This window comes from Denticeps clupeoides, chromosome 11 (genome assembly GCF_900700375.1).
Source record: "Denticeps clupeoides chromosome 11, fDenClu1.1, whole genome shotgun sequence".
Taxonomy (NCBI): Eukaryota; Metazoa; Chordata; class Actinopteri; order Clupeiformes; family Denticipitidae; genus Denticeps; species Denticeps clupeoides.
In genome coordinates, this window is record NC_041717.1 from 22,165,812 (window position 1) to 22,226,759 (window position 60,948).

At 47.3% G+C, this 60,948-nt stretch overlaps 4 protein-coding genes and 2 pseudogenes across 6 annotated transcripts; 4 read left to right on the forward strand and 2 right to left on the reverse strand.

Annotated features, from left to right (window-relative positions):
- Positions 1-23,744: 23,744 nt before the first annotated feature.
- Positions 23,745-33,314, reverse strand: dok2 (docking protein 2). 2 transcript variants are annotated; one of them, XM_028997204.1, is made up of 6 exons: positions 32,946-33,314; positions 31,043-31,171; positions 29,913-30,080; positions 28,512-28,638; positions 25,180-25,355; positions 23,745-25,074 (listed from the first exon to the last, which is right to left on the reverse strand). In XM_028997204.1, exons 1-6 carry the CDS (start codon positions 33,123-33,125, stop codon positions 24,139-24,141), a joined length of 1,716 nt encoding a protein of 571 aa, XP_028853037.1. In that variant the 5' UTR covers positions 33,126-33,314; the 3' UTR covers positions 23,745-24,138. The 2 variants fall into 2 exon arrangements, with proteins under 2 accessions (XP_028853037.1, XP_028853038.1); XM_028997205.1 differs by having other exon boundaries at positions 28,524-28,638; positions 32,946-33,229.
- A 4,812-nt stretch (positions 33,315-38,126) lies between these two features.
- On the reverse strand, positions 38,127-40,795 carry kazald3 (Kazal-type serine peptidase inhibitor domain 3). The gene is made up of 4 exons (XM_028997255.1): positions 40,300-40,795; positions 39,382-39,542; positions 39,151-39,298; positions 38,127-39,085 (listed from the first exon to the last, which is right to left on the reverse strand). Exons 1-4 carry the CDS (start codon positions 40,748-40,750, stop codon positions 39,000-39,002), a joined length of 846 nt encoding a protein of 281 aa, XP_028853088.1. The 5' UTR covers positions 40,751-40,795; the 3' UTR covers positions 38,127-38,999.
- Positions 40,796-42,836: 2,041 nt separating this feature from the next.
- Positions 42,837-44,428, forward strand: crybb2 (crystallin, beta B2). 2 transcript variants are annotated; one of them, XM_028997272.1, is made up of 6 exons: positions 42,837-42,903; positions 43,003-43,091; positions 43,259-43,377; positions 43,755-43,887; positions 43,971-44,113; positions 44,190-44,428. In XM_028997272.1, the coding sequence occupies exons 2-6, from the start codon at positions 43,029-43,031 to the stop codon at positions 44,356-44,358; spliced, it is 627 nt and encodes a 208-aa protein (XP_028853105.1). In that variant the 5' UTR covers positions 42,837-42,903; positions 43,003-43,028; the 3' UTR covers positions 44,359-44,428. The 2 variants fall into 2 exon arrangements, with proteins under 2 accessions (XP_028853105.1, XP_028853104.1); XM_028997271.1 differs by having other exon boundaries at positions 42,888-42,903; positions 43,184-43,377.
- A 1,168-nt stretch (positions 44,429-45,596) lies between these two features.
- Positions 45,597-48,809, forward strand: LOC114800122 (zinc-alpha-2-glycoprotein-like). Its single transcript, XM_028997249.1, has 5 exons — positions 45,597-45,871; positions 47,157-47,411; positions 47,482-47,760; positions 47,848-48,146; positions 48,291-48,809. The coding sequence occupies exons 1-5, from the start codon at positions 45,787-45,789 to the stop codon at positions 48,291-48,293; spliced, it is 921 nt and encodes a 306-aa protein (XP_028853082.1). The 5' UTR covers positions 45,597-45,786; the 3' UTR covers positions 48,294-48,809.
- A 1,081-nt stretch (positions 48,810-49,890) lies between these two features.
- Positions 49,891-50,009, forward strand: LOC114800211 (uncharacterized; annotated as a pseudogene).
- Positions 50,010-50,153: 144 nt separating this feature from the next.
- On the forward strand, positions 50,154-50,271 carry LOC114800191 (uncharacterized; annotated as a pseudogene).
- The last annotated feature ends 10,677 nt before the right edge of the window (positions 50,272-60,948 follow it).

Consider the following 60,948-nt stretch of genomic DNA (forward strand, 5'->3'; position numbering starts at 1 on the left):
CTACTGAAACAGAACCCGGCCTCGGCGGCCACGGTACAAGGTGTGTGTGATCACAATCTCGCGCCGTGAAAATGTACTTCAGCGAATCAGAAGATTTCAATTATGATTACGGGGCAGAGCGTGGACCAGGAAGTATTCGGCGGGAGGCGGCGAAAAAACCGACCCGGCAAGCGCAATATTTCACTCCTGGACAGGTGGGGATAGTGATGCTGAACACGGCCATTCATCAGCGGCTTTATTTATTTGGCCTTTTTTTTTATTTTTTTATCTCCTGGAAATACAGTGCTGCACCGTTTCATATTCATATTCTCTTGTGCGCTGATGAAACGTCGCACTCCGCTCGGAATGAAGATGCAGGCCTCTCCTCTGGATTAGCAGCATGCTGATGCGCTTTATTGACGTGTGTTCGGCACAGATATACAGTCCTTTTCAAGAAATGCTCCTTGCTCTGATAGAACAGAGCCTGGCTTGTTGGTGTGACGTTAATGGCCTTGTATTAATGTGCAAATCATAAGTGACGTGATTGTGAGACACTGCAGCGCAGATCCAACAGAAGGAGTCAGGCGGAACGTGGATGAACAAGTAAATGCGAGAAGATATCAGAGACAGGCTCGTATTGTACATCCAGACGAGGGTCGGCGGTGGTGGTGCAGGGTACTGCAGGGCGGGGCCAATCAGAAACGGTGGTGACTGAACATCAGAAGACAGGCTGAGGACGTGACAGTGATCCAACATCCAACACGATGAAGGACATACTACCAGCGAAAGACATGGCTTCTCTTTATTGCACTTTGCTTTAATGTAATTTGCTTTCAGTTACATTTCCACTGGCATATAGAACCCCAATATATATAGAAATCCAGTGAAGTGAAGCATTTTATTACAAATGCTGCAAACCCATTCAAGCACGAGCCAATTCCATCATCTCAGACCTTCTAGCAGCTCTAACGGAGAAGTTGCTGGGATGGAAACTGTGCCGCGCTTTCAATTTAACCGTTATTTTTTTTTTTTGATAGATTGAAATGATTTCACTGTCTTTTTGCACCCAGTACATCTCCCAGTCGGGGGCAAGTTTTACCTAAGTGGCTTAACGTTGAAAAAAATGACAAATGGCTGCTTTCCTCAGTGTGAAATGTACGTGACGCTATTTCTTGTGAGTACCGCCAGTCACCGGTGGGCTGTGTGGACCCCATGCCGGCTCTCTTTTGAGCCATGTCACCACGTCTGAATACTCTATCCCAGTAATGCAGATAACAAGTAGGGGGCGGAGCCAAACACAGAAGCACAGCGTGATGACAGCTGGCGGAGTTTGAAATAAACACTTTATATTTCATTACCCTCCATTTGGTCTGTGTATGTCCACTGCCAATGACGAAGGGCTTCTTTCAGGTCCGCCTCAGCCCAAACGTGGCGACCAGACGGGTCTGAGACCACAGTTCCAACCCGAGCAGAACCCAAAAAGCTGAGGTCAACGTTCCGCCCCCGGTGCTAATTGGGCGGGAGAAGCGTCGGGAGGAATAAAAACGGCAGTGGAGCAGATGGCTGCGCAAACCTGAGCCGCGTAACTAATCGGGTTACGGAGCGTCGGAGGCGCCCCGTAAACGGAATATCTAATCATCTCACGTCTCTGGGGCAATCAAGGCCCCCCCACTTGGATTAAAAATCAATGTTAAACTGGATTAAAGGCCTTGTTTCCTGGGTGGGGGTGAGTGACCTGCGGCGCCGCTGGAATTAATTCTGCGCAATGCGGTGAGGTGTACAGTAGGAAAGTGATTCGGGCCGCACTTACAGGATGCTGCCATTCCAGGCCCCGAGATTTCATGAGTGAGCGGAGAAGATGGGAGCTACGTCGCTATCAAAATTCTCTTAGTCAGATCGCAGATTCATAACACCGTCCTGAGCTGCTGTAATACGATATTAAATGTTGTGAGCGGCAGATGCGGAGCGAGGATAGGACCGAAACAGGATATTTGTCTGGACCTGGGCTTCCTTTTCTCTCTCTCTCCACTTCGTTTATGATAAAAAGGTCTGACGATGGGACCAGGCCATCGTCAGCTATTCATGTACACTAATTCCAACTCAGCCGGACAACCCAAATGGACCATAATGCTTTGCGTGAGCTATGTGCACTGGACTGGGGGGGGGGGGGGGTTAAAAAGTTGAGATGTTTGTTACTTGGGGGGTTAAACACAGTTAGTATAGGCGGGTGGTTAAGCACCATCTTCGTTGCACGATGGCAGATAATATGATCTGCCGGGCACTCATTAGTCAGTAAGCCACAGTGGCCGTGTTGCACTGCTGACTCCGCCTACCGGCTTGTGACATGTTAGTGGCCTAGACACTCACCTCTGGACTCTCTAGGGGGACTGTCCCTGCAACTACTGATCATAAACTGGATAAGGACGTCTGACAAATGCTTCTGGGTGGCAGAAATCATTACAAAGTAAAAAAGGTGTAGGTGGGTAGTTCCTCCTCACCATCACACAGATAACCAGCAAGTGTCCTTTTATTCATTAGTCACATTTAGCAAAGAGAAATTACAGCCCACAGTGTGTTTATCTACAAGCTTTACTTCTATAAATTGGGTTTATTTATATATGTGCATGTGAGTGTGTGTGTGTGTCTTTAAAATAAATCTCTTTTAATAAGTACATCTTTTTGAATGATATTGTGTTTCCGGCACTTGCATCATGTTCTGAACTCAGAAAAGCAATTTAGTGAAGTTAATGAGAAAACCGATTCAGATATGGGTGGCTCTTTCTGCTTTTATGAAATATTACAGGATGTAGAGCTGCAATATGAGGAATATTTATTCCACTATGGCAGCGGGGTGCTCATAAACGGCCGTGGCAGGTTTTTTTTTTTTCTCTGAACCTGAGGAGCTGACACATCACAGAGTGACACCGGGCCGATCAGGGGGGTCATTCGGGTCCTGACGAAAGTGACAGATCTCCACCCGCCCTGAAATAATATCTTCCACAATCTCTCCAAATGATCTTATTCCACTTTTCTTCAGAGGGGGCTTTTATTTTCAGTCAAGTGGCAGTAAATTGTGGTTTCTGTCACCAGAACGACTGATGAACAATGACGAGCAATCGCTTATTATTTCAAAGTGCTGAATGCATTTTTTAAACCTATATAATGGAAAAGGCTGGCAAGCTGACCTTTGCCGGTTAGTCATTTTCAGATGTTTTTTCTTTCATTATGAAGCGCGCTTTTTGGGCCAAAAGTCACAGAAAAGGTTCGGAAGATTATTTAAACCACGATATTAAACTTTCGATTTGCCGAAGACGCCGCTTGTCTGTGGCTTTTGACATTTTGGCGTTGCGCAGTGACGTTCTGAGGCCAGATTTTTTAACCGTTTTTACCGTGCCTGCCACTCAACAAATTCTTCTTCTTTTTAATTATTCTTTTATTAACATTTCACTGTTTACAGTCACGCTGACCTTTGACCCCAAACTGAGTTGTTTGCATGAAAGACCAAGAAGATAAACAAATCTGGGCCCTGAAATGGGTTGGCACGTGTCCCCGCCTCCTTCCTCTGATTGGCTGTAGCTCATTGGTGACATTTCGCTCGCTAAAGCTTCAGAAATGCCTGAGCAGACGGCATCTTTAGAAGAAGTGGTGGAAAGAAAGAGCGACGTTCCTCCTGCAACACATGAGTGAAATGAGCGTTGGTTCCTCTCAAGGTTCCTTCCTGATTCTCTGTTCCTTGTGACTGTCACCGTCGGCTGCTCTACGGTCAGGCGCTTTGTGCCAATGTACAAATAAATATTGATCGATCGATTGGTTGAATGGATCTTTCAGACAGTGATGAATGTCCAGGCTGAGCAGTGGGGGCGGAGCATGATTTGCAGATAACACCCCCCCCCACCTCTCTCTCTCTCTCCCTCCTTGTAGAACAAACTCCCACGTTCTAGATCTAATTCAATCTCCCCTTCTCATTTCCCCCCCTCCTTTTGCCTCTGCTCAGCAAGTATAGCAATCCCAGAGTGCATTTCTCAGCGGGCCGCGCGTGTGAGTGATTACGAACTCATATGCTGACTGATAAATAACGCAGGGCGCCGACTTTCCTAGAGGATGCGGCGAGGCCACGTTTTCAGGTGTCTGGTGGTCAAGCGGGCCGTTAAAACACGCTTACCGCTACGTCCGCTGTACGTAAAGACCGACTCCCAGGCAGGCGAAGGACAAAATGCTTTTTATAAAAGAAAAAAAAGGATGTATTGGTATTTAAATATCATTTCCAGTTGAAATATGCATATGCACGAGGTTGTAAATGTTGATATAGTTGAGGAATTTTGCAGAACAAACAGGAGTACCATGCATTCATAAATCCCTCCCATGCCTGGACATGCTCCCGGATCTTGGTTTCTGCCCCCAGTTGCTGCTTTTCTCTCTTTATTGTTTCATTGGCCTGTGCAGCACTTTGGGTGACGCATGTTGCTATAAAAATAATCAGGCACTGACACCGTCGCAGCAGAGGAGCAATTCCTTCTCTTTCATGAGCTCTTATCTTTGCGAGAGTTTTTATTCGGCGCAAGAACACACACACACACACACACACGGCGCCTATTTAAAGTGGCCAGGACACTTCACCTCCACCTGGAGGTGCCTCCTCCTGCTCCGGTTTGAAAGCAGGCTGAGGTGTCGGGCGAGTGGGGCTTTGATGTCTGAGGAGAGCAGACAGTGCAGCGGAGGTACACGGCGAAAATGACATCCAACCGGCTCTGCATGAATCTGTTCGCTACGCCGCAGCGCGGCGGTCGGGAAAAAAAAAGCACATTTTTTAGTGGTTGCTGAGGCTGCCAATTCTGGGATCTTCCCTGGATGTGCTGCCCGTAGGGTGTCCAGATGCCGAAGGACAAAACCTGATATGATGTCGACCCATCACCGAAAAAAGGACGCGCAACAGCCCCGTCCTGCATAAATACCCCAAAACACAACAATCTGCAGCAATTCTACAGAGACAAGACATCCTCCAGACCTGAACCAGGAAGTGTAGAGCATACGGCAGAGGTCAGAGGTCGTGTCTCAGGCTCCATCATGAATTCTAAAGCCGAGTTTCTTTTCTTCTCCCTTTTTCGGGGGTGATTATAAAGTAGCAGCTGCCAGGGTCAGACCTGGGGAAGTGATCGCACCCACACACACACACACACACACACACACACACACACACTAACCACAATATAAATACTGAGTTCAGACTCAGCATCAAAGTGAATGGACAGATGGACAGGAACAGCACAGGAGACAAATAAAGCTGAAAAATGTACACACACCGTGTAAAATATTACACACATTGCTGCCAGAGTGCTGCGACCTTTTCGACCTTCGTCCCCTCTGTCCCTGCCACTGTCGGTTCCGTGTATATTCAGAAGTAAACCGCGGGTCGGGTCAATCTGTGAGGTCAGACTGTGTGTCTCGGCTGGTTTGAGGTGCCGATTAGTAGAACCACTTACTTACATTCAAGTGTCCAGCATCTAGTAATTAGCCAAGCTCATAGTATAATAAATTGTCAGAGAGAAAAGAGAACTTTCTTAACTCCATTTATGCTGTTGCTTTTTCAGTCCAAAAATGTGAGCTGTCCTGTGAGGGGCCAATGCTGAGCAATGCTTTATTTCACTTTATGATCTATAATAAATGCACCACCAAAAATAAAATAATAATAAAAAATAAAGTTCCTATGCTTAACATATGGAACACAATTAATGCACACCATCACTAATCATGAGGGCTGTCAATCCATTAATAAATGTGTCTAATTAATCACACATTTTGCAAAGAATCAATTGTGATCAATTATTTTAAAATCCTTGCAATTAATCGCATCTACAGACTCTACAACTAATACAAAATGCAGCAGCACGACTGATCTTCAACCTTCCCAAGTTCTCCACACTGCCCCTCTGCTACGTTCCCTCCACTGGCTCCCAGTAGCTGCACGCATCAGGTTCAAAATACTGATGCTGGCCTACAAAGCCCAACATGGAGTAGCACCATCCTACCTCACAGCCCTTATTACACCTCGCACTGCACCTGGTATACTCCGAGCCTCCAGTACTGCTCGCCTGGTCCCTCCATCTCTGAAGGTAAAAGGAAGACGCTCATCTAGACTCTTCTCCGTCTTGGCCCCTCAAGGTCAGAACAGCTCAGTCACTGAGCACCTTCACACGACAGCTCATTCATAGTTGGGGGTCCTAGTGAACCAGAACTGACCTCTTCATCCATGGTGACATGGAAGCACGTTGTAAGTCACTCTAGATAAGGGCTGCTGCCAAACATCGTAAAATGTAAATGTATAATAAATTGTGGGAAAGTGACTTGCTGTGAATGGGGTTGTTATCCATTTACACCAAATCATTGGGGTTTATTGTGCGGCTCCTGACACATGTCCACCCTCAAGTGTACATTTCTTTTCATTTCTTTTAATGTGTTAAACATTTCGAATGAACTGCATTGATTTTGACCGCACTATGTACCGTACATCAGAGTCAGGGGCCCACGTAATGCGGGTTTAATTTGTGTTTTTACTGCGTCCGTGACCAGGCGGCGCAGCCAGTAAAAGGCAGCAGCTCATCCGCCGCGGGACTCGGGAGGCCTCGCCGTGTGCGGTGTCACCCCGAGCGAGGTGCTGGGTGAGAACGGAGAATCAGTCAGATTATCCACAGCGCAGAATGAATCCTGTCTTCCCCGGGCAAACAGTCTTTTCATTCCTGCGGAGAGTCTCTGTTTATCTCCCGCGTCATCGTAACGCGCTGCTTTTTACATAATTCATTTCAACACTCGGCGCGGCAGAAACGCGATCTGGCTGGTCTGCAGGAGAAGGCCGTGGAAGGCATTACAATTTCCCTCTGAAGGCCGTGCAGAAGATCTCCACGCTGGAGTTGTTCTGGGCTTCGTGTGAGGGTGAGAGCACAATTTCATACGTTGCGTCTGTCGGTGAGGTGAGCGCAACTGTAAGATTTTATAAAATGTGTGCGTGTACGTACATAATCTGTAGAATCTGACAGCACTGCTGATCACAGCTCCGGGATAGAAAAGAGAATCTCTTCCTTCCCAGCAGGCCTGGCTCTGCATGAAAGGCCATCTTCCTGAGGAGGATTTAGACGCCGGAGGCTGTTTATTATCTGGACCACAAGAGAAGAGAAGAGAAGAGAAGAGAAGAGAAGAGAAGAGAAGAGAAGATGAGCAGAATCACATAAATCAAATTTCATCTTCTGAAAAGTCAAACATGTTTGTCCTGACCAAGATGACAAAAGTCGATTAACGTGCCAACATGGGTACAGAGACGAGCAGGCGACGCCCACCTGCCAAAAGGAGCTTTGCGCACACGGATGAACAGTGTCCCCACTCATTTGTCAGGACAAGAACACGATGACATCCAAAGGAGCTGAATTAGTGGAGGACAGCATCCATCACTGAGCAGCAGCACTGGGCGTGAAATGAATGAAGCCGACAGCTGTCCACCATCCCTCCACCAGCCATCCACCATCTCTCCACCATTCCTCCACCATCTCTCTACCATCCCTCCACCAGCCATCCACCATCCCTCCACCATCCCTCCTCCATCCCTCCACCATCCCTCCACCATTCCTCCTCCATCTCTCTACTATCCCTCCACCAGCCATTCACCATCCCTCCAATTTCCCTCCTCCATCCCTCCACCATCCCTCCACCATCCCTCCACCATTCCTCCACCATCTCTCTACCATCCCTCCACCAGCCATCCACCATCCCTCCACCATCCCTCCTCCATCCCTCCACCATCCCTCCTCCATCCCTCCACCATTCCTCCTCCATCTCTCTACTATCCCTCCACCAGCCATCCACCATCCCTCCAATTTCCCTCCTCCATCCCTCCACCATCCCTCCACCATCCCTCCTCCATCCCTCCACCATTCCTCCTCCATCTCTCTACTATCCCTCCACCAGCCATCCACCATCCCTCCAATTTCCCTCCTCCATCCCTCCACCATCCCTCCTCCATCTCTCTACCATCCCTCCACCAGCCATCCACCATCCCTCCACCATCCCTCCTCCATCCCTCCACCATCCCTCCACCATCCCTCCTCCATCCCTCCACCATCCCTCCTCCATCTCTCTACCATCCCTCCACCAGCCATCCACCATCCCTCCACCATCCCTCCTCCATCCCTCCACCATCCCTCCTCCATCTCTCTACCATCCCTCCACCAGCCATTCACCATCCCTCCAATTTCCCTCCACCAGCCATCCTCCATCTCTCTACCATCCCTCCACCATCTCTCCAACATCCCTCCACCATCCCTCCTCCATCTCTCTACCATCCCTACACCAGCCATCCACAATCCCTCCAATTTCCCTCCACCAGCCATCTACCATCGCTCCACCATCCCTCCTCCATCCCTCCACCATCCCTCCTCCATCTCTCTACCATCCCTCCACCAGCCATCCACAATCCCTCCAATTTCCCTCCACCAGCCATCCACCATCTCTCCACCATCCCTCCTCCATCCCTCCTAAATATTTAAACATTAGCAGAGTCAGCATAAGTTTCAGATTGTATTAGTGTTCAGATCTTTATTACCCATAACTTTACATGTAAGGAGCAATTATGGTGGCCAAGTGGTGTCTTTAGTGGGTAAGGAAGCGGACTCGTAATCAGAAGGTTCGATTCCCAAATTCACAGAGGTGGCACTGAGGTCCCCTTGATGAAGGTCCCGTCCCCACACACTGATCACAAGGGTGAAGGTTAAATACAGAGGACACGTTTCACCATGTCACTGTGTGCTGTGCTGCTGTGACAATCACTTCATTTTCAATATGAGAGAAGGTAATCTGGCAACACAGCAGGCAGTGCAATTCATGCATCTTGGATCAGCACAGAAAGAGGTCTGATACCATGGAGAGAAATCATCTCCACACCAGCACTTAAGGCAGACAGTTCAAAGTCTGTCCAGATGCCTTCATAACATGGGAGCTTCTCTGAGCAGGCGTCATCTCCGGCAGGCGTGGGGGTTAGGTGACATGCCAACCCCGAGTGACAATATGCTGTGAATAAAATGTTGCTTAGCAACACTAACCCGGTAATGACTTTACGGTGCAACAATTGCTTTGTAGCAACTGCTCTTCAGTAGAAATGGAATGTAGGAACATAAAATATAAGATGTGAATGAATGAAACGTTCTTATTAAATAGTTTACATAGTTTACAAAACAAAAATCACACAAAAATGATCGTGTGCTCAGCGTGAACCTGCTTTCATCTGTGAAGACCACCAGGCGCCAGTGGCGGATTTGCCAGTCTTGGTGTTCTCTGGTAAATGCCAAACGTGCTGAGGGCTCGACTCGTATCTGTGGACGTTGGGCCCTCATATCACCCTCGTGGAGTCTGTTTCTCACCGTTAGACAGAAGGGTCGCTACATTATCTTTTTATTAAAATATGTAAATATGAGATGAGTGTTAACAGGTCCTGGATCTCGGAGAAATTGCACAGTATTGACTCAGGAACTAGCACACGCATAAAATGAACTTGTGATTTATCAGATATGTGAATAAATCCAGATCCAAGCTTCTCTCACTGTTTGCAGTTTAGTGAAATTAAAAACTGAAAAACAAGTGTGTCCCTGCGAAATGTTTTCCCTCCACAGCTACATTCAAAAAGAACGATGAATATTAATGCAGTAAATATTTCCCATCATACCTCCGTTTCCACATTTCATCGAGCAATTTTTTTATCATTCAGAACCAAAACCACAGTGTTCGGTGTTGAACTTGGTCACAGTATGTTCTCAGGATCGGATGTTCTCCACCCCTCTATACAGGATCTCAGGCTGCTGCTGCAGGAAACTGTCAGTGGACGTGACCTCCCTCAACCGCAGGCCAGAAGTTCCTGCTCAGTCCCCACTGCTTCACCCGGTCCAATAATCCTCACATCTTCCCGGCTTTAAATCCCTGAGCAGGACACTGAACCCTGAGCGTCTCCAGGGGGGGACTGTCCCTGTCACTACTGACCGTATGGCGCTCTGGACAAGGGCGTCTGGTAAATGCTGTAAATTTGTACGCTCCCACGTGTCCTGTGTGTCTGGCTGTGCTTTCGTGTCCCTGTCTCTTTTAGGTTGACTTCGTGGAGCTCCGCCTACCACCTGCCTGTTGGTCACCTCCACCTATATAAAGGTTTGTGTGATAGACCCCTAGCATTGTGTTTGAGCTGTCCCCGCTGGACCACCCCTTCCTTCAGGCTGGACTGATGCTGCTTATCTGTGCTGCGTCCGCTGTTAAATAAAAGCACTGTTTTGTCCTCCTGTCCACCCCCAGGTCCCATTTCTTACGCCCGTAGACTTGAGAACGTCTCTACTGAGGAAAAGCTCGATCGAGTTACGTATGATTATTGCTCTGAACTGAAGACATTTCCAGTTGCAGCAGAATTTCTGCCCTGATTTATAGTTAAATCTTAAGTCCTGGACCGGGATGTGTTTTCCTGAGCGGCCGTGGCTTCCAAATCGATTTTATTCGGCTGCAAGGGCTGCTGGGAAACGGGGGCTTTGGTCCTGGCAGGTGTGAAGGCCCACCGCTGCCCTCTGATGTAGAAAGGAGCCCGGCGTGGTTTTATTGGCGTGGTTGGTTTACAGAGTAATGGGCGTCTCCGACCCTCGCTGGAATTGCCTCGTATCTCAAGCCGCGTCTCCGTTCCACTTCTCACGGGCAGGAATTCATCTCATTACGTTTAATAAAGCTGCTGACTTTGTGCGCCCTCCATCACTCCCCGTGCCCTGGTCGCAGCTTCATTATACCTCGCCATGAATTCTTCATGAACTTCCTGCACGCAGAGGAGAGGTGAAGCCAGACACCGTCCACGGGCGGCGACGCCCTCTCGAATTACAGCGCCGGCGGTTCCCACGATCCGTGTCCCCTTCAGCCTTCATCAGCGGCGGGTAGAAGGAGGTTCAAAGCGGTACAGGAACACACCCAGCTGACGGATACGGGCCACGCGTTACTGCCAAGGCCAAGAGGCGTTTTTTACGCTCGTTTTCCGTACCGCCACTTTGAGCACAATTTCCTCAACAGGGTTACCGCCGTTCATAAACTCACTCCGCCTCTTCGTTTAGGAGGTTGAGTAACAAAAATGGTGGAAAATGCAGAGAAACACAACGTTCTAGATGGTTCCAGTCTACAGGTGAACATTTGTAGCCAGTTTGAAGAATTATACATTTACCCGACATGGAAGGAAATGAAATCGGCAAATTATCACAAAAGCTGAACTCGTACTAAAACCGTGTCAAGCTACTCCTGCACGTGTACGTTCAACTAGACACGCTGCGTATGCTCCACCTACAGACTCTGACCAAGGTAAAAAGGAAGCGCCAATATGGGGTTAATGGTGCCATTCACTTGGGGTCCACTAGGTGTCAGTAACGTATATAGGTGGGAGATTACGGTGCATCCACTGTAAAAAAAAAACGTGCATAGAGCTGTAAAGCCATGTATTGCCAGGGAGAAAAAGGGTTTATGGGTAGTTTTGGTCTGCGAAAAAAGAGCAATGCTAGCAAGCTAATCTGCAGTGTTGACGCGGAACCGGGATTCCCCTCTGATGCATGTATACTAGAACAATGACAGCAGTCTGATTGAGCTATAAGCGTATTGATTTTAGTAGAAAATAAAAAAACAAAAAAACAAGACAATGCTTCATAATGCAAAGATTACAACAAACGGCAAAAAATACTTTAATGACGTTCCATTCCTAATCCAAAGGCTTTAATATGGATGTGACCCACCCATAGCAGCTATAACAGCTTCAACGTTTCTGCGAATGCTTCCCACAAGGTTTGGCGTGTGTTCATGGACATTTCTGAGCGTTCTTCCGGAAGAGAATTTGTGAGGTCAGCACTGATGCTGGAAGAGAAGACGCTTGATGATGCTGGCCTATGTCTCTGCTCAAATTCATCCCAGTGGCTTTCTATCAGGCTGAGGTCAGGGTTCTGTCTCCTTTTAAATGGGACTTAATGGTTCTAGTTCAGGCAGGTTTACATTTTTACATTTACAGTATTTACTAGACTTACTATCAGTATTTATAGGGACAGTCCCCCCCCCTGGAGACACTCAGGGTTAAGTGTCCTGCTCAGGGACACGATGGTAGTAAGTGGGGTTTGAACCTGGGTCTTCTGGTTCATAGGCGAGTGTGTTACCCTCTAGGCTACTACCACCCCTGGATATTTGCATGATGTGTTGGGTTTAACCGTCCTCCAGCTCTTCATTGTCTCCCTTAAACAGTTTTACCAGACTTTTACGGGCCCAGGAAGGACGTTACGGCGTCTTTTCCTGTGTGGATTCCGTTGGTGGACTGAAAGCCGCCACCACGCCAAGGCCCGCCAGGATTACGGACTCAATTTCTTTCAGTAAACAGAAGAGGCAGAAAGAGCACACCGCTCTCGCTTTCATCTCTCCGTCTCGCTCTTCTCTTTTCCCCAAGTCATTAGCAGCAGAGAAATGGAAGGCACTGATAAAAAAAAAAAAAAAGAAATAATAAGGGGACTCAAGCTGCTGCAAATCTGTTTATTCCCCCGATGTCGGCGTGAGTCTGTTCAGCCGTGAAAATATTCTTTTTATGCCTTCGTAAATAGTTGGATAAATACGGCGCTCGCTTTTGTCTGCATATACTCTACTTCTGTAAAGTGCAAAGACGCGTAATTCGGCCTTTTTTGCATGTGTTGTAACACTGGACCTTTGCCTGCTTGACTGGCTTCCGAGTGTGTAGTGAATATCGGGCCACGGGTTTACGAGGACAGATGTCCAAACCGCGCTCCGCTGGTGGACACGAGTTGGGAACGTCTCCCAGCTGGGGACGCTCGCTGAGGGTTCAAGTGAAGAGATGAGAAGTAGGACGCCCAGGAGTCAGTCTGATGGAATCCCTCCCTTTCCTGCCACCTCCGATTAAGGACGGCGGTACAAAAGGAGGAAGAATCCCGTCCCGCCAAGGTGCCACTGAGGTCCCCTTGATGAAGGTCCCCCACACGCCACCACTGCTCCCCGGGCGCCTGTCATGGTGCCCACTGGTGCCCACCATGCCAAGAGCCATGGCTGCTCGCCTATGTTTGTTTCTGTTTACCGTTTATTGTTATTCGGTTTCCTTTATATTTATGGGAAAAAATAAATAACATCCTTCCTTTTAATAAATTACTTTACTTTTTAATAAATTGCTTCGTTCTCTGTTCCGGCGCCACCACGCCCACTACCGCGCCATCGTGGATTACCGTGTTTTTACTGTAAGCCTAGTTGAAGGCTTGTTATGCGGGGATGTTAATTCAACCTTGAGAAGTCCCTTTTTAGTACAATTTCAGCTCTCATCATAATATATTTACTTTTTGGTTCTTAATAATGGATTATTATATGCTATTTATAATTTTAGATCAAAATTGAAGCCTGTTTCATGTGGGACGATATGGAAGAGTTCCTTTAATGGAAATAAAATGGGTTTACAGTCATACATGGTTATGATGAGTGGGTTTGAAGTGAACTGAGAGTCAAGTTGGATTTTAATAAACTCACCACGCTGAACATCATGGCTGTTTTCACACATATCAAGATTTTGAACAATCAATCGATTTCAATCATACTAAACAAAAACGGTGGTCCATAATACATCAGATGAATGAAGAATAATTATTTTTGGTGATTTCATTCTTGGTAGTTTACTAGTGGACTGTCTAGAGAAAATGAATGATGATACTCCAGAAGGTCTTGAAGTTTACCTCAGTCCATCTGGTTTTAATCCGAAGACACTGCGGCTTTGAGGCTTTAACAAATTAATCACACTTTTAAAATCCACATTCACATTTCTGTCCTCATCTCGTTTCGCCTAACTGCAGTCCTTACTACATTCCACTCCAGATCATGACTTGAACTTATGTCCTTTGGACATCTGCCTGATCAGAGCACGTTTGGAACATGAAGAGAAACAATTTAGAAAGAGATGGATCTCATCACTTTTTCTTTCCTCTCCACTGGAGTTATAATATGGCTCTAAAGTTGCTTAATAACATTTATTCTATTCATCACCCAGAAGAGATGATATGAATGCCCCTCTGGCCGATGGGTTCAGATGTTTGTAACACATAGCTCTGCATGCGCCCCTCAAATCATCCCGTTGCACTGAGGCCAGGAGCAGGATTTTACAGACGAACGTTCGTCTGTGTGTTCGACATTCCTATTAGTGCTGAGTGGCCATGCCGGAGTAAACAGCCGTATTCCATTTCCATGACTGGCAGTGTGGTCCATTACGCGTAAACCACAGCGCGCGACAAGCCCTGCTGCGTGGACGCTGGTCGAGGACATGGTGGGTTATCAGCATTTCTGTCCTGACGCCTTCACCCAATCCTTCTGTGCCCCGCTTGATCTTGAGCTGAAAAATGCAGCGCAGAAAAACAGGGCGCTTGAGTTCCTGGAGAGTCAGAGGTTTCGGGGTTGAGCTGGGCAGGAGAAAGCCGAGAATACGGAATCTCCTTTCAAAAAGTGAAGTGATTGTCACATGTGATACTCAGCAGCACAGCACACGGTGCACACAGTGAAATTTGTCCTCTGCATTTAACCTATCGCCCTGAGTGAGCAGTGGGCAGCCGTGACCGGCGCCCGGGGAGCAGTGTGTGGGGACGGTGCTTTGCTCAGTGGCACCTCAGTGGCACCTTGGCGGGTCGGGATTCGAACCGGCAACCTTCTGATTACGGGGCCGCTTCCTTAACCGCTAGGCCACCACTGCCCCATTCTTCGTCTCTGCTTGTTTGGAACCATTATTCAGACTTCCACAACGTCTAGCGACTCGTCCTGAGTTCCTGCAGCCACGTTAACAGCAGTTAAATCGTATTTTCACCAGAGCGCCGTTCGTATCATCCACCTTCAAAGAACGCGAAGGGCAACCATGTTCAAAGCACTCAGGGGAAAATAAAATGCAAATTGAAATGTTGTTTCCCATTCTTTCCGGAGAGGCGGAGATAAAACGGATGGGCCGATTATCATTGTGCTTTAGCGTTCGCGTGTGATAAAACTTACGTCGCTCCAAAGCCCTTTTCAAATGAACCTTTCCGGGAAGAGTGGCCTAATGAGGTTTGCACGCTAATACATTTCCATACCAATTCAAATGCACTTTTTAAAAAGAAATAAAGAGCAACACAGAAAACATTGATGCCATCTGCTTTCATTCTGCGGGCCAACAGAATTAATCGTCACAAGGCTTAAACTTTAGGCTGGCTGACGTCTAGGTTCCATCAAGGATGCTTCAATGTCCTTCCTGGCTTTCAAAGAACTCACATTGTCAGACTCTAGCAAGACCAAAACGCCTATCAGGCTCTGCAAGAGCATGAGGATGGATGTTGTCGACATGGGTGTACCGTCATTGCTGAAAATACGCTGGAATGTAGCTTCAGTAGCTTCATCTTTTACTCCAGCTAAACTGTGTAGCGCAGGTTGAAGGTTGCAGTCTACGTGCAGAATCATCAGGTGAGGCCATCGTTGGATCTGAGCCATGTCCTTTACTGCTGGAACATCTAGATAATCGATCGATCAACATTAGCACGTCAAATCAGTTGGTATGTAACGTGTTTAAATATCATTTAACATTGGCTCAGTGCTCGACAGTGGGCGTGTCTGCATCGACCAATCATTGTTTCACGCCGGGTAATATGCATGAACAGCATTACAGTCTTTCCCACACTGGTCTCTGTAACAGTTTTAAATATGCCCTACAGTAGGCTGTAGATTGTGCAAATTGTTTAAATGTACTACTTTTACAGTTGATCTGTTATTAAGCTGTTATTAATGCATATAATACCTTACGGAAGAAAATGGGGTAAACTTTCGTCTCTTTTTGCTCATTCCCAGACATCCAGTGAGTCCTTTGTTGGTAAGTGACATATTGTCCATGAAATGGAAAGGGCCGTGACGCTGACGTTACTAAGGAAGCAAAGGAAACGGACCCGTAATCAGAGGGTTGCCGGTTCGAATCCCAAGGTGGCCGTCCCCACACACTGCTCCCCGGGCGCCTGTCATGGTGCCCACTGCTCACTCAGGGTGATGGTTAAATACAGAGGACACCTTTCACCGTGTCACCGTGTGCTGTGCTGCAGTGTCTCACTTCACTTTGACTGACTAGCAGCTGCTCTGTGTGGGAATACTGGACATCAAAGCGGAATGGAAGGCAACATGACGGCTTTGGTGTGTTGCAGGCCTTGTGATGGACGTGGGAAAGGGGGGGCGGGACTGGCCAAATGACACATGTGTGAAGTCAACGCTCAGAAGACGTCAGGCCTGAGTGCCTCGGTTGCACATCACGCTCAGGCTGGAGCTTTTAAGCCCGCCGCCTGGAATTGCGCTCGATGTGGGAAGTGGGGCCAGGCGGAGAAGCCCGGAAAGCGGCGGCTGAGGCTTTGATGCAGAATGTGTCCCCAACTGGGTTCACATCTGAGAGTCTTTACAAGTGTGACTTCATGTAAAAATGTTTTTTTTCTACAGCTACCACATTTTATCCTGTGTTGTGGCGCGCCTCTAATTAAGCAACGGTATATTCATACATCTCTCTAGTAGAAGTACAAGGGAAAATAATGCATTTATAATCCCTGATTGAAACATTTGCAGACATGTGTGTCAAACTCCCTTCTAATCTGTGAACAAGCTGCGGTAAAAGCTGCATTTGAACTGATTTAGTAACTAAACTCCACATGAAGTTCAGGTGCAGTTCACAAATTTAAAATGTGATGTGTTCAGTTGTTAAAAGAAGTACTGCAGCCAGCCAGGGGGGGGCGCTAGGTCTGAAACAGTGGATGTTGACCGTGTGCTTTACAGTCAACAGTATCTAATGTTTTTATTGCAATTGAACATTTAGAAATTGTGCTTACATGATCGGCCTTGGTGATGCCCAACCGTATTAAAAAGGTCTAAACATCTGTGTGCAATGGTTCTACGCCACAGTACCCCGGGTTTATATATACCCACACACACAACCACGTTGAAAACCGTGTCATGCCGATGTGTTCTTTGGCTTGGTTCTTTAGTTAAATGGATGTGCATTTTGTGTTGCATAAAATATTGCATTAAAAGTATTTTATTTGAACTTTACATTTGTGATACTGAATTTAAAATGAGGCACTGTTTAGCATCTAAAGTCTGTAATACAAGTCTGTATGCAAAAAGGGTCTATTATTAATAAAAGTATTACTGAAACATGAGTTCATCTGTGACCAGAATGAAAAATTATTTTATCCATTGAAACAGGAAAGTTCATAGTAGATGAAATCACTCCCACATCCACCCATTTTAATGCTGAAATGCATTGTGGGCCCTCTACTTAGTGCAGTCACTATGAAATACCAGTCCCGGCTGCAGATCAATAGGACTCCTCTCATTGTTTATGGGTACATAAGCACTGAGTGATTTGATGGCTTCTCTGCCTTTAATGCCCCGTCAGAGTGTGTGTTCCTCTCCCTCCCCCTGAGCGCCGGGATACATCAAATATTGTGATGCATCCCAGCACTCCGCCGTCCCGTTAAATTTACTCTGCGAGCCTGAAAGCGGCGGATTCCCGCGGACCGGCGGTGTGTGTGTGTGTGTGTGTGTGTGTGTGTGGGGTTAGACCCCAGCTGTGTCGTAACATCTGTCCTTTTCTTGCCCCAGGAGGAAAATATCAGCAGCGGCCACCGGCAGAACCGAGCCAGCCTGCCATTTTCGGTGCCGCGTGGCCATTACTTTTTACCTTGGTGCCATAAAATCTAAGTAGCTTCCGCTAAAGGAAGGGTCATGTGATCGAGAGGCCGCATTTGATATGGATGTCTGCATTATGCAGCGAGTGTGTTGCATAATGCGGTGTCATGGTGGATGCGTACGTACGATTTCACGGCACCGGCGTATTAATAAAATACAGGCCAGGCTACACACAAACAAAACAATGGGACCCGTAATCGGAAGGTTGCCGGTTGGAATCCCGAACCTTCCAAGGTGCCACTGAGGTCCCCTTGATGAAGGTCGCTGCTCACCAACGTTTCACCGTGTGCACTGTGTGCTGTGCTGCAGTGTTTCACAATCACTTCACTTTCACTTCACTTCTGGTCTATAGTATCTATCCTGTCCATGTGATTCACTTCTTGTAGATTTGTTTCAGTGATTGGTTTAATTAAATACAATACAACATGTACATTTACATTTACATTTACAGCATTTACCAGACGCCCTTATCCAGAGCGACTTACAATCAGTAGTTACAGGGACAGTCCCCCCCTGGAGACACTTAGGGTTAAGTGTCTTGCTCAGGGACACAATGGTAGTAAGTGGGATTCGAACCCGGGTCTTCTGGTTCATAGGCACTAGGCTACTACCACCCATGTATAAAATATTTCAATAACATGGTATACTGTGTATACTGTTGTACTGACAATAAAACTGTCTTGAATCTTGACAGTGTACATATTTTAATGAAGTATTTGCAGTTCTCGGCCACCGTCGTCAGATGATGGACGCTGAGGAACGTTTTAAAGCTGCACGTTTCGCTTTCCCTCACCGTCTCGCACTCGTAGCGCGGGTCTTTTAAAATGCATTTCAAATGGATAGTTTTGCCATGTAATTTTGGATCCCTGGTGTTTCCGAGCCGGGCGGCACCGCACAACGCTGCACGATATAGCCGAGAATCTCCGACTATAATAGGGGTTTCCAGTCGGGTGCAGACCGGAAAATGACACGATATGAACCCACATTTAATATTCGTATTTAAGCATGGCCGTGAGTGGCGTGTTGGGCGGGAACTCTGCGCGGTAATGGAAGCAGCGGTTTGAAGTTTCCCTCTGTGCCCAGTCTGACGGACCAGGATAATTGAGCTCACGCTGCGCGCTTTTTGAAAGGCGTCACTCCCTCCCTTTTTTATCCGCTCCCGTCTCCATCCGCCCATCTGCGCCGCTTTCGGCGGGAAGCGACTATTTCTGTTCGAGAAACTCCAATGCGCACAGATTGTGTCCCTCCCAGCGGCAGCCGGGGCCCCGGACGCTGCCCACAACTGCCGGGCACGCTGAGCAGAGAAGGGGATTGTGGGTAATCTGTAAAAGGCCCCGAGCGGCCGAGGCCTACGGAGATAATGAGACGCCCGGCGCCGGACGGGCACGGCGGGTCAGCTGTGTCTGTCCTTCTGACCAAGTGAGAACACGCATACAAGGACCTTGAAGAGACGCTTCCTGTGTCTCCTGCTTCTAGATCATCTGCCAGAGGGCAGCAGGTGTCCAGGGTGCGAGGGACTGGTGAGGATGTTCCTGCCCTTTTCCTGCTTCTTGAGAAGAACAGGTCCTGGATGGAGGGCGATGGGGGACACAAGGACTGCAGTTTACAACTGGGTCAGCACCTCCTGTGAAAGACTGGATTTCTTGAGTTGTCTCTGGAAGTACATCCCCTGCTGGGACTTCAGGTCCTGGGAGAGGGTGGTACCCAGGAACTAGAAGATCTCCACAGAAGACACTGGGCTGTCTGATATGGTGAGGGGGAGCAGTGTTGAAGGACGTCTCCTGGAGTCCAGGTTCCAGCAGTCCTGAACGAGTCGAATGATGCTGGTGTTGTCTGATTTGTAGATGCGGTCACGACTTTTCAATTGTGGGATTTTTCCTAATCACCCAGACATTTCAACTAGTGTGCAAACTCCGCCCACAACATTACAGGTGTGAGGCCATACATACAGACATCAGTGTTAACAGGGGCTGGTTGGATTTATAGCACCCCCTTGTGGTCTCCAAAAGCTATTTTTATAAAAAAAAAAAAAAAACATTTACATTTACATTTACAGCATTTATCAGACGCCCTTATCCAGAGCGACTTACAATCAGTAGTTACAGGGACAGTCCCCCCCTGGAGACACTCAGGGTTAAGTGTCCTGCTCAGGGACACAATGGTAGTAAGCGGGATTTGAACCTGGGTCTTCTGGTTCACAGGTGAGTGTGTTACCCACTAGGCTACTACCACCCGGGTTGGTTTCCAACATATGGTTTTTTGAACCAATAAAGAGCTTCATAAGAACAGAGCAAATGCTTTTCATTCTTTTCTATATTTTATTTTATTTAAAAAGTTGTCGTTTGTAGTTTTTTTTACTGTTGTAATTGTATGGCTTTTCAATAATTTGGGATGTTTTGAGCAGATGAAGCCTATTTAACAGATTTGTACCAGGTGCAGGTGCTGCTGTCATTCCGCAAGTTACTATGACGACTGTTAACAAACCGAGGCAACGAGAAGAGCCGACCTTTCGATTTCCTTCTCTGGCTTTGTGTCACACAGCAGCAAGTAAATGGTGGGAAAGCTGAAGGCCACAAAGTGCAAGGGAACCTCAACAGACCCCAGACAAGGAATTGAAGATCATTGGCGAGGTCGGCGTTGGACGTTCTTCTTTCCGCCCCAGATTGGCACATTACTCAGGCTGCCGTGACGCGCCGTGACGAGGCTGTCTTCACGCTGACGAATGTGAGCGTTGGAGCTTTCAACATGCAGGACAGGTGATGGATTATCAAGCTTTATGGTCTCCGGTGCAGCGTCGTGCTGAGCCCTGGAAGAAGCCTCTCTTTTACTCGATGCATGTCATCAATTCCGGGTTCTCAACTGAGTCAGGATGCCGAACTGAAACTATTGTACCATTTTAACTCATTTATGGCATAAAGTACATCATTGTCAAGTTGCTATTGATTATTTGCAAGACTAAAACCTGCTTTAAAAGACGTTCTAGGCTCTATTTAAATTAAAATACGCAGTAGCCTCTGACAGTAAGTAGTATGCAAATGACTTCTCATTTCTGTCAGTCAGGCAGGACCCAGGCGCAAGAGTTCAACACACATCAGAGGTTCATTCAAGACAGACAGAACGAACGAGGGGGACGACACCCCAGAGTCCGAAGGGAACGCCCGGACAGAGGCTTCAGTTCAGAGGCCTCAGCTCGTATCGAGGTCGGGTCAGGGAGGTGACCGGTGGTGACTGGACATCAGGACCGGAGAAAAAGACCGGTGAGGTGAACGGGGCAGACAGGCTGAGGGCAGGGACTCTGTTTTCCTGAATTCTGCACATAAATACAAATGAATACAACTGAGCTGTTACCGTATCACCATGAAAACAAGCGTAATGGGACGAGGGAAAAATCATACTTTCTCGATTAACTGTGAAGAAATAAGATCCAGGTTAAATCACACAAGTCCAGACAGTCAACCTGGGCCGGTCCCACCTGAACAGAACGTGAAGGAGAACGCTGAACAAAGGCAGCTTGGAATGTGCTTCACTCTGCACTTTGCCGACTATTAATTAGAAAATACTAACATTTAATTGGACCCACTGGAGCCAATTAGCCATGGCAAGACATTGACTGCTACGCTAGCATGTGTAATTATTGATCTGACGCGCCCGTAGTTAAGTGCGGGCGTTTGCCGTGATGTGTAGCGTAACAACAGCGATACGCCGCGATCCCATTCGTGCTACGAAGAGATCAAAGACTCGAGATGCAAGGCCAGCTTATTAATTATAGAAATGTCTTATTTGTGTGTGTGTGTGTGTGTGTGTTTGTAATATATATATATAAACACACACTTTTATTTTCCTCACGGTGACGGTGACGTACTGATATTCGCCGGTATGCGTTTTAAAAAGGCAGGAATAACCGATCTTCTTTCAGGTGAATGTAATGAAGCAGTAACTAATAATAATCCAAATACAATCAAGAAGTGGGGGTTTAAACAGTGTGTAATAGATGTGTAATAGAGTATAGAAATAGAGTAGGAACTGAACTTTTTTACAATTCCACTGATTATGTTCAGGAGTTTAATATTTTATTATGGTACAGTACCCCACGGCTCCGTCGTGTCTGGCTCAAATGGAAATCAAAGTGCGTCTCTGGTCGGACCTTTTTTTTTTGGTCCAAACACTCAAATATCTTTATTGAATCAGTGGTGACACGGCACTTAAAATGTCCAAAAAGAAAAAGCACTTCCTGTCGACTGTAGCATCGTGTCTTTATAAATGATAAAGTTTATTCTTGATTAGAGAATGCAAAAAGAGAAATAAGAAAAGAAAAATGGACTTCCTTTTATCATGATAAGGTTGTCATTTGGAACTCATTTCCCGGCTCTGGGGCGTAGCGTGCATACACTACCTGATATCATTAGCAGTGCACTACAGATACCTGGAATTGCTCATTAGACTAATTACTTATATCTAGTGACCTTTTTCATTCATTTGACTGTGTGACTCAAATTTTCCCCTCGTCGATATAATTAAAGTCGGTTCAGGAGAAACACGGTACAGTTCAATTTAGCATCCTTTCTAAATGCTTCAAGGCATCTTTGCCACTGTAACCTCGCTGACTTCACTTCAAACTCCCGTAACTTCAATTCCAAGTCCACTGGATCAATACGGGAACAACTTGGATGGACTGGGAGGAAACAATAAGACAATAATTGAGTTAGTAACCCAAAGGCAAGATTAATTAAAAGCAATAAGTCACACGCACGCGGTACAATCATTAAGAAATATATCCGTCCCATTTTCCCCTTCATGCCGTGCGAAATGCCATGGTCAGCATTCTGTTACCAGGCCAGAGGGGCTCGTCAGCCATTGGGCAGAAGGTTTCCAGACACTTTTAAAATGTGTACATATTTTCAGAATAAAAACTCTCAATCGCTATAAATCGTGCTGGACAACACGTCTAGTCTCGGCGAAAGTCGGCTGAGAAAAGCCCACGTTGCTTCTGCTTCTCTTCCTCCTGAAGACCTGCTTGTGGCTCCTGGAGGTCTAATGGGAGGACCCGCTGGGACCCGCTGCACCCTCCCTCTCTCGCCCATCCCTTCTCCCTTTTTATCTCCATGAGTTTCTCCTGGTGTGCAGAAAGGTTTGTTGTTCTTGTTGTAGCGCTGAGATGATCGAGACCCCCAAGACCCCGGGACCCTGAGACACCACGAGGCATCTTGACTGTTCCTTATCCAGAGCTCGGTGTCTCTCTCTCTCTCTCTCTCTCTCTCTCTCTCCCTCTCGCTCGCACACATGCGCGTCGAGATAAGACAGCGACGTGGACAGCGACAGGGAGAAGAGTCGATGCTGACAGGGCTCCCTGTCACAGGTACAACAGGCATTTTGCTGGTTAAGCTGGATTCCATTCCACTGCCTGTCCTGCAGTTCATCTGTCATGTAGCGTACGCCGGCAGCCCGGAACGTGTGTGTGATTATTCGTTTTTAGATGGAATGGAAGTTACTGTTAACACGGTGCTCCGAAACACAGTCCAAGGTGGTACATGTTTCACGTTGAGATCATTGAGGGATTTCAAGGCTGCAGTCAAATAAACAAAGTAAGATCTTAAAAAAAAAAACACATTTTGCATATGCATTGACATGGCCACATCTGTAAAAAAATGTGTTGATGTGCCTCTTTACTTGCTTGAAATATTTGGTCTGTTTATATGAGTTATTAAGTGTGTATGTCAGTAGTCTAGTTCATTGGATTCTGTTTTTCCTGCTGTAGTCATGCGAGGATTGACTGAGCATCCTGACGGAATATAGAACTGTCACGAAGTCGCCCCTTCATGCCTGTAAAATAAAAAAATTAAAAAGTTTTATTACTGACCGGCATCTCCGAGCGGCATCAGAACACGCCGGTCTGCTGAAGAGGGACAGTGCCCCCCAGTGTTCAGCAGCCAACATCGCGCCCACCTTGCACCAGGTTCACCACGCCGCACCAACATCAACTCCCAACACAACCCTACTGGAACAAAAATCCAAACACGTTGCACCGCACAAAATCCTTTATCGGACAAACAAGAGCACATCAATCACATAAATGACATTTTCTTGTGTTTTATCCATTCCTGTTCCTTCATCACTAACAATGTCCTTTGTTCGATGCCTCTGATGAAGACAGTTTGGCAGTTTTCTCCACGGCCAAATAAACCTCCGGAGTTCGAGTTCATTGTATTTTTTTGCCTCACATTTACATTTACGCTCTGAGCCACAGTGATTTACATAAGTGCTTTAAAATGTCCACGACTGAAAGGTGATGTGTATTCTGTATTTCTTGTTCGAGAGCATGAAGACACCAAATCTAGATCTTGTAAGGTCGGTTTTTAGATTTTAATATTTGTTAGAAATGAGAAATCTCTATAATAACCGGTCCTGTTCAGGAGGTCAAGCGACTTTCATCTTGACGTTGTCGTAGGGCGAGCCGTCATCGTAATCCGCAGGGACGGCTCGCCGCGGCCGGTTGGGGACGGCGTAGTCGTCAGCGTTGGGATTGTAGGGATACTCGTGGCCGCTCGGGTCCGTGGCCTCCCCCATCTTCTTCCAGGCGTTGCCCTTCACCTCCTCCGGGCTGTCGTAGTATGACGGTGGCGCGGCCGGCGCCATGGCGCAGCCCTCGGGCTCGTCGTATATGTGCTCCGCCTTGGCGTAGCCGCCCTTCGCTCGGCCCTCTGGCCTCTTCACTTTGACCACCGTCCTAACCGCCATTTCGTCGATGGAGTCATACAGCGGCTCTGGGGACTTCTCCCCGACCGGGCCTGGCCTTGATGTGTGCAGGAGATCTACCATGATGTTCGTGGCAATGGAGTCAAACGGAAGTGAATAGTCCGGGTCAGGGTCCCGCAGAGTGGACGGGGCAGCGTGCTCCGCCTGGTCCCCATGTTCCGCGTCAGTCAGGGTGATCTGTGAGTACGTTTGGTCCTTGGTTCCCGCCAACGGACAGCTGTTGAAGTTCTTGACCTGGCTCTTTCTGGGCATGGGCCTGGCGTCCAGGTTCAGGCTCTTGACCCCTGTAAGGAGCTTGTCAACTGGAGCCTCAAGGTGGGACCGTTGGCTGTGGAGGGCTGAAGGTCCAGATTTGACAGATTTATTAGGCACCAAGCTGTACACAGCAGGGTCCTGCACCACGGCTGGCGGGTTCGCAGGTGTCTCCTTCTCCTGGGACAAAGCCCCCCCTGAGTTGTGTCTGGAAGTCATGGTGGACCTTTGAACATTGATGGCCGCCTCCACCGCCTTGAAGATGGCGTTGCCGTGTTTCGTCTCAAATTCCAAGTTGCCTTCGCCCGACTCGCACCTCCGTCCCGCTTCAAAGGAGAAGGTTGTCTACAAGACCACCGAGACAGAGAAGCCATTCCGATCAAATTCGAAATACGATAGAAACGACCATCTAGCACCATGATTCTCAGACGAGAAGGTGGAGGAACGTACCTTGTCGCGGCCGAACCTCCGCAGGTAGCGGTAGGGCCACGTGTAAAGCACCTCTCCGGTTCTGGGCTCCCTCAGCACGATGCTTTCGAAGTCGGTCCGAATCAGGTAGGCGCCCTTCAGGCCACATTTGTCTGCCACCTCGGAATGTCTCACCATCACTTTGTAGTCCTTCGCCACTGCAGGAGGAGGGAAGTTCCGCCGGTTTCATTTAAATCCGTCAGGCCGTGCGTCCGAGCGTACGGCGGCGCGCAGCGCGATACCGACATGAGTGTTTTGGACAATGAGGAGGACGGAAAGCGTCCATTTTCCCCCCTGCCTCTCATTTATTCCGCAGGTCCTCCTGTCTTTTCACCAATTACCGCGGAGCAGCGGGAATGTGCCGCATATGCGGCGAATCAGGCCCCGCCGGGGGCTCTCAGCGCGGGTGTGTTCCAGCACAGCGGTCGCCGACGGCGACCGGATGCCATTAATATCTGCAAGTGTGTTGTCAAGACGCAGCGATTGCGCTTCGAGATTTCTCAGGAAAAGGTCTGAGGGATAATAAAAAATATCAAATGTAAAAATAACCCCTCTGAAATGTCAATTCAAGCTTTTGGACCAGACAAAACAAACTGATATGCTTAATTTGTCCTTTAATTCAGGGATTTGGAGCATATAATAAACTGAAGCTCCGAGCTGTACTTCGGGGAAACCAAAAGGCTGCTACGCAGGAGGATGGCCCATCACAGAAGGAGCAACACCTCAGGGCCAGAATCAGCTGTGTACCTTCAAATTAAGGACAAAGGACACTCATCTTTGGAAGAGAATGTCCAAATATTGGTGGATTGAGAGAGGAGCAAGGGAAGCTTTGCATGTGCGAATCAGCAGAGGTGGAGGCCTCAGACACAACTTCTCTCCAACCTATAATGCTGCCCTTTCATCCATCCCCAGAAAAACCAGGCCCAATTCACACGTCCACCAGGTCGGACACATTTAATGGGGGTAGGAGGAGCTGCCAGGGCGGGGCTGACACTCACTTAACACAGAGTGTCCCCAGGGGGGACTGTCCCTGTAACTACTGATTGCAAGTCGTTCGCCTGATAAATGCTGTAAATGTAAGTTGATACCTCTATGTTTGGTTTTGGTTTAAGCACCTTCACCTGGGTCCTCCTCTTCCTTGGTGGTGTGACAGTAGAACAGTGAGACAGGGCAGCAGACATGACAAGGCCCACTGTTTCTGCTGCACCTACTCTCTGGGCAAGACTCGCAAAAGTAGAAAAAACCAGGACAGGTTCTCACAGCCCCAGAGCATCTGATCAAGCTTCACCTGCCAAAAATGCGAGCATTGTGCAAAGAAGAAGAGCATGAAGAGAGGAGAGCACGCTGTGGTTGGAGAGAAGCTGGGAGCCACGGCGTCTGTATTGTGCTACTGGGAGGAAGTTCTCAGAGTGATGACCCTCTGCCTGCACCTGTCTCACACTCGAACCTCTCCACAGAGTTCCCCTCTGCAGACTGCAGGAAATCTTCCTCCACGTGTCTCTGCAGCGGCAGGTTCTCTGAGCCAAGCTGGTTCTCCTCCAGAGCCGATTGTCATGTAGTGGGTGGAGGTTGCTTCTTGTTTATTTTTAATACCGATGCTCCGTGACCAGCTAGTGCGACTTGCAAACAGGGCCATGAAAAGGCAGCTCATGCTTGGCGGTGAAGAGTTGCTTCTATCCATCAAATTCACCTCGATCTTCTCCTTGCTTGTGTGTCTTTCTCTCCCCGTGCCAGGTGTTACTTCTGCTCAGGAAGTTGAGGTTGAGAAGACAAGTGCATGTCAGAGCTGGGGTTGTCTCTAATCATCATCATAGTGGGAGTTGCACAATGTCTTTAAGTGACAACATTGGCTTTGTTGTCTTTACAACGGTGAAATGACATGTTAACCCTATAGTCTCAATAATGGAATGTGCTGGAATACAGAAGCATCTCACGCAGAACCACGTGGTCCACTGTACAAGGCTACCAAAGAGCAAAATGGCTGAACACAGAGCTGAGGAGGCCTTTCATACTGTAATCAAACCTCTAAAGGATCTGGAATCTTCATGAAGAGCACCATGTGAGGCTGTAAATTCTGTGACTTCTGCATACGTTCGAAATGTGACACGTATTCTCACACCTCTTCTCATTGCACCACTTCAGTTGCAAAATGCAACTTAAGCAGAAGTTGCGCTGGCTGTTTGGGTTGAACCCCAATCTCAAAAATGGGGTTCTGTGACCGTAGGTGGATGGAATCTACATATTTACACACTGGGATGTATTGTGCATTCGCAAATTACACAAATAAGCACCAGAAGCTCTGAGCATGGCTGGATTTTCTGTGCATGTTCTCCAGAACCCATCTGTTTCATTGCAAACGTCCAGTATGTTTTAGAATCAGTTCTACAGGCACAAATGCACGATATGTTCGCATTCACTGTGTGCAAATAACTGAAGTGTTTGGTAATGTGAGTTGAGAATTTGGGCCACTTATCTTGGCAGTAGGGCAACGGATGACAGCAGGATGTGACATTTTTGACAGATAAGCAGCCACTTTGCAAATGAAGCAGACACTGGTGTGATATTTTCAGCGACAACAAACAGGAACAGCAAATGCCTGACTTTCCACTACACAGTGGAGCATGAGTGAACACACACATCATGTTTCTACACACGCAAGGAAAGCCGCTGTGTGTAGATGCAGGGGGATCCATGTTGTCAGCTGCTGCTACTTCTAAAGCGAGTATTAAATAGCTGTGGGTGGTTTAGCAGTTTTCCCGTTTCAGAAACGGACATGTAAAAAGACAGAGCTGGGCTGTTAATTAGCCGTGGGTGGTTTAGTTGCAAGTATTTACATATTTTAATATGGTGAAAATGTCTGTGAACCAGCTTCACGTTGCGGTATTTGTGCTTCGGCGCTGTTCTAGACACTACGGATAGCTTTACGTGTACAGAGGTAGAATCTCAGCAGCGTGAAAGTCTCCAGGATTTTTGCATTGATGTAGTCTCACATGTGCATGTGTTATTCAGAAAATAAATCCAAATGTAAAATGTTTTGCACTATATGATAGAACTCACAGATTTAATGCACTGATATGGTCCAACGTCTGTGTTCAACGTACTGCACTGAATTCGATTTTTTTGTTCGAAGAACAAATTTGAAATTGAAATTCGGGAGGAATTCCCAGGAGAGCTTCTGCAAGTGATGGTGGCAACGACGGCTGTTGTCTAGGCCTCCTTCTTTCTGAACACACATTAGCAGGAGGACAATGCAGGGAGTAAAGTGTGGCTGAGCGCTCTCGCCTTATCTCAGTCTACATCTGCTTACTGCTCACCGCTTCTCTTACCGCTCTGTCTGCCGGCGTACAGGCAGTTGTTCTCCATGCTGACCCCTTCGGCCTCCCGCTGTGCTCCGGGCGGGCTGCTTCGCCTCGGATCCACGGCACGCTCGCCCCAGCTCATCTGCAGAACACACAGCAAAACACGGTGCTGACGGTGCAACCGCTGGTGTCCTACATGATGTGTGGGTCTGGCATGCAGAGTGACGAAACAGGAAAAAAACGCAACACTATCAACGCTGAAAAGATGCAGCCCACAGCATCGCTCTGTCCCACGAGCCACCATAAAATAACAGTTTATGGCAGATTATGGCTAGGGCAGCGTTATTCTGATTAGACTAACATCAATTTGACTAATTTCACACTTTTGAGCAATTTTTTAATGAAGCCTAAAGCAACAATTCAGGGGCAGTGGTGGCCTAGCGGTTAAGGAAGCAGCCCCGTAATCAGAAGGTTGCCGGTTACCGCCAGGGTGCCACTGAGGTGCCACTGAGCAAAGCACCGTCCCCACACGCTGCTCCCCGGGCGCCTGTCATGGCTGCCCACTGCTCACTCAGGGTGATGGGTTAAATGCACAGGACAAATTTCACCGTGTGCACCGTGTGCTGTGCTGCTGTGACAATGTGACCATCACTTCACTTTTTTTTAAGAAAAAAAGAAAAAGAAAAAAAAAACAGATCTGGCCTGTTAAATGACCGTTGGTAGTTTAGCTGGTGGAGCAAGCGTGGTAAAAACCTGCAGGTCACAAAAGGTCAACCTTAGCTGGCCAGGCGACTTTACCAGATTCTGATGTTTTTTTCAGTCAGGGAACATTGTGTTATCGGCCCCACTGAACTGCAGAACACCTTCTCATTTAAAAGAATGTAAGTAAAACAGCTGTTTTCAGGGGGAAATTCCTGGAGGAGATCATAGTGATCGTCGCGGTGGGTTTAACTCTGATGCTGCGTAACTGCTTATCTGAGGAACAAACACCGAAGAGCAGCTACCAGCGCACAGCACTAATATACTCTTGGCTATTGATCTTGCTAGAAGATGCAAAAATGGTGGCTGCAGGTAGGAATTAACCATTTGAAAAGTAGCTGCAGCACTCCGACAACTCAGACACTCAGAACTAAATACAATGCTGAGTAAAAAAAAGGCATTTCAGAAATTCCTTTAGCATTTGCTGTTTTTAAAATAAATTTCGAAATCCATAAGGTCTCCAGGAGAGCACCCTCCTCTGCTGAGAACATCTCGGGTAACACCCAGTACCGGAACAAACATGCAGATAGATTATCAGCGCTTGATCTGAAGAATTCCAACTGGTGAACTAGTGAGTGTGACATTAGTGAGCAATCTTGATGCATGACATTTCATATGGTGGCATTTAAACAGTGGCATTCGGGGAGCTACACATACAGGAAAGGCGATTTCACAGAGTTTCTGAGTCCAGTCCTCCACCTCGGCATTCTCCGCAGCAAAGATGAACATTTTCTCTGTGGTCTCTACCAGGAAAGGCCCACAGTCGCGTGGACAGCCCTCGATAACCACTTCCGACACACGGATGCAGTCGCTTAGCTTTATCACCTGCAAAACAGAAATACGTTTCCAGCAGCAAATTCCAGTACAGCACATTAAAATACATTTAAAATGCATGTGTAAAATCGCTGTGCTGTATAATTGTATACATTTTTCCTGCAATATTTCTAGGCGAACTGTACTTTTTGCAATTCAGCTTCAATGTGAATATTATTTATTACTGATTTGAGGCCAAAAGCAGAAATGTGCTCTGCGCAGCATTGACATGACCCTCTTACACATGAGCTTTATGACAAATTACGTACGTGACTACAAACTACTACCAATTTCACCCAAAAATAGACGCCCTGTTTAAAACACCGCACCTGGCAACTCGGCATCAATGTGAAAAAAATGTTTCATTTCACATCTGCGTTTAGAACAGGTACTCTTGGGAATTGGGACAAAACATTTTTAAGAATTATTTGATGTATCTGCCCTAAAGACTGAATTTGTATCGCCGTGACACATGCCCCAACCCTGATGATGGTAAAGAAATGTTTGAATTTGAATTTCCTTTTGGAACCGTACTGTATTTGACAATATTATATTTACAAAAAGCATAGAAGTGACCATTCAAATACTTGTCTTGTTGAGTGTTATATACGTTTATAATATGACGGTGAGGTTAAAATAATGTAAATATAATGCAAATATCATGTAAAATGATAAAAAAATGAGAACATCATGTATTTTGTTGTTATTATTGTAGTTATTATGTAGTTATTGTTAAGTTGTGCCCCCGCTTTGTACGTTCTCTGCTACTGAGGGACTGGTTGGCCTTTCTTGCTCTGCTGCTGTTACATGGTGAATGACAAAAAGTCCACTCATGCAGTCTTTAATCAGTGGTGTGTGTGTATGTGTGTGTATGTGTGTGTATGTGTGTGTGTGTGAGACCCAGGAGAGCAGCAGGCAATCATAAAGAAAGAATTGGCCCCTGTCTACACGAGTGCAGCCGGCGTCTGGTTGACCTTCTTGTTGTCCTGCTTGCGAGGCGGCTTCTCCAGGGTGCTCGTCCCATCCTTGCACTCAAAGAATTCCAGCCGCGAGATGGAACAGGCGCTCTCTCTGTACAGGACAGACCAGACCTTTCTCCATTTCTGTAAAACGGAGGAAAAGAACGTAAAGTGCAATTCTACTCTTTACCCTCACGACTGCGTTACACATTATAATCTTCATCTTGATGATCACTAACGTGTGTGGAATTTTGGAAAACCACCTTCACCATCCACCTTAAGATGGTTTAAAGAAACCAAGAGTGTGAAACGTTGTTGTCAGAGCATATATGAATTATTTTGCTTTGTTTAAATTATTGGTTGATTACATAGTTTTGTTCTATGGGGTAGGAATAAGGAAGGAACGTGGCAGGGGGTTCCAAACAAAGCACTTGGAAGTTCCCTTAACCAGCGTTGCCTGAACAGGGAAGTAGGGAAGACATTAAATGGACATGTTGAGGCAGGTTATTTTATATAAATGGAACTTTCTCATTTCTCAACAGTACACAACTGTATAAGAGCGTTAGTTTGGTTCGGTGAAAGGTCTCTGGTTCCAGTCTCATGGTGTACGGCCTATTAGATATGAGGAAATTGAGAAGTTTGCTGTTTTTTTATTTGGAAACGCCACTTTCTCAATGCACTGACCATCTCCCACGTCATCGGTTTCCATTCTGTCACTCAAAAGAAGAAGATAAAAAGGGGTAGTCTGATAACTGAGCCACAAGCCTGCACACCAGCCTCTGACCTCAGTTCCAACCACCTTCAGCTCATCTTCGATGTTTGACCTTCACAGACCGGAGGAGGCATTCGGCCTTGTAACCACCTCTCTGATGCACATCTAACAGGACCTACTTAACACTGAATCTGGCCTCATATCTAAATGTCCTTATACATTCGAAAGGCCATACATTTTCAAACGTTGGAGATATATATCCCGTGGAAATGCGTCCATTGAAAACGTTTTTGTGGGAACTTTTTTTACAGTTACGGGTCAAACTACAAGGCACCTGGGAGTATGATAAGACATGAGATGTTCCTCATGTTCAGAAGTTACTCCTCCCGACCAGGCCACCACCCACAATCACCTGGTCGCAAGAATAGCTCCCTGTTGTGAGCTGGTGTCCTCACTGCACATGTACAAGCAGCAGCACATGGAATCTCGCCTACTTATCATGACTGGAACGACGGGGACAAAAGTGCCTGTTATGGTGCTGAATCAAATGACCTTTTGACCCCCACCCCCCCTTTGTAAAGTGTAGCCACACGCGCCGCCGCCCCCCTGTTGGATTTTTACGCATCACCTACTTCTTCTTCTTCTGCTCCCGACACGACCGTATTGCTGGTGCAGACGCCCGGTTTACCCCACGACCAGGAAATGACCAGGGACAAAAATGTCTTCTCTACTGCTGCGTCCACCAGCTGGTGTTCTCCAGAAGGAGCAGGAAACTGATCGAGTCTACGCCGTAAAGGACACTTCTGGACTGTGACAGAACCCGCCAATATGCAACATCGACTCATGTTTAGTCATTACTCCCCCTCGCTGTAAACAGAAGCGAAACACATCGTGACATTCCGCATATCTGACGTGGGACCGCAGCAGATGTTCATCACCACTTCATGGACTTCGCTGGGTTATTATATATCTTGACCATTTCGAAGCGAAGCTGAAGACTGAGAACGAAGGACTGAGAACGAAGTGAAGAAACGAGAGATACTTCATATTTGCCGCACTCGGCTTCTCTCGACCACCTTACGTGAGACAGTGAGGACGATTTCGGTCCTGAAAAAGTTCCTGCGTTGAGAACTTCTCCTTCATCTCACGGAGCTTCTGAGAAGCCCCGCAGATGTTCCGCGGACCTCTGACCCGGTCGTCGCCTACCTTGCCGAACCTTTGCTGCTGCAGGTACAGCAGCCCCCTCTTCCCGATGTCCCCCTCCATGTCTCCGGTCAGCTCTCCGTCTCCACGTCCGACCGAGTCAGCGAGACATCTCGGTGTGACGCAAACAACCACCGAGCTCCCGACTTCCTGTGTGCTCTCGTCGTTCTGCTGCACTTTCATTCTTCCGCGACACCACAGAGATTAGCCAACTTCATGACTTCTGGTTTCTACGTCCTACTCTGTCTTGTCTCGCGCTCACAGCCAATCGGACATTTTCTATTTTTACATCCTGGCCTTTTTATTCAGGAGGACGCCGAACAGCCCAACTCAGGTCATATTGTCCTCCTGAGAAGGTCTCCTGACTCTGCGGTGGGGTGTCTCGGTTGTCTTGTTGTCTCGGTTCTCGCCGCGGGCGGAACATTAGCTACTTTTAGCTCTCTGGTCTGACGCTGTGGCCAGAGTACAACATCCTGCCGAGCGGCGAATCTTTCCACCCGGCGGCCTCGTTTCAGACCAACCCCGAGCGGAGCCTGGAGAGCTTCTGAAGGTCCTGTGACCTGAGGAGACAGAGGTGTCCCGCCAACGTCACCCGCCACACACGCATTTTATTTCAGAACATTCACTTTATTTTGCCACATTTACGCTTCCAGTTGTTATTTATCGTTCTAGCAGATGAGAGTGGCTACGAGAACGATGACGAGGGCTGGTACAGGACACAGATGCATCTGTACTGCAGAAACTTGTGGGTGTTTACTCGACTTTACTCTACTTTACTTGGCAGATGCTTTTATCCAAAGCGACTTACAAGGTGAAGACACCAGCAATTCTCATTCGGGTTCTATAGATTTCGAAAACTAAGAGCCCTGATAAGGCCGAACTTGTCAGGAATAGAACATGCTGGGGGACTGTTACATTTACAGCATTTACCAGACGCCCTTATCCAGAGCAACTTACAATCAGTACTTACAGGGACAGTCCCCCCCCCCCTGGAGACACCCAGGGTTAAGTGTCTTGCTCAGGGACACGATGGTAGTGAGCGGGGTTTGAACCTGGGTCTTCTGGTTCATAGGCGAGTGTGTTACCCGCTAGGCTACTACCAATTTTTAAGCGTTAGACAAGTTTTTTTTCTTGTGTGTGTGTGTGTTAGTGTTCGACTCGTTTGAAATACTTTTTGAATAAGTGGGTTTTCAGCTGCTTCTTAAAGGTGCTGGTAGTCTCGGCTAGTGGAATGGAGCAGGACAAGTTGTCCCACCTGCCGGGGACAACAAAGGAGAACAGAGCCGATTGGGATCGGAGACCCCGTGAATTTGCAGTCTGGTTTTGTGTGCTGATCTGAGAGGGCGTGCAGGAGTGTATCTGGCTAGTAGTGTGTTGGTGTAAGAGGGAGAACTTCCATTTACAGCCCTGTAGGCAGCATCAAGGATTTGAACTCAGTGGAGAGAGGTGAGAGGAGGCGGGGCATGGGTGGTATTTTATAGTTCTTCAATTTTGTTCTGCAATGTAAAAATAGTCCAAAAAACCCAGTGCCCCATGCATGAGTAGGTGTGTTCTCTCATATGACCGCTCATGTGGTGGCTGATCATGTGACCTTTGGTGTGCTGTAGTGTGATTCAGCTTCCTGTGGACATTTTTACACTTGTTTATCGCAATACCCTGCTAATAAGTTGTTATAGTGTTCAGAAACTCAGAATTATGATTGTTGTAGCTCAAAACATTAAAATGCAATGTGTTTCATTTTTTGTCGCTCAAAATATGGGTCAGACCGCCCGGCCACCATCAGCAGAGCGCCTCTTGCTGTAAGTGAACCGTTTGTAATATTTAGTGTTTTATGATTCGCGCATGTCGACTTGTTGAGTTGTGTAGAGTTAGTACAGTGTGTACAGTGTGTACAGTGTGACCAGATTCCAAATAATTTCACAGGCAACACACTAGCGTAGAATAAAATTAAAAATAATATAGGCAGTGTCCTCGTCCACAGGGACCATGTTGCAGTAGAAGCTGTGGGATGTGGGTCCTGCCTCTGGATATGGATGACTGGGGGACGGGAGATGGTCTTTAAACTCATAACTCATTCAAATAAACTGAATAAATTGCCATGTTTACATTTACAGCATTTTCCAGACGGCCTTATCCAAAGCGTCTTATAACCAGTAGTGACAGGGACAGTCCCCCCTGCAGACAGTCAGGGACACCCAGAGCACCTTACAACCAGTAGTGACAGGGACAGTGCCCCATGGAGACACTCAGGGACCCCCAGAGCGCCTTACAACCAGTAGTGACAGGGACAGTCCCCCTGGAGACAGTCAGGGACACCCAGAGCACCTTACAACCAGTAGTGACAGGGACAGTCCCCCCTGGAGACACTCACCATGACCATGTGGGCACCATGGTGGTTCTTGAACCTGCAACCCTCTGATAACGTGCCCACTTCCTTACCCGCTAGGCCACCACTGTCCAAAGACCGTTCCTTATAGGAACATCTGAAGAACTTTTAACAGAAAACGGGCCTATAAAGACACAGGGACCAAATATAGAATTCGGCGCTGCAACCAGCCACAACAAACTAAAACCAAAAGCCGCAAAAATCTGTTCAAGGGCCTTTTATTTATTCTGCTTGCATATTTCCCCCCTCATTTTCACGTTCTTTCTCTCTCAGTCAGACCTCACACCTCCTCTTGTGCACAGTGCGAGCTGCGGGGCGTCGCTGTTCTCACGTTGCGCCTCGAGACAACTCCCGGCGTGAGACAGGGACCGTACCGCCTTCCCCGCGGTGGATCTGGCCGACCCTCGCACTTAATAAACGAGTCTTATTACATGAACACGTCCTGCGTTCTTACAACAGGAGTGCAGCTCGTGCTCTTCAGCATTTTTTAGGGGGGCCCCCCAGCACGTCGAGCAAAGAGCAGCGTTTCACTGCGAAAAAACAAGAATCGCAAAATCAAGTAGATAAATATATCAACAAGTAAACAATAAAATGCGCCATGAATGATTTAAAATGGAAATGCATTCAATATGACAATATATCTGACAGACATTGAAACATCTGTCGTTTTATGTCATACGGGCATACTCAGCGCATCATGGATCACGTGGGCGGGGCCTGTGTCCCTTCCAGCGTGCCACTACCGGTCTAGATCTTGGCCTGAAAGTAGATTTCAGGTTCAGCATCTCATACCCATGAATGGTGGCGCCATGTTGGAAGGGACACGTCCTCCGACCAGCCGGGTCAGCGTTAGTCCCGCCTACTTACCTTGATGGGTTAGACTGACGGTTCATTATTAAATAAAAATAAATTCCAGTCATGTCACATTGACGTAATTAATGATATAGGGTCCTCCATTGCTGCTCCTCTCCTGCTCGCACACGTACGAGGCGGAGGCGGAGACACGACAGTGGGCGTGTCTGCTGCGCAGGGAGCACAGGAGCGGCAACACAGCCGGCTCAACCTCGGCACACACCGATTGGCTGATGTCATCGTGAAAATATGAATTGCGTTGTAAACTATTCATATTTCTAAATAAAAATGTCCATAAAAACGATTGAGAATGTATCTCAGCACTTCAATTCATTTTCCAATTATTTTTCTTAAATCCACCCATGGCTGATAAAAGGTAACTTTGGGAATCAAATGCAAATTCATCACATTAAAGCAAATGAAACCACTTGATATTATATACATTTTTTACCCTGCTGTTTTTCCAGTGTTTTTATTGGGCAATTTCTGTCATTTCCGTTGGCCTGTAGAGTACATTTGCTGCGTGGAGCAGCTTTAACCCTCGCCGGGTTCGGAAATGACTTTAGCAGGCCGGGGACTCCAGCAGTCTCTCGCCAGAGACGGGTAACGTGGTCTCCAGCAGGTCACCACCCTGCCGCGGCACCGTGCGGGCCCGGAACCTTCCATCTGCAGCCTTGGCACAGCGTGGGGCAGCGAGGCCCTCCTCATCCTGGCCGAGGAGGACGAGGAATGTTGCGGTGTGAGTGTGCTTTACGCTCTGGCCTCCCTCCACGCACCCGTAGCAGCTCTCCAGGAGACGTTAGACCCTCTCCCGGCCTCTAATGGCTTCTCCACATTTCTCTCCGGAGCCCTTGGGATGGGGGCGTTCGGGTTGGGGGGGGGATCTGCACCAGGTTCGTTCTTCGGAGAAGACAGGTCGTTTCTAGCTCCTTCCGGTAATTACAGCCGTCGCCGCACCTCCTTCACCTGCTGGACATGAAAGGACGGCGGCTGCTTCTTAATTAGAGACGAGGACTTAATTACACCTGGTTTCAGGTTCAGCCCCTTTTAAACTAAGATTCTCTGAGGCCTCCCAGGAGCCATTATACACACAGCATTTACCGGACGCTCTTGTCCAGAGGGACTTACAGTCAGTAGTTACAGGGACAGTCCCCCCCCGGAGACACTCAGGGTTAAGTGTCCTGCTCAGGGACACAATGGTAGTTAGTGGGAATTGAACCTGGGTCTTCTGGTTCATAGTCAGTAGTTACAGGGACAGTCCCACCCTGGAGACACTCAGGGTTAAGTGTCTTGCTCAGGGACACGATGGTAGTTAGTGGGATTTGAACCTGGGTCTTCTGGTTCATAGTCAGTAGTTACAGGGACAGTCCCCCCCTGGAGACACTCAGGGTTAAGTGTCTTGCTCAGGGACACCATGGTAGTTAGTGGGATTTGAACCTGGGTCTTCTGGTTCATAGTCAGTAGTTACAGGGACAGTCCCCCCCTGGAGACACTCAGGGTTAAGTGTCTTGCTCAGGGACACCATGGTAGTTAGTGGGATTTGAACCTGGGTCTTCTTTGTTCATTTACAGCATTTACCAGATGCTCTTGTCCAGAGGGACTTACAGTCAGTAGTTACAGGGACAGTCCCCCCCCAGAGACACTCAGGGTTAAGTGTCTTGCTCAGGGACACGATGGTAGTTAGTGGGATTTGAACCTGGGTCTTCTGGTTCATAGTCAGTAATTACAGGGACAGTCCCCCCCTGGAGACACTCAGGGTTAAGTGTCTTGCTCAGGGACACGATGGTAGTTAGTGGGATTTGAACCTGGGTCTTCTGGTTCATAGGTGAGTGTGTTACCCGCTAGGCCACTACCCCCTGCTGCCAGCACCCCACCAGTCCCACCAAACAAGAAATAACCAGAATCTGTACGTGATTAGAATAAAAAACCGAGTCTGTAAAGTGAGAAAGAGCCCTTTATTTACTTTTCTAGAATACGTCTTTACACGCCAGTCAAGGCAACGGTCTGCTCTACAGGTCATAAACATCCCAGCATGCTCTGGGTCCACAGCGATCACATGGTCTCAGGGTCATGGAGGTGGGGCCTGACTTTACAATCTCGACCCGTGTGATGTATGGACAGCAGCTCTACTTTAGTTTTTTAAAAGAACGCGTAATTTACCGCAGGATATATATCGAACGAAAGGAGGAAACGGTAAAACGGTGCAACGTGCATGCGAAGGTCACCCAGCGGCTCCTGGGCCTTCTGTCCCCGACATTAAAACCATCTGCGGGGCCTGTGTTGCCAGATTGGACTTTTTTTGTGTTGTTTTGCATGCTGAAAAGCGGTTTCGTCCGTGTGGGTATTCGGTCGACCCGCAAGCCAAAACTCTGGGGGGGGGGGGGGGGGGGTTCACTCATCTTGCCAGGATTTGGGATTTGGATCCTTTTTTTCCCGGGGTTGGAAACATCAGTCCCATCTGGCAACTCGAGCACATTAACAAACCCAGACGTGTACCACACTCGCACGGCATGTGGAAGCGTCCATAAAGTCGGGGGCCTGACACGCATTCCACATCTAGCAGAGGGAGGACGGAGGAGGAGGAGGACGAGGAGGACGGAGGAGGAGGATGAAGAGGAGGAGGAGGATGAAGAGGAGGAGGAGGATGAAGAGGAGGACGAGGATGAAGAGGAGGACGAGGATGAACGGCGGACTGGCCTCCGCACGACGTGCAGGCGGCTTTTTCCTCTCCTGGACATCGATTGACACGTCCTGCAAGGTCATAAGACGGGTGGCGTACTGTAATCCGGTGCAAGTCTGATGTCTGGCGGCGCGTCCCCTTAGTAATAGTCCTCGTCGTAGTCCCCCATGTGCTGGAACCCCGGCCGCGCTCTCACGTCGTCCTTCAGGTAGGCGGCCATTTCACCTGAAAGCACCACACCCGGCATCAGCCTCAGAGGGGTCAGAGGTCAGAGGTCGAGCGCTCCTCACCTGGCGGAAGCACCCGCAGCGGCGCGGCGGCGGAGACGCTGCCGAGGCGGTTGCGCGCCGTGCAGCGGTACGTTCCGGAGTCCGCTGGCCCCGCCTCCTCGATCTGCAGCCAGCTGGACAGCTCGTACTTCTGCGGCCCACCCCGAGACTGCGGGACAGGCCAGAGACGGACTTCAGATCGGGACACACCGTTTTTAGCAGGCAACACTCTCACTAAGCGCGTCCCAGCACCTGGACAGAAATGTGCGGGTCGTCCCCGGGCAGGACCACGTCGCTGCCCTCCTTCCGCCACTCCACCAGCGCCATGGGAAAGGCGAAGACCTCGCACAGCAGCACCACGCTGCTGCCCGTCACGTTCACGTGTCCCCGCGGTGGCACCTTGATGACCGGGACTGAGGGGAAGAACAGAGAACATGCGGTTCCACCTCAGCCTACAATAAAGAGGAGCAGTAATTATGTTCATTAGTCAGGTCATTTACATGAACGGTTAGGTTTGTGGTCTGGTGACGTCACTGATGTTCTCTGTGGAGAAGACATCTACATCTACATTTTACGGCATTTACCAGACGCCCCTGATCCAGAGCGACTTACAACGTGCTTCCATGTCACCATGGATGAAGTGGTCAGTTCTGGTTCACTAGGACCCCCAACTATGAATACAATCTTTTTATTCACTCTGTTCTAGTTTCTATACAGAAGTCAGACGAGAAGAAGGTTACAAGTTCATCTAAATCTTCTCTACATTTACAGCATTTATCAGACGCCCTGACTTACAATCAGTAGTTACAGGGACAGTCCAGGAGCAATTTAGGGTTAAGTGTCTTGCTCAGGGACACGATGGTAGTAAGTGGGATTTGAACCTGGGTCTTCTGGTTCACAGGCGAGTGTGTTACCCACTAGGCTACTTCTCTAAAGAGGAAGGTGTTGAGCTGCCGTGTGAAGGTGCTCAGTGACTGAGCTGGAAGTTCATTCCACCACCGAGGGGCCAAGACGGAGAAGAGTCTAGATGAGCGTCTTCCTTTTACCTTCAGAGATGGAGGGACCAGGCGAGCAGTACTGGAGGCTCGGAGTATACCAGGTGCAGTGCGAGGTGTAATGACAGTATGAATATAATAAGAAGAAGAAGAAGAGAGGACTGGAGAGTAATACCCGTCTTGCATGGACCAGCGCTTACGTTGAGTCCCGGGCTGGAGAAGGCGGCTTCCTGGAAGCGGCACACGTTCATGTAGGTCCGGCCGTCCGAGGCGCACAGCGGCTCCTGCTCGACGCACACGCACCGCGGCTCCGCGTCCAGCCGCCGGCACTCCAGCCGCGGGCCGCACCGCCCGCGTCGCCGCGGCGCGCCGCGCAGGTCGCACGCCTGGTCCTCCAGGCCGCCGCACTCCCGGCAGCAGCCGCAGGCGTCCGGCACCAGGCCGGCGCGGCAGCCCCGCGGCGGCGGGCACAGCTCCGGGACGCAGGCGCCGCACTCCGCCGCCGCGGACCGGTAGTAGTCGAAGGTCGCCAGGTCCGGGTCCAGGTCCGGGTCCACGTACTCGTAGGCGGGGAAGGCTGCGCCCAGACCGGCGCCCAGCAGCAGGACGAGCCCGGTCCACGACATGGTGTCCTCCGTGTGGCGGCGCTCCGGTCCCGGCGTGTCCACCTGGGACACCCCGCCCCGCCCACTCCGGACCAGCCCCGCCCACTCCGATCTGGCGGCCAATGAGGTTTCACTATTCGTCTTACGGTCTCAATCAAAATGATCTGATCTTGTTGAAGACCCAGGTTCAAAACCCCACTTACTACCATCGTGTCCCTGAGCAAGACACTTAACCCGGAGTGTCTCCAGGGGGGGACTGTCCCCTGTAAGTACTGACTGTAAGTCGCTCTGGATAAATGCTGTAAATGAAACCAGCATTACGACCAGCTTTAAAAGCGGCCCAGCCCCGCCCACTCCGAACTGGCGGCCAATGAGGTTTCACTATCCGTCTCATGGTCTCAATCAAAATGATCTGATCTTATTTATATAGCTGATAATGTAGCAACATTACGACCAGCTTTAAAAGCGGACTCCCAATGTGAATATTGTTCCTCACTGACTGCAGTCGAGCACACCGTAGGTGAGAATATGAGAAAAGTATGAAGACGTTTGTCCCGTCAGCACCACTAGAGGGAGCCCGACTACACAAATCGTTTCTACAACATTTCAATAACAACGACGCAAAGTGGGGAAACGAACGAATCTGTATTAATTGTGTATTATTATTTTTTTTTTCTAAGCTTCCTTCAACTTACTTTCCACACCTGTTCTCATCTGGACAGTTGCTTTTTGCTCTAGTGAAGCCCTCCAGTGAAAGTGAAGTGATTGCCACGCGGTGTCATGGTGAAACAAAAACAACAACAACAACATTTATTTCTTATATAGCCCAAAATCACATACAGTACGTCTCAATGGGCTTTGACAGGCCCTACAGTTGACACCCCCACACTTGACCCTTCTGCACACAAGGAAAAACTCCACACAAAAAAACTCTAGGAGAGAGAAAAAAAGAAAGGAAGAAACGTTGGGAAGGAGTGATAGAGAGAGGGACCCCCTTCCAGGGTAGAGTGAGTCTGCAAACGGTGTCAGTGCAGGGTTGGGGACGATATAATAATAAGTCCTACGGTTGTAGGGTTGGAGGAGTCCAGGATGTAGTCAGTGTCATGGTCTAGATTACGTGTCCATAATGATGTTACTGGTCCATTTGAAGATCCCTGAAGCTGTAGTTGTAACGGTGGTGGTGGCTGTGGTGACCCTCTGGTTCGTTTCATGCTATGTCCTTGTTTAGCAGTTGACATGTCCTCTGCTTTTATCCGTCACCCTTGGTGAGCAGTGGGCACCATGACAGGCGCCCGGGGAGCAGTGTGTGGGGACGGGACCTTCATCAAGGGGACCTCAGTGGCACCTTGGCGGATCGGGATTCGAACCGGCAAACCTTCTGATCACGGAGCCACCTCCTTGACAGCTAGGCCACCACTGGCCCGCTAGGCCTCTGGGCAACCAGCCTGCCGAACCACCTTCTTCTCCAGCCATTCCCGCAGGACTGCTGGGCCGCCACGCGTGCACGACTCTTTCCAGACGTTTAGGTGACGGTGGAAGTGCCTCACAGTTCCTGATCACAGTTCCTGATCACAGTTCCTGATCACAGTTCCTGACCGAGATACATGATAAAAATGCATCCAAAATCTCAAACTGTTACACGTTCTTTCTTTTCTTATTCTTCACTCTTCGACTGTACTAGATGAAAACAGTACGCAGTTCGTGCATTGTTAATGAAATGTCAGCTTATTTTATTGATCGCGGTCCCACCGTCTGTAATCGGCGTGAAAGTCACATACAAAAAAAAAAAGAACTTTAAAAAGCTGTTATTGCACTGGACGGACCATGTTCTACACGCAGGTGGGTGAGAATAGCCCCGGCCTTACTGACTTCAGTCCTTCGGCGCGCCCGTCCTTCCCTGCCTCTCGCATTGTGGACCTCGGGCTCTTGGCACTGGATGTGCTGAATCGTGGGAACTAAAACAATGAGCGGCTGGCCGAAATTGACAACTAATGAAATAGCTTTGAGGGGGCATCAGGGGGGCGGGGAGTTGGCCGGCCAGCCTATTGGCCACCTGGTTCGGGAGGGAGTCCTGGACACCGGCGAGTTTTGGCCGGGTTCCCACCCCCGGGCTTGGCCGTATATATATTGCGCCCCCTGTGCCGCCCCGGACAGACTGGCACTGTCAGGAGCTGGTAAGAGAAAACTTCACTCACCCCTGCACACCGGTGCATTTGGTGAATTTATCTTTACTTTTTAACGCCTTGCATATTTATTTAACCTGCCACTCCGAGGCTTGTCGAGTCCAGTCCGGGTCACTATGGCAACAGACCATCAGAACCCTGCATCCAAGCAGCAGCAGTCCGGGAGCAGCGCGTTCAAGGTAAGGAGAGCCCATCAATCCGTGTTGCCAGATATGCAACGGCACAGACGCGTTCGTTTGAAAGAAACTGAAAATCGTATTTACATTTATAGCACTTATCAGAAGTTACGGGGACAGTCCCCCTGGAGACGAGGGGGGTGGGTGATTTCCTGTCCCCTCTGCTTCAGCTAATCGTTTACGAGCAGGAGAACTTCCAGGGCCGATGCCATGAGCTGACTGGGCCCTGCAACAACCTCCAGGAGGCGGGCGTGGAGAAAGTGGGCTCGATACTGGTGCTGTGCGGACCGTGAGTGGAGTGTGTGGGCTCAGTCAGTAATGTAAACTCGACCAGTGTTGCATGTTGCATGTCCCGCCCTGTAGGCCGTGGCTGCAGACTCATGTCTCTGTATGAAATCCCGTTAAAATTTGCACCATAGCGTCCCCCTGACTCTTCCCTGAGGACCTCACACGCAGCAACGAGCTTCCAGCTTCCATCTTCAGAACTGGAACGTTCCCCTCCAAAATGGCCACACGCTAACTAGTGCTTGCTTGTAGGCAGTGTTGCATGTTCCTCACATCTCCCATTCTTCTTAAGATAACTAAATGGAACGGAGCCCTTTTGGTCTGAGATTATGCTGAAGATAGTTGAAATAGATGAAGCATTGTTCAGGACCATTCCCGCAGATGGGTGGGATATGAGCAGCCGGGCTGTAAGGGCGAGCAGTATGTGTTTGAGAAGGGCGAGTATCCTCGCTGGGACTCCTGGACCAACAGCCGACGCAGCGACAGCATCTTCGCCCTCCGCCCGATCGCAGTGGTACGAGCCTTCGCGCCCGAGCTCCTCCCCCGTCACCCCGCGCTTCCCTGTGCCCATCCTGTCCCCCCCCCCGTCTCCCACAGGACAGCCAGGAGCACAAGATCGTGCTGTACGAGAGCCCCAGCTTCGCGGGCAAGAAGATCGAGATCGTAGACGACGACGTTCCCAGCTTCCATGCCCATGGGTACCACGAGAAGGTCTCCTCCGCGAGGGTTCAGAGTGGAACGTGAGTGATGTTCTGTAGCCAGACATGTCCGGCGTGTCGGTTTAATGGCGGTAACGCGTCTTGCCCTGCGCCGCAGCTGGGTGGGGTATCAGTACCCAGGCTACCGCGGCTACCAGTACCTGTTCGAGAAAGGCGAGTACAAGGACAACTGCGACTTCGGGGCTCAGCAGGCCCAGATCCAGTCGGTGCGGCGCGTGCGCGACATGCAGTGGCACCAGAGGGGCGCCTTCCACCCCGCCGTCTGATGCCGCCATGGCCGTCAGTCAACTCCATTGCTGCTGCAAGCTAATAAATGAATTTGCTTTATGATTTAAATCATGTGATCGTGTTTTTTTTTGGGGGTGAATTCCCTTTACGCCAGTCAGACTGTTAAGTCAAGTATTGAATATCAGTGATTCAATGATTCGATCGATGATGTTGACCTCATGTCCATCTTGCATCATGGGATTGCTTGTCAATTTATGAGGACACACACAATAATGTTCAATAATCATATGTTTCATTGTTAAATTCTTTCAAACCTTTTTGGTAACATTTAGTAATGTCATAAAATGGACATTTTGTAAAAAGTGCCGACGAGCAGGATCTTTTTATTAGGGGTTCAACACAGCGGGACGCAGGCGAAGACTGGACGGGGAACGCGGGATGGGACGGGGAGGGCAAGCAGCAGGCATTTCTTTACGGGAAAAATAATATACAGTTTCTAAATACAGTAATGTCAGAGTTGTGTTCACTACACCTTCATGTGAATCCGAACACACTTCACATACACAAAGCCTACAAGCTACCAGTACAGCGTTATTTTAAAACACGGTGGACACCTTCGTCTTCCACAACCACCCCCTGCATGTCACTGTGTCCAGCGTATTCACTGTCTCTCCTCTGTTCCTGTCCAAACCGACTCAGACGTCCAGCCGGAACTGTCCCTCTAATGCTGTCCCTTTGGTCCATCCGTAACACCCCCAGTGCAGATCTCAGCATCTTTACATTTACATTTATTTCCACTTAGCAGACGCCCCGTTCCAGAGCAATTTACAATCATAGAGACAATAATATATAGATATGGAGGCTTCTTTTTGTGTTTTAGTCTGATGTATTTTAGTCACAGTTATGGATCTACTGTCTGTAGTGAAGGCGCCTTTTAAATTGAAGATGTGGAGGAGGGTCTGGAGAACCTACGTGGGGTGTGAGGAGACATGAAAATGGAGGAATGGGGGCTTCTTTTTGTATAATACTCAGATGTGCGTTTTTGAGTCCATCTGCATTCCCAGTTATGGATCTACTGTCCTGATCTCCTGTAGTGAAGGCGCCTTTTAAAGTGAAGATGTGGAGGAGGGTCCACATGTAATGTAATCTCCTGTAGTGAAGGCGCCTTTTAAAGTGAAGATGTGGAGGAGGGTCTGGAGAACTTACGTGGGGTGTGAGGAGACATGAAAATGGAGGAATGGGGGCTTCTTTTTGTATAATACTCAGATGTGCGTTTTTGAGTCCATCTGCATTCCCAGTTATGGATCTACTGTCCTGATCTCCTGTAGTGAAGGCGCCTTTTAAAGTGAAGATGTGGAGGAGGGTCTGGAGAACTGAAAGTGAAAGTGTCCCCGCAGCAGGGGGACCGAGGGCGGGGGACTCCTGGAAAACCTTGCAGCCGCAGTGCGGTCGACTTTTTACTCTTTATGGCGGCTTGGTGCTACGGAGACGGCTTGATGGAACAGTTTGGCGTCCTCCTGGGTTTTTGGTTTATTGCGAACACCGAAGCAGGTAAGAGCGGAAATTCTTTTCTCAACACTGCGCTCGTCTTGCGCTCCTAGAGCAATTTCCCTTTGTGATTAATAAAGTTCTTTGAATCTTAGAGCGGCGATTCATCAGCATTTACCAGACGCCCTTATCCTCAAGGTATCCTTCTGGTTCATAGGCGAGTGTGTTACCCGCTAGGCTACTTCCACCCGTGTAGGGGCCGTGTAAAAAGTGCCGTGCTTTTATCTACTCAGGCTATGAACAGTTCCACGCAGTTACGTGTTTTGCATTTGCAGACGGTCCCTTAGTCAGTGACGTAAGAGCAGCGTGTTTTATACGTGCACTGAGGGCGATGCCAGTAACGGGACACAGAGTCCCAGGGCGAATATTGTGTAATGTCCCTCCAGGTTCGGTTTCCTTTCACATTCACTCTCTCTCCCTCTCTCCTTCTATCCGTCCCCCGTCCCCCTCATCGCTGCGTTTTTTAAAGTTCATTTTTGGAGTGGGGACGGGCACCAGAGTGCACACCTTTTATTCCTGGTTGCCATGCCAATAAGAATGATCTCTCTCTCTCTCTCTCTCTCTCTCTCTCTCTCTCTATTTGAAAAAAAAAGGACATGGACATACATACCGGTATTTTTAATGATGCGAGTTATTATTTAACATTGTAGGATTTTCCGTATTCATCTGCAGAGTTTATATTAAAAATGATTTAAATAGCACTATTTTTGTTCATATTTCATCATGCAGTCCCTCCAGGATTCCAACATTTTATTTTTTAAATCATAAGGACTTTCTTTTGCACAGGGCCCCAAACAGGCTAGGACCGCCCCTGCTCATTGTCAGTAGCCGATCACAAGCCGATCGAAGCGTGGTCTGGATTGGACACTGACTCACCCTGCACTTAGTAAAGATTGATGTCTTGTTTTATTTTATATATTGGTTCTGCAGTATTTAAGGATTACTGATACTATTTAAGGCCTTTTTTTTTCGGAAACTTGAATTTAGAGCTTTTTAAAGATCGGTGGAGGCCCTGCTTTGCGCTCTATGCTCTGGCCCAAAGCTAATGGCTCGTGCTGCAAGTGCACGTGGTTCTGTGCTGCGAGTAGGCTTTGGGAGTAAATCTGAGTATTTGACATGTAAAATACACACTATGCATGTTGTTTTAGGATAGTAGAAAATATTAACACTGTTGGTTTCCCGCCATGTGCACCTTCATCATCAGAAAATACGTCTGATAAAAAATGCAGTTTACCATCCTCCCTGATTTCTTCGTACAACTCGACTGTTATCTCATATCTCCCTACAGGTTCTCACTCACTGTGGGCCTTGTCGACGTTCATTGTGGAAGACACCCAGTTCCCAGAATTCAGCGCGGTGGTGATGTTGGATGATGTACAAATAATGTATTACAATTCGAATGACAACAGCATCTCTTACCGGGCGTCCGCATCTGAGCTATCAGAATCCGAACAAAACGATGCAAACATTGTATTCAGACACAAGCACAAGAGCATGAAATACAGGGCACTGGAGTCTAAAACCCACCACAACCTGACACGTGGTAGGTACGTGACCAGAGGCGCCTGCACATTTTATGGAAATTGTTATTAAGCTTCTTTATGTCATTCTAGGGATTAATGTCCAGCAAAGGATTGCTGGATGTGAGCTGATGGACAGCAGCTCTTCTTCACCAGTCCTGTCATGGGACGCTTTTAATGGAGAACCTGTAGAGGAGCTCATTTTCAACAAATATCTGAACACGATGGAGTCTCACGGTCTGTGGCCAGCAACGTGGAACCAGATCAAGCAGAAAACTGTTCAGATTCTGTATGCAAATCTTTACCACCCTCTCTGTATCAAAACCCTGAAGCATTATTTAAGTAAGGAGAAGAATCGAGTGATCAGGAAAGGTGGGTATCTCAGTCATCTGCTCAGTCCGTGGTAGATCTGGCTGCTTTTATATGAAACTCCAGTACTTGCCGTGTGCTCCTCCGCAGTGAAGCCGCGAGTTCGGCTGGTTTCTAAAGACGGGGGGACTCGGGTGAGCTGCCTGGCCACTGGCTTTTACCCCCGACACATCAACCTGACCCTGTCCAGAGATGGACAGCCTGTGGACGAGGAGCAGACGACCGGGGGGGAGCTGCTGCCGAACGCCGACGGAACCTACCAGATGAGGAAGACCCTCGACGTCACGCCGGAGGATTTAAAGGAGAGCCACAAGTTCACCTGCACGGCCACACACCTCAGCCTGGACAACAAGCTGGACGTCTCCTTGGGTAACTCTTGGCAGCTCCAGGTGAGTACAGATCACTGTTCACTTGATGTAGTTCCATGAAGATCTTAACTGCAATATTCATATATTCTAATATAACAGTAACATAACGAGTAATAATGTCTATTTCATCTGCACTTTACTTCTTGATGTAATGCTGTGTTTCAGTAAAAATAGATGAAGGAGCGACTGAAGAGAGCCGGGAGGGGAGAAGCTGCACGTAAATTAGTAAGAGATGTAAGGAACAGGGAAGAAATCCTTCAGGGCATCTATCTTACGCTACCCGTGGAGATCAAGAAAATTGCACCTTCAAAGGCTTGCGGAGCATCGCTTTGCCATAGGTTGCCATAGGTTATGTGTGTCAGTGAATGGTGTGTGTGTGTGCGACGTCTGGTGGGCTGGTGCCCCGCCCCATGACTCATGTTCAGTTAAGGATGGATAAGGATAGTGAACAAGTGAATGATATTTCATGTACTTCACCTCAACATCATTAAAGATGATACAGTAATATATATATATATATAAAACCAATCTTGTTACATAATACAAACAAAATATAATTTTATTGTTTGAAAAATTCCTGTTCAGTCTGATGACTTTTTGACGTACATTTAGCTAAAATCTTTATTTTGCATGCTTAATGTGTCAATGATTACTGTATAAATGTGTATAAAGTGTAAACTCTGAGCCTGACTGCAAGCACTTCAAGTACATGACTACATGGAGTTGGTCTGTTGTGGAGAAGCGCTCCCCGCGACCATCTAGTCGGGCACAAGGTTTATGAGGTTTACGGTATCCTTTAAAAGCCTGATGCCTTGAGTTAGTATTTAGTTAGTAGCTTAGTATTTCATTGTCGGACCTTGAAAAAAACGACTATAAAGGACAATATTGAACGTAATCAGGCACATTTTAAATGCAATTAACTTTCACCACTTTCACCATTCGTCTACACATATGTCAAATTTGACACCACTTTTCCACCTTATATGAGATAGTTCCAGAACCACACTACTACTAGTCCACCCAGCAGCTGTCATACTTTGTTCATACGTAATATGAAGACTTTTTACTGTGGCATTCTTGAATAAATAAATTTTGAAATCAAGATTTTCACCATTCGTCTCTTAATATGTCAACTTTGACACAGCAACAAGACCTTAAATTCCAGAACTAGTACAGAGGTGAATTTTGCTTGGTTATAATGTGATTAAAGCTGGAGCTGCAAGTAAGGTCACGTTAGCCCAGGGGTGGGCAAACTACGGACCGCGGGCCATGTCCGGCCCGCACGGTTAACATGAACCTGTTGCAGTGGCCAGTTGTGAACCTGTGGAGGGAGCTAAAGATCTGAGTGATGACGTATGAGGGGCCGTTTATGAAATATTTCAGACTTTTGTTACACAAACACATGTGAAACACACACACATTCACATATGAAACTGACAGGCATGCATTTATCCTACTGAAAACTCGCACACACACATATGAAATGCTCACACAGATACATGTGATGGACTCTCATGTAACAAACAAAACTTAAACTGTGTTAAAGGCCCATAAAAAGTAAAGTGAATGTCATTGTGATACACATCAGCACACGGTGCACACAGTAAAATGTGTCCTCTAAATTTAACCATCACACTTGGTGAGCAGTGGGCCGCTATGACAGGCGCCCGGGAGCAGTGTGTGGGGACGGTGCTTTACTCAGTGGCACCTTGTATACGTTTTCAAGTCCCTTTTGCTTAAAGTCAAAGATTTTCAAGCAGCATTTGCTTACCGCCATACCAGCCCAAGAACGCCCGGTCTCGTCTGATCTCGGAAGCTAAGAAGACTTGGGCCTGGTTCGTACTTGGATGGGAGACCTCCTGGGAATACCAGGTGCTGTAAGCTTTAACTATCGAAAAACTTTTAAAGTTGAAGTTTTTTACATCACTTTGTCATCTTTTTTCTGAAGTAAGTTAGGAGCTATTTTTTACTCTTGGATACGTTTTCAAGCCCGTTTTGCTGAAAGTCCAAGATTTTCAGGCAGCATTTGCTTACGGCCATACAAGCCGAAGAACGCCTGGACTCGTCTGATCTCGGAAGCTAAGAAGGCTTGGGCCTGGTTAGCACTTGAATGGGAGACTGCCGGGAATACCAGGTGCTGTAAGCTTTAACTGTTGAAAAACTTTTTAAAATGAAGTTTTTTACATCACTTTGTTATCTTTTTTTCTGAAGTAAGTTAGAAGGTATTTTCACTCTCGGATATGTTTTCAAGCCCCTTTTGCTTAAAATCCAAGATTTTCAATCAGCTTTTGCTCACGGCCGTACCAGCCGAATGGCCCTTAGCAGTTGCTATCACCACTCTGCTATCACCCTGAGATGGACAGCAAGTCGATAGAGCTCAACATTAGGAACCTCTAGACTCTCCTGGGACCCATCCAGCTGCAATTTAGCGGCTTAGCCAACCCTCTAGAACCTTCATGACCTTGTTGGTTAACAAAAAAAGGGATCATTTGTAGTGGATAGAGTAGCCTACATAACACATTTAATCTGTCCCACTAGTTGACCCCTGACCTTTCGTTGGCTTGGTTGTGTGTGTGTTTCCTGGTTGCTTGTTAACGTCCCTCACTGTAAATAAAGACACCTAATCGAGGACGTGACTACTGGATACATGAAGATACTTTTCAGTCCTCAATCATTTTTGGTTCCAGGAGACCAGGATGGAACCCGGACCATGCAGCCAGGGCCCAGAAGGAAAGTTGTGGTGGGAATTTTCCCGTCTGGGGAGCCGCAAAGAAAGTCAATTGAATTGATCCAAGTTTAATTTAGCATGCGCATGGGGGGAGACTCGCAAGAGAACTCCCACGAGCATGTTTGTTTGTTTATTTGTTTACAATTGTTTGTTGTTACAGTGGTCTATGAAGTCATGACAGTGACTACAGATCAGCTGACTGTCCAGATTCTCAGCACCACATCTTCCTCTTAAAAGAAAGCATCATCTTGATACACAGTAAAGTGAAGTAAATGTGATACACAGGTGCACACAGTGAAATTTGTCCTCTGCATTTAACCCATCACCCTGAGTGAGCAGTGGGCACCATGACAGGCGCCCGGGGAGCAGTGTGTGGGGACGGTGCTTTGCTCAGTGGCACCTCAGTGGCACCTTGGCGGATCGGGATTCAAACCGGCAACCATCTGATTAGGGAGCCGCTTCCTTAACCGCTAGGCACCACTCGCCCCGTGGCGAACCTTCACTGCTAAGATCCTCAGAGGAGAACGTTTACAGCAAGTAAAAAAGTAAGGAAAGACTCTCTCAGTGAAAGTGTGTGTGAGAGTGTGTAGATGTGTGTTATTAGCAGCATCAGAGAAAGTCAACTTTCCTCCATCCCAGTCCAGCGTCACTCTGATCTTCTGTCGCTTCCTCTTAACACCGAGGAGAGATTCTGGATTCGGCGTAGAACATGCATAATATTTACCAAAAAAATAAGACATGTACCAGATTCCACTCCTGCTGTAAACGTCCCCCTTCCTCCCTGCACCTTCTGTCATGACACCCAGTATCCAAAATCCATTTTTCCCGACATCGACATCCCAGCAGTGAGTCCCTGAGTTGAAGCCCTCAGAGCCCAGAACAGCGTTGGTGTTATTAAATCTCTCTGGATCATCAGGAAGATTGTGTCTCTCATCACTGAGTCTCACGCTGGTCAGATCTTCAGACAGGACGAGTTCTGGGTGAGCAGTGATGGGATTCAGAGTCACAGGAGTATAATGAACAATCTCCTTCATCTTCTTCAAGACTGTGAACTTCAGGTTCCCCAGGTGTTTCTTCACAGGACGCGTGCGATACTCAGACAATTTCATTCTATAAGAAGCCATTATGTTATCAAAAAGAATTTTCTTTAAAAGTTGATTTTGACATATATATAGAAATGAGTATTAACAAGAATTTTCACATAAAATTCTTTTCCTTTTTTTTTTTAGAATTAATTATAGCCAATTTTACAACAATATTAACAAAAGACAACCACATCAGTTTTGGACAAAGAGATGACAGGAATATACAACACAGCAAATACCATAAAATGTTGAAAAGTATCCTTTTCTTTTCCTCTCTTTACAGTGTGTGTGTGTGTGTGTGTGTGTGTGTGTGTGTATATATATATATATATATATATGTAATGCAAATTAGAAAATTACATTACACCTTTAAACACACCTCTAACAGAGCCAACATCCGCAAAGCCGCCGGTCCAGACGGAACAAAAAGAACAAAGCCAGCTGCCTTAAGACATATTTCCACGCACTACGGGGCAGAAACCCTGAAGTTGGTACGGGGAAAGTTGCAGACTACAGGGACCACCTACGCTTCAATCTCAGACGCAGGCAACGGAACATCACTGCGGTCAGTCTACGCCTCAGATCCTCGGTCAGGACCCATAGAGCAGACAACATTCTACAGAAGGCACAAGAACAGCGGCTCAATGAAAGGATAAGACAGGTCAACTTCACCACAAACGATTTAAAACACAGGTTAGACCTCCTTCACAATGGACACTCTTCCTCAGCATGTACTGGATGCACCTCCACCACAATGTGCCTCAACACTGGCACGCCACAGGGCACGAAGATGGCGTCTACATACGTGGACTTTACATGGAGGGAGCTTGCTGGGACACAGAGGTACACATACAGTCTTTTATTGATCAATCGGAGCCACTTCATGGCCTTTTTATTTTCTATAATGAATGATTTTCCTTGTTAACCGTTAAACTTGTATTGGTAGAGCAGTAGCTGTCGTTTTATACTATTATAATGAATCCTTTAATAATAAGACGTTGTTCTTCTTCTGCTCTGTGTAGACGGGTCATTGTGGACGCCCGCCTGAAGGGGCTGACCCCAGCACTTCCGGTCATCTTCTTAAAGGCCGTCCTTGCAGAGAAGCAGGACAACCACAGTGTCTACCAGTGTCCTGTTTACAAGACCAGACAGCGCGGGCCCACCTACGTCTGGACTTTCAGCCTGAAGACCAAAGAAAGCCCCTCCAAGCGGACCCTGGCAGGAGTAGCTTCTCTGCTGCAGATCTGATTTGTTGTTCCTTGTATGATGTTTAGTGTTACGTTTCTTTTCTTTTATGGGCCGTACCCCTCGACTGGCTCATAACACTATTACATGTTTCATTGCATTCACAAAAATTGTGTTTTAACATGGTTTACTAGGTCCCTGTCATCTCTTAGCGTCTCGAAATGGGAGGAGAGCTGGAAAACTGGAGGTGGGATGAGTGTGTAAATATTCCGCTTCTGCCGGCATCATTTTTAGTTTCAACAATATTTTCATTGATTTTAAACAGGGAGATAACAGGGTAAACATGTAGTCTTTCAATATACTGTAAATTATATGTTTTATAACCCCCTTATAAACCCCATAGCACCCCCCTCCCCTCCCTGACTCCAAGCCGGCTTTACATGCAAAAGAAAGGCATTATAAAAAAAAAAAAAAAGGACTATGGAGCTGGAAGTTTTTTGGTCCTGTGTGCAAAAGAAACAAAAAATATAAGAAAACAAACAGACAAACAATTAAATAAGAAGGGAATCAAACTATAAATGTATATGAAAAAAACGGAGGAAGGGTCCCCACACCTGTTGAAATTTCGAGTCTGAATAACGGATTGAGTAGTGAATCTTCTCCAGGGACAAACAGGACATAACATCTCTGAGCCACTGGGCGTGAGTGGGTGACGTGGGATCCTTCCACTTGAATAGAAGAGAACGCCTGGCCAGGAGTGGCGCAAAAGATAACAAACGCTGTTTAGCTGGAGTTAGACGCTTATCTTCCTCTTCAGTGATACCAAAAAGAGCGATCAGAGGGTCTGGTTCAAGGTTGCATTTCAGTATGTACGACAAGGTTTTAAAAACCGCTTTTACATTTATCACAGCTAGGATCAATGTCTGGGTATAAACGAGAGAGTTTAAGTTTGGAGAAATGAGCCCTGTGTACAACCTTAAACTGTAATAAAGAGTGGCGGCCACATGAGGAGGTTGAGTTGACAAGCTTAAGAATTGAATTCCAAGTATCATCTGAAAGTGACGAATTTAAATCTTTCTCCCAAGCAGTTTTCATTTTAAACAAAGGGGCGTAACTCGAACCCATCAATCCACCGTAAATAGTGGATATTAGGCCTTTACGCAGCGGAATCTGACAGAGGAGATTATCTAGGATGTTTACAGCAGGAGCCTCGGGGAAATTTGGTATTGAAGAGCCAATGAAGTGTCTTACTTGCAGGTATCTGAAAAAATGGGAATTGGGTAGGTTAAACCTTTCAAAAAGCTGTTCAAACGATGCAAACCTATGGTCCACAAACAGATCTTTGCAAAGCTTGATGCCCTTATTGTACCATTCCTGAAACACTGAATCATGTAGAGAAGGTTGGAAGAGATGGTTAGAGACGATAGGGCTGGACAGAGAGAAGCCCAGAAGGCCATTGTGCTTTCTGAACTGAGCCCATACTCTCAAGGTATGCCTAATGACTGAATTGTTGATTGATTTAATTGAGGAGATGGGTAGTGCAGATCCAAGGAGTGCAGAGACAGAGAGATTTTTTACAGACTTCTCCATTTCCACCCAGGCAGGACAATTAGGTTGATTATGAAAATATGCCCAGAAGATGACAGATTGAATGTTTGCTGCCCAGTAGTAAGAATGAAAATTAGGCAGAGCCAAGCCGCTGTCTCTTTTAGATCTTTGAAGTAAGGACTTATTCAATCGTGGATGTTTACCTTTCCAAAGGTAAGAAGATATAATCGAATCTAAAGCACCGAAGTAAGATTTGGGAATAAAAACAGGTACAGACTGGAAAAGATATAGAAATTTATGAAGAGTACTCATTTTATCGGCATTAATACGTCCCACCAGGGACATGGACAGTGGTGACCTGTCCAGTGGTGACCTGCCCATCAATTGCACTTTGTGACCTGTGTTTACCTGTTCTGTGAACTACTTGATTTTTAGCTGCTGTATCTGTATCCAGCTTGTGTCCATCCAAATTCATTAAAACCTTCTGGAAAAACTCGAACGTGTACTTGAGGTTTTGTGGAAAGCTTAAATCAAGGGCATAAATGAGCCCAAACAGCATGATGACACTGCCAGTCTTGCTCAGGACTTTAATGCCTTCGGTCACAATTCCCACATCCTCAGAGTCCTCAGCACCGTCGCTTCGGATCCTGTAAATCCCCAGTGACGCATCCTCAGCGGCGGAGGCCTGAACAGCAAACCACACGCACAACACTTGCGTTAAGGAGAATGCTGAACACTACAAACCATGAACTGTACACTAAAAATGTGAAGTTGGAGTTCCTACAGTGTTAAGCGCTGAAGGACTTGCTGACATGAACCATCCCAGAGCTTGAAATATCATAACTTAATATCATAACTTAGCCATGGGTGTGGATGGTGGTGCGTCTTAGAGTTTTGGAATCAGATAGACAGTGGTGCTTGATCACAGAGCAGACGTGTAGGTCTGGATGTTCAGTACTTGTGTGAGAACCTGGGACTCTATCTGTACAAACCCGACGTCCAGCTTGGTCTGTCTCAAACCTTTTACATAAGTACTATTTCAGTTCACCGCTCTTAAATCCTTTTTAAAAAAGGTAAACCTGAAGTCTAAAAGTTAATATATTGGTGTGTATATTTAATTATTGAATTGTAAGTGATTTCCAGGTTGTTCTAACATTTAAAACTACAATGTAAGCTGCACTGTCCATCCTTTGGTGGTTTTACTGGCTATCAATAAAAACACCTCAATGGGTTTTGTCTCATGTCTTAATTGGAGATAAAATGTAAAATATAACTTAATAACCTAATTTCCTATGAATAATATAAGTTTGACAAACAAATCATTTTCACTTATTTATTGTAATACTTTTATTGTAGCTGTCTGTCTGTCATTGTGAAACACTGCAGCACAGCACACTCTGTATTTAACCATCACCCTTCACTGAAAAAAATACCCCGTTGGATGAACTCAATTAAATTCGATTAATTTAATCGAAGTACAACTAATTTGTTCAATCGCTGCGTTTCCTAACGTAACTATGTACTGTAATGCTTGAGAGTGACTTCCTGACGTCGTCCTGAGCCCAAGCGGTTATATCACTTATTTACGCACTTATCCAGAGCAACTTACAGTCGGTAGTTACAGGGACAGTCCGCTCCTGGAGTGTCTACTCAGGTACACGATGATAGTAAGTGGGGTTTGAACCTTCTGGTCTAGTCTAAGTTCATCTGTCATTATGGTGACACCGTGCATCCTGGAGGGGAGGACGGGTGGATGGTCCATCATATTGTTCCGGTCCATGTCATTACGATCATCCGAATCTGTATCCGAACTCACGACTCTTCGTCTTCTTCGTCCTCACGCTGTCCTTGCTCCTCTTCAACATGCAGGCCGTAGGACTTTGCGTACTCCAGCAGTTTCTGCTTGAGTTTTACATGTACGTTAGCGAAGATGATTGCTGAGTGCATCTCATTTTTAATCTTGTTGATCCTCGACTCATTTCCCTTCATGATCTTTTCCGCGCTGAGCGTCCGCTCATCTTGGGCCTTCTCCTCACACGTTATTTCACTCAAGCTTTTCTTCATCTGAGCCAGCGTTGCAGAAATATCAGATTATTCTTTGCTAATCTGTTGCCGTTTCTTGTTTTGTTCCTCGGTCTTTTGCTCCAGGAGCTTGAGACTTGCGGTCTGCTCATCAATTTTGGCCTGAAAGCCATCATTGTTCTTGCTCAGTTCCTATTTTTTCAAGACCAAGTTCCTGATCTGCATGCCCTTCTGAGAAATGATTGAATTCCTATCGGAGATTTCTTGTCTTTGCCTGTCGAGTTCCTCGTTCTGTGAATCGATGGTCTGATGTAAGTCGTTCTCGTCCTTCCTGAGCTGCGCGATCTGCTCGTTCAAGCCCGCCACGCCTTTTTGCAATTTGTTTACTCGGAACTCGTTGCGGTTCAGGTCGTCGGATTTACACATGCTCTAGATGTCCAGTTCCTCCATGCTCTCCTCGTACTCGAGGGTGAGGTTGCAGACCTCCTTTTTTGTCCTTTTATCGCAGTCCGCGTTCACTTTGTTGAACTATTCCGTCATTTTCTACAGTTTTTCCTTGCAGGCTCGCGCGTCGTGCCGGAGTTTGGTGAACTAATCACCGTACGACGCGGTCAGCTGCTATACCGTGGCCTGGTTCAGCGTCTCCATGTCCCGCATCGTCTGTTTACAGTTCAGCTCCTCCTGTTCGGCCTTCATCACCAGATCGTAAAATTTCTTGTTCTTCACCATCAGAGATCGAATATTCTACAAATCTTAGGCCTTCAGTTTGGCGGCGTTCGTTTTCTCAAAGTTTTCAAGCTCGTCCTGTTTTCTCTGAGGCAAATCATCGATTTCCTCCAAAAGCTTCTGCTTCTCGCCGCAAAGTTGATTTAGTTCATCTTCAAGTTCTTTAACTTTTACTTTTTGTCTACCGTCCTCGAACTCAAGATCATGCTCATGTTTCTCCCGGTAAAAGACCATCAGATCTTTAAGACAATCGATTTGTTAAAAACAAAGTCCAAGATCGCGAGTATTGTCATACTTAATATATATATTCATACTTCCGCCCACAATTATTACACGTTCATATAAATAAGGGATGGTTTTTTAAAGAACTTTCCCGCTTCAAGAACTTGGGAGAGCGAAGACTGAAGATCAAAAGTCCCTGGTTAAATCCCGGGTTTCGGCGAAGCTTGTTGGACTGTGTGCATGCAATTTTTTGTCAGGCATCGGACTCAAGTTCTGTTCTCCGAGTGGAGCCGTGGGTTCGTATACCACTTCTGACAGAGATTTGGGGCCAGCGGTGGCCTAGCGGTTAAGGAAGTGGCCCCGTAATCAGAAGGTTGCTGGTACGAATCCCAACACGCCAAGGTGCCACCGAGCAAAGCACCGTCCCCACACGCTGCTCCCCGGGCGCCTGTCATGGCCGCCCACTGCTCACCAAGGGTGATGGGTTAGGACACATATGCAGAGGACACATTTCACTGTGTGCACCGTGTGCTGTGCTGCTGTGTCACAAGTGACAATCACTTCACTTTAATAGTTTGTGGGTGTGAAGACACTAATTACCGTATTGAAGGGGTGTCATCTTACGACTGTGAAATAAGTAAAGTATACGGCATGAAAGATCCAGTTCACAGCGGCCACATTATGGTGACGGTGCAGCCTGGAGCGCAGGATTAATCAATCAATCAATCAATCATTTATTGCTCATGATATCGCAATCACGGTCCTCACCTCGGTATGAAGAAGAGTCTTTAAGTGGTAAATGCCACCTGAGACAGGATTTAAAGCGGCTACGAGGCGCCATTTGCAGGCCAGGGTCCAGTGAAGAACCAGTCCCAGGTGCTCGGGCTCTCAGGAACTTCTCAGGTTCCTCGACATCGTATTAGTGCAGATATTCCCAGTTCTCCCAATTCAAGCTCAGCAATGTGTGACGGCTCGATGATGGCGGCTGGATTATTTCACGTTTAAATGCGGAACACATTGACGTGTCGTTCAGGTTTTATTTGACGCGGCGGTCTGATGCCCGTCGGAACTCTTTCAGGACAGTTCAGCTGACCTTCTGCATACCTAGGTCCAGGTCCACACAGTGTACCTTCTCAACAGGCAGAGCCGTAGTTTTTGTAGAGCTTCTGGAATTTCTCCTTTAGCGCTTCAGGTTGTTTGATGAACGCAATGGCGGAACGCAGGTCTTCTTTAAAGCTGGCGATCTTCGTCTCCATGGCTTTGTTCTTCTCTTGAATATTTTGCTCCTGCCTAATTAGGACCTGCAGCTAACATTCCAGTTCCTGCTGGCGTTTCTGCAAACCCCTTTCCGTTTCTTGCATCTATGCAATTTCGCAGCTCATCTCTTTGTTGGCCAGACTGATTTCCTTATTTATCTGCTGCTGACGCGCCTGCTGTGAAATCAGCTCGGGGATTGTGTTCTTCAACCTCGGCGTAGCTTCCTTCAGCTCCTCTATGGTGGTGTCCAGGTCACTGATGTACTTATCCTTTTCGCAAAGGATCTCAACTAGACTCTGGATTTCTTGACCCTGTAATGTCATTTCTTCACGGTTTAAATCAATGATTTCCATCAGTTTGCTCTATTCCATCTCAATATCCGATATCTGCCTCTTCTACATCTCACTTTCATATTTGAGCTCATCTATTAGCCTTTCGGTCCTTATCGTCTCACACTTTAGAAATGCATACCGGTCTTTCAGTTAATTAATCGGCTCTTCAAATTGAAGGTGGACATTGCGGACGTCCTCTTCTCGTCTTTTATTAAACTCCCTGTTCATTTCAGTAAACCTGTCGGCCTTTTTCTACAGTTCTTCCTGACAAGCACACAGGATCCCTTTCAGTTCCTGCAGCTTATCTTCATTCTCCTTAATCAGCTCCTGTAACTGGAACGCAAGGAGCTTCTTCATCTCCTGCAGCCTTTCCTCACGTTCCTCCTTCTCCTGATGGAACTCCCTCCTCTGTTCATTATACGACTCGGACTCAAACGCCATCGTGTTTTTATGCTCGAAATCTAAACTCTGCAGATCGGCTTCACCTCTTTTCTCCGACCGCTTCAAGTTCTCCTTGTGAGCTAAATGCATCGCTTCTTTTTTCTCTTCCAGCTCCTGGATTTTGGCCTTCTCCTGGTTCACCTTGTCGCAATGATTTTGAATTTCTGCATTGACACTCTCTTCCTTCTAGTGAAGATCATCTTTATATGATTCCATAAGTCTTTTCAAGGCAGAAATGATCTCGTTTCTTTCCACAAATTAATTTTCTTTATTAATATCAGTACTCATGGTCTGTATCGATTACAATTGTAGTAGATTTATATATAAATAGAGGTTGCGATTCATAAAGAACCACCATTTGTAAAGAACTGAACTTTATTTTCTTGTTCATTTTTCATTTTAATAACCATGTGACTATTTAAATCAACATTTCGGACATTTTTTTTTTATCTCACGGTGCACATAAAATACCTACTAAATCACAATGTGACATGAACCTTGTCCAGTTGTGGAGCTGAACAGTTTATCGAAATTTGAACCAAAATCATGATTGTCCTGAATGCCGCTTCAAAATCCGTAACCCCCGGCCGAGCCGTAAACGAATCCCGTCCCCGTGTGATGGAATGTCACCCGAGTTAAGAAAAGTGGACTGCCGCTTCCCCCCTTGAAAATGGCGCGGCCAAAGACGCGGTGTCTTCGAAAGGCTGCAGGAGACATCTCGCCATTGGTTACTCTGTCTGGATTAACACTGGCCAGCAATTCCATGCACAAACAGAATTGTGTAAAAATGTACAAGACACGATTAGATATTTTCTTAAAATTGTTCAGCACTATCCAGTTGTTCTTACAAAATGTGAAATAAACTTCAGCTCCTGTAATAATAATTAATAATGTACTTTTTATTGGAGTTGATGCCCATGCTCTCTTGCACACTGAGCTACCAATGTGCTAACAAGCTGGCTGATGTTCCCACCTGTATGAGGGAGGTGCTGGCCTACATCAAGAGCAACATCCCAGACCCTCTGGACCCCCTGCAGGATGCCTACTGGCCCAAGAGGTCCACACCGGATGCCATCGCTGCTCATGATAGCCCTCCTGGACTTTGTGACTGGCAGACCTCAGTCTGTCAGGATTGATAATAGGACTTCAGCCAGCATCACCACAAACACTGGCGTTCCACAGGGTTGTGTCCTCGGCCCCATCCTCTACACCCTGGTCACCCACGGCTGTGTCCCACAAAGACGACATCAACCTAAAGAGTGCAGACGACCCAGCAG

What these genes read in the sequence shown, in the direction of transcription:
- kazald3 (XM_028997255.1), bottom strand. Translation starts at nt 40,750, where the DNA reads ATGTCGTGGACCGGGCTCGTCCTGCTGCTGGGCGCCGGTCTGGGCGCA. An exon ending in ACCCGCACATTTCTGTCCAG is followed by an intron (nt 39,299 to 39,381) that starts GTGCTGGGACGC and finishes CCTGTCCCGCAG; the next exon opens with TCTCGGGGTGGGCCGCAGAA. An exon ending in GCTGCGGGTGCTTCCGCCAG is followed by an intron (nt 39,086 to 39,150) that starts GTGAGGAGCGCT and finishes TGGTGCTTTCAG; the next exon opens with GTGAAATGGCCGCCTACCTG.
- crybb2 (XM_028997271.1), top strand. Translation starts at nt 43,029, where the DNA reads ATGGCAACAGACCATCAGAACCCTGCATCCAAGCAGCAGCAGTCCGGG. An exon ending in CCGGGAGCAGCGCGTTCAAG is followed by an intron (nt 43,092 to 43,183) that starts GTAAGGAGAGCC and finishes TTACATTTATAG; the next exon opens with CACTTATCAGAAGTTACGGG. An exon ending in GCGAGGGTTCAGAGTGGAAC is followed by an intron (nt 44,114 to 44,189) that starts GTGAGTGATGTT and finishes CCTGCGCCGCAG; the next exon opens with CTGGGTGGGGTATCAGTACC.
- dok2 (XM_028997204.1), bottom strand. Translation starts at nt 33,125, where the DNA reads ATGAAAGTGCAGCAGAACGACGAGAGCACACAGGAAGTCGGGAGCTCG. An exon ending in AGCAGCAAAGGTTCGGCAAG is followed by an intron (nt 31,172 to 32,945) that starts GTAGGCGACGAC and finishes TCCGTTTTACAG; the next exon opens with AAATGGAGAAAGGTCTGGTC. An exon ending in TCTGTGAAATCGCCTTTCCT is followed by an intron (nt 28,639 to 29,912) that starts GTATGTGTAGCT and finishes TGTGTTCTGCAG; the next exon opens with ATGAGCTGGGGCGAGCGTGC.
- LOC114800122 (XM_028997249.1), top strand. Translation starts at nt 45,787, where the DNA reads ATGGCGGCTTGGTGCTACGGAGACGGCTTGATGGAACAGTTTGGCGTC. An exon ending in TATTGCGAACACCGAAGCAG is followed by an intron (nt 45,872 to 47,156) that starts GTAAGAGCGGAA and finishes ATCTCCCTACAG; the next exon opens with GTTCTCACTCACTGTGGGCC. An exon ending in GAATCGAGTGATCAGGAAAG is followed by an intron (nt 47,761 to 47,847) that starts GTGGGTATCTCA and finishes GCTCCTCCGCAG; the next exon opens with TGAAGCCGCGAGTTCGGCTG.